The sequence below is a fragment of the Triticum aestivum genome, chromosome 3B, assembly GCF_018294505.1.
Source record: "Triticum aestivum cultivar Chinese Spring chromosome 3B, IWGSC CS RefSeq v2.1, whole genome shotgun sequence".
In the NCBI taxonomy this organism is placed as follows: Eukaryota; Viridiplantae; Streptophyta; class Magnoliopsida; order Poales; family Poaceae; genus Triticum; species Triticum aestivum.
In genome coordinates, this window is record NC_057801.1 from 720,480,487 (window position 1) to 720,552,575 (window position 72,089).

Below are 72,089 nucleotides of genomic sequence, written 5' to 3' on the forward strand. Positions count from 1 at the left end.
AAACACATATTTTTGAAGTCAACATTTTTATACACATTCTACATTTTTTGCATATATCAGGAATGCATTTTATACACAGATTTTTACATTTTTCAAATACATGATTACATTTCTTAATACATATTTTTATGTCAACTTTTTTGGTATACACGTTCTACATTTTTTGTATATATCAGGAACATTATTTGTATACACATTTAACATTTTTTAAATAAGTGATTAATATTTTTATGCCTACTATTTTGCATAAACAATTGTAATTTTTCAATTCTGTATGCAAAGTGATTTTTATAGTAGATATATTTGAGAATATTTCGAAATATATGAATAATTAGTAAAAGAAAAATGTAAAAACATTAAAAAAACGGCCAGTGTCTGTGGTCCCTGCTGGGCTGGACCATTCTGGGAGCTGCACTACATCTCGTAATAAGCGAGACATCGGCGCGCCCCGCTCACCGTCTTGGCTAACATGATTTTTTGTTCTCTTTTAGCTAGCGTGCGTCTGGGTGCCTGCGTAAGCAAGCCGGAAAATGTCTTGGTCATGCTGGTACGTGGGGGTGCTTGTCGACGAGTTGCCATCCGTTTGGCCTAAAGCAAGGGGCGCTGCCGCACCACGGGCACGCGGATCCAGCCGTTGACGCCGACGGGGATAAGAGGCGGTGGACGGAGGGACGTTGACGCCAGCGCACCCAGCGTATCCTCCTCCACTCGGTCACGTATGATGCGGGTTGCACTAGCCAATGTAACGCCTCCCTCGTATGGCTAAAGATGAAGCTTGGAGAATATGGACTGGAATCTTGAGTTGACTAGCCCGCTTTGCCCCTGCCCTGCTCGTTAATCGGTCCATCCATCTAGTAGGAGATACTAGTAGGGTGGGGCGACCGGTCCGGTTGTAGATGTTAGAATTAATGGGCTAGGCCCATAGTAATTTCTGAAATCTCAAAGCCCATGTGTAAAATGGCAAGTGGTGGTGCTAAGTTTAGTCTCACCTTGAAAGTTGAAGAAGAGTTGGACCTCTTTATATAGTGGGTTCTCTCCACCACTCTAAGTGGTGTGTGAGAAGAGAAAGGGAAAACCACACGCGCGCGCTCGCTTGCCTCGCCTCGCCTGGGCGGGGCGTACATGCGACATGCGCGTGAATGGTCCGCCGAAATCCGGTCTGTCTCCTTGCAGGAGCGCAGCTTCCTTTTGCCGTTTTATTTTTTATGTCTTGGCAGACAAGTTTTGATTTCTTGTCCGGTAAGTATGTGAATGACGAAGGGCTACACTCAGAAAGAAGGCGAAGATTACTTTGACACCTATTCACCCGTTGCTAGAATAACCACCATTCGAGTGTTACTTTCCTTGGCTGCCTCTTATGGTCTTATCATTCATCAAATGGATGTAAAGACAGCTTTTCTCAATGGAGAGTTGGAAGAGGAGATCTATATGGATCAGCCTGACGGGTTTGTGGTAAAGGGTGAAGAGAGAAAGGTGTGCAAGTTGTTAAAATCTTTGTATGGTCTGAAACAGGCACCTAAGCAATGGCATGAGAAGTTTGAAAGAACTTTGACTTCTACAGGATTTGTCATTAATGAGGCTGATAGGTGTGTTTACTATCGCCATGGTGGGGGCAATAGTGTCATATTATGTTTGTATGTGGACGACATACTGATCTTTGGTACAAACATTAATGCAATTAATGAGGTCAAGTCTTTTCTATCAAAAGTTTTGACATGAAAGATCTGGGAGAAGCCGATGTAATTCTAAACATCAAACTTATTAAGGATGAGAGTGGGATTACATTAACGCAATCTCACTATGTTGAGAAGGTCTTGAACCGATTCGGTTTTATGGATAGCAAGCCTTCTTCAACACCTTATGATCCCAGCGTGACACTCAGAAAGAACAAGAAAGAAACGAGAGATCAATTAAGATACTCTCAAATTGTCGGTTCACTCATGTACTTAGCTAGCGCTACAAGACCAGATATCTCTTTTGCTGTGAGCAAACTGAGTAGGTTCATGTCCAACCCGGGTGATGATCATTGGCATGCACTAGAAAGGGTCTTGCGCTATCTGAGAGGTACTATGAGTTACGGAATTACTTATTCAGGGCATCCTGCTGTGCTAGAAGGATATAGTGATTTAAATTGAATCTCCGATGTTGATGTACTTTACGCAACAAGTGGGTATGTATTTACTCATGGTGGTGGCGCAGTGTCATGGAGGTCTTGCAAGCAAACCATATTGACGAGGTCAACTATGGAAGCAGAATTAACTGCTTTGGACACAGCTACTGTTGAGGCAGAATGGCTGCGTGAGCTCTTGATGGACTTGACGGTTGTTGAAAAACCTGTACCGGCTATTCTTATGAATTGTGATAACCAAACGGTTATCGCTAAAGTGAACAATTCTAAAGATAATGCAAAGTCATCAAGACACGTGAAAAGACGTTTGAAGTCTGTCAGGAAGTTGAGAAACTCCGGAGTAATAACTGTTACGTATATACAAACAGACAAAAACCTGGCAGATCCCTTTACAAAGGGACTATCACGAAATGTGATAGATATTGCATCGAGGGAGATGGGTATGAGACCCATAGATGTTACACCATAGTAGTAACCCAACCTTTGTGATCGGAGATCCCGTGAATTAGGATCTGGGAAGAACAAGCTATTGGTTAACTGAGGAGAGTAAGAACTTATGATCGTCTCCAAGTGAAGATGCAAAACTCTCAGAGCTGTAAGGCTCAGATCTGTAAGGCAGGTCGGCAACATGCCTTAATGTGGTTCTATTGGCTAAAATTAGCAAAGATGTTGTCCTACAGAGCAGTCTTGAAAGAACACACCTATATGAGTTCTGACTGTAAACGTCGCAGTCTATGAGATTTGGGTGATCTCTAGTAAACTCACGAAGAGACCATGGAGTATGACGTATAAGCTCCAAACCGCGGGGTAGCCTACTGGCGGTCAGGTACTGGTTAAGACTTTGAGTGAAACCTGTTCACACAAAACTAGCAATTCAAGGCATAGTCCATTGTCAAGTTGTGAATGGATGTAGCTTAAAGTTCTAGGCAGAAGTTCAACTTAACAGTCTCTGCTAAAACACTGGTATATTAAACAAGTGGTGAGAGAAGGCAAATCTCTAAATGGGTATTTGAGATCTGGTGGGGGATTGTTAGAATTAATGGGCTAGGCCCATAGCAATTTCTGAAATCTCAAAGCCCATGTGTAAAAGGGCAAGTGGTGGTGCTAAGTTTAGTCTCACCTTGGAAGTTGAAGAAGAGTTGGACCTTTTTATATAGTGGGTTCTCTCCACCACTCTAAATGGTGTGTGAGAAGAGAAAGGGAAAACCACACGCGCGCGCTCGCTCGCCTCGCCTCGCCTGGCCTGGGCGGGGCGGGCGGGGCGGGGCGGGGCGTACATGCGACATGCGCGTGAATGGTCCGCCGAAATCCGGTCCGTCTCCTTGCAGGAGCGCAGCTTCCTTTTGCCGTTTTATTTTTTATGTCTTGGCAGACAAGTTTTGATTTCTTGTCCGGTAAGTATACGAATTAGAAACCAAGTCGGTTTGGGATTGTGGTCGCGACACAATACCGCCTCTGGTCCTAATATATATACAGCTACCGGCTGCGGCCAGAGACACACCGAAAAACACCTAGGGTTTTGCCTCATCTCACAACTTGCGCCGCCATCGTAGTCTACTCCATCCCAAACGCCGGCGTGCATCGGCGCGTAGGAGAGCAGGTCTCCGGAACCGTTCGTCTTTGCGATCCTACACCGGGAGAGGACGAATTAGGTTTTTGGGAAGCGCTGTGCGCGACTGCTCAAATTCGTCATCACGGGTCGTCTTCCGTCCAAGTCGGGCGGTGCTACTCATCGTCGTATTCATCGCCGTCAGCAGCAGATCGTCGCCAACATCGTCATCAACACTGTCGCACCCATAATAGCTAACGATCAGTACGTCCAACATCCTTTGTTCATGTCTGTTTCTACAGCTATTGTTACGTGCTTGCTGATGTTATGCATGTCTTGCTGTTCTTCTAGTTTGCTAGATTATTGCATGCTAGTATCTCTTCTAGTCATAAATTATTTACTGAAATTAATCATGAACTTGCCTAATATTCCAACAGTAGACCCAGGAATTCTCTAACACCGGCGAGCCACGAACCAAAGTGGTTCTCCTGTAGTAGTATAGAAGAGAACATTGCATGCAAGCTTGCAGACTGTGCGGGACGTGGCGTCTCCTGGCCGGTTGAAGCCAGCCAGGCGCGGCGTTCGCGTCCCGGCGCCCGGACGTGCAACGCAGGCACAAGGGAAAATGGAATGCGGGCGCAAGTAACCCAGCGGCGTGGCGTGACGGCACGACGCGCGCGCGCGAGCTCGTCAACGGCCGCACTGTGGCAGGTCCTGTTCGGCTAGCTGCGTGTCGTATCACTCGTCGGTAGCGGGTCATGTTCGGCGACTTCCATGGGCTGGGTCTCACGGGTCCGTTGGACTGATGGACATATTCACAAGGTTCTTTTTATTTTCGGTGATACATCGAGGCATTCTTACACGTAGGGCGTCCACAATCGCACGCGGAAACAAAAAAGTTGTTGGGCCACAACAGCCAGAGCTTCTCCTTTCTCCATGGAAATTCCAAAACTCGGTCCGTCATGGGGCCAGTTGCCACCGGTTTTGTCGATGGAGACCATGGCTCAAACTTCTCCAGAAGCGACCAAGCCATTCTGGTGTTGTGAAGACTAATCACAAAGAAAAACGATCAAAATAATAATCAAATAAGAGACCATGGACGATTCCTGTTTTCTCGTTGCTCGAATATGACGTGAGTACGGCGGTTGGCGTGCAGCGGCACGTTCCTTCGACATGTTTTTCTCCACACACACACACAATTTCCTTTGGCTCTCGTACACTTATCTAGTGGTGGTGGCCTCGTCCCAGTGGTGGAGGTAGCTATCTGGTCCAAAATATTTTATGCATATCTTTTCGCTCGCTCTATAGCTTCCATCTTGAAAAGGAGAGCACAGCTTTGTGGTTGACGGATAGCCAATAGATACCACCTTCCGAACAGAAAATATATGTAGCCTGCTACTAATTGCAGTGGGCGTGGTTGGAGTGGCAGCAGGCCTTGGGCATGATCTCAACGTCTTGGCACCATCTTGTTGTGTGTCTCCGTGCCTTGGACTTCACTTTCATGCGGTGTGCTTTCACCTTGTTTTGTTCAGGTAAAAGCTTGGCCGCAGAGAAGAGTGAGATGTTTTTCACTTAGGAGTCCGTAGGAGTGAGTAAGGACCACTACTTGGTTGCTTACCAAGTTGTCTTGCCTATCTCACACAAAGTTGTCAATACTAACATTTGGCAATACCAACATTTGGCTAGCCAAATATTGAAAGCAAACCAATCATGCTCATATTTCTTACGGTGGTAAACTTTAATGGGCAAGTTTTATTTTAAAATTGTGTTAATATTTTTTTGCAGCAATTGTGTCAATGCTTAAAATTTCACTTTTGTAAAGATGGAAAGTAGTGTTTTGTATATAGCACAAAATTCTAAAACAAATTAGCCGCAAAGTCTCCTTTTGCAACCTTTGTTTGTTGAACTGTCACTCTGTCACCAACTCGGCATGCATATATCCTGATCTCGCTGACCCAGTGAACGATGGCATTGAAGGGAGTTCAAGGTACGAGGGACAACATGGCAGGATGACCTAGCTTTGGTTGAACAAATTTCCAAGAATCCAGTGTGTACTTCCGTTTAACGACTTCTTAACCAACTTTGTCATGCATAACAGGATCCACCAGCTTGTTTCTGTCGGTGCAGCGTGACTTGAGGGTGACAGATTTCAGAAAGAAAGATACCGTTTTTTTCTGAATAGCAACTGTAGGGTTCTTTATTGATTTTTCTTGATAAAGTCGGTGACTTAATTTATGCAGAAGCGACCGGCCAAATTAAACATACCACTGTTAACCAAGTTATATGAGAAGACAAAAATTAAATAAAGATGAGAATGGGATGGTACGTAGATGAAAGCTGACGGATTAGGACTATGCGGCTGTTCTCTGGTGTTTGACGAGGAAGTGAATACGGCTTGGTTGGCGGATGCAGTGGCACATTTCTTTTGTGTTTGACAAGCATGCACCTATCTTTAGTGACTACTTCATCTTAGTGGTGGAGGTAGCTTTCTGGTCCAGTATGATAGATGCATTTCTTTTCTTTCTTTTTGCTCTTTCTAGCTTCAACTTTTATGACTGAGCATTCCTATTATATATCCACTGCAGTGATTAGGCAGTACTATCAACTGGATGTGTGGAATTCGTATGTAATGGATTTGTCTGAAAAAATGCTTTCATAGTGCACTAAAGTTAGGTTCTACAAATTAGGCTGCAGTGTAAGCACAAATATCAGTGCTAAAACATACTCCCCTCCATCCCATAATATATCTTGAAAAACGTCTTATGAACAGAGGGAGTAAAGATAGGAGCATAACACAAATTCTAAAACCGATTTGCAGAGTTTCCTTCTGTACCCTTCGTAGGTTGGACTGTCACTCTGTCACCATGCATGCACGCTTACTGCTCCGAGAAGGCGAGATGATCAGGCACGAGGGTGTAACATGACACGCTTTGTTTGTAGCTTTGGTAGACCAAAGTTTCAGCGTGTACTTTCGCCTAACGACCTCCTAACAAACTTCGCCATGCATCACGAGAATATTTTGTCAGAAGGAAAGAGACTATTTGCAACAGCATTTTTGTTTTTTTGGTACAAATATTTGTTGGTGATATAGCATTTTTAGGGACTGTTGCCAAGGGGCATATTTTGTTGCAACAGCTTCCCACCATCCATCCATTATTTTCAAACGAAAATGTTTGGTTGTAGGGACACATCAGCAAAACTAAGGCGTCTTTTTCTCAAAATATAGATTCCCAATGTTATCACACCTCGGCTCTTATTATGGTTCTTTATTCATTTTTGGGGGTATTTATCGATTTTTCTTGATAGATAGAGACATTGTCTTCATCCTCTAGAAGGGACTGGGCCAAAGTGTACTAGTATAAAGAAACAAGAAAATAAACATAAAAATAAAAATAGGGTGGTAGTTGATAGCTGACGGATGAGGAGCTATGTGTCTGTTCATTGTGTTTGATGACGAAGGATGTAGTGGAGATAGTGTTTTCTGTGGCGGTATTTTCTACTTCCTCCATTCACTATTATGAGATGTTTTGAATATTTTAATATGAACTATGTAGGGACGGAATTGAGTGAATAAACACACTAAAACTATGTATATACATATGATTTAAAAAATGTATAAACATCTTTATAAAATCCTAAATTTTCAATTCGGCATGTTATATAATAGATCATTATTGCATATCATATTTTATTGCATTTTGGCTTGATCCTAGAAATTCTACGCAACTCAACGACCCACGGAGAGAGTTGGGGATTTCGCTATTTTCATATTTGAGTTTTTCTCAAATTTTGAAAAGAGGATCGTTTGATTTTAATTATTTTCTCCTTGAATATTTCTTTTATAAAAATAAAATAGAGGGGATAAAATGACTTTCCCAAAATAAAAAAATATTGGAGATTTAATATTAAAATCAAATAAGATTTTTATTCGGAGTTTTATCGCTATTTTATTTGAATTAAAAAATTGCACGTTTTCAAAATTGTATTTTTAGACCAAGAAAATGTTCATCTTATTCTAAATATTTTATTTAGACGGTGAAAAATTGTTTTGCCATTTTTAGATTTTTATTTTTTTCTAGGATTTGTTTTCGGCGGAAACGTATTTTAAAAACAAAAAATTGTGCGCGCCCGACTGGGCCAGCGGCCCAGCCGAGCCGGGTCGGCCTCCCAGCACCACCGCCCCGCCCGACCGACTCCGACCGGAGCACGCCGCCACCGCCGAGTCCGGGGAGGACTCCTTCTCCTTGCCCCCTTCCCCAAGCCGCCGGACCCCCCTCCTTAAATACCCCGCCCCGCCGCCTCTCACCACCACCCCGCCACCGACGCCGCCGCCGCCGCCTCGGATCCGCGCCGCCGCCCGCAAGCCGCCGCCGCCAGGAGCCCCGACGTCGTCGCCTCACCGCCGCCGACGCCGCGGCCCTCGCCGCCCCGTCGCCCGTCGCCGACCCCGCCACTATCCGCCGTCGTCGAAGCCGCCCCGCCTCGCCGGAGGTAGCAACCCCGCCGCCGCCAATTTGTTTTTTTTTTCGAAAAACCGCTCGGTTTTTTTAGAAACCTAGGTTTATTTTTTATTTTTATTTTTAGATTAGATCGGTTCGGTTTTCTCGGTTTACCTAATTAGCGGACGTTCGTCCGTACGTTTGTTTTAACGAACGGTGTTCACTCGTTAGCCACAGACAGCGAACGTTCGTCCGTACGTTTGTTTTAACGAACGGTGTTCACTCGTTAGCCACAGACAGCGAACGTTCGTTCGTTAGCCTGTTCATCAGTTTTTCTTTTTTCAGGGATTTTCCGCGATTATTTTCGATCGCGATTTCTGCCCTGATTTTCGTTTTAATTTATCTCTTCACTCGTTTATCGGAATCAGGCGATTCAAGCGTCTAGAGTTTCGTCTCGAAACCCTCTTTATGTTTAACCAACTTAAACAAGATTTTGCTACTGTAAAATTTGACTTAAGTCCAGATTAATAAACGAAGCTTGTTTCTTTCGCAGTTTGAGTTTCGTTGCTTCATTAGAATTGATTCTTTTTGCAAATCAGAGTTCTTAAGTTAAACTTTCTGGTTAGATCTCTTATTTGAGTTTTACCCATGCTTCTAGTTGAGTGCTTATTGTATGCTTATTTGTTTGCGATAGAGTACCCGGAGGCGAAGCGTGCTACTACGAGTCTCTAGGTTTCACGGATCATTAGCAAGGCAAGTAACACTTTGATCATACCTCTTCACTACCCAATTTTATTGCATTAGATCAATCCTCAAACAATTGCATGGTTAGGATCTGATTAATATGTGGGTTTTGGGAAGTAGATGAGGTAGTACCTATTGTCCTGTTTATTATCAAACCTTTGGGAGTTACTTTACGTTGCTTATATTGCTATGCTATGATTGTAGACGTGGATTGGGTGAGTGTATCCATGACAAATGTGAGTATTGTTATTTAATGGTTAACTTAAGGTGGCTACTTTAATACACATCTGGGTGGATTGAGGCACCTGGGAAACCCAGTATTGCCTGTATTTTTGGAAATCTCGGGGTACCGTGTGATTCTCCTATGGACCGCCACCCAGGCTCAAAGGGATCATAAGATTATTCATGCTAGAAACTTCCGTGTGCAGCCACAAGCTATTATGGGCTCTAGCATAGTTGAGTAAGTTGCAAGACCTCTTTTAGTGGTGGGCTAGCAGATGTAGGGGAAAGTAGGTGTAACTGTCCACCCAGAGTAAAGAGTTATTGTTTCAGAAAGAATGTGTCTCGATTCTCCGACCATGGATGTATTCGAGTCTTGTGGGGAAAAGTGCGCAAACCTCTGTAGAGTGTACAAACTAATCATGGTTAGCCGTGTCCCCGGTTATGGACGTTTTGAGTATCTAGTTGTTGGATTATCATGTGGATCCCATCACTCTTAATATAATTTGATTGGGATTAATGTTGATGCTTAATTGGGATTGAGTTGCGTGAACCTTCTCAATGTTTAACAACCACCATGATAGTTAAATAAAAATTTATTCCTTTATTGTAGGAAAAAATTGGCTTTATGCAAAACTGTAACCATAGAGCTTTCCACCAGCCATATATGCATGTAGTGATAGCATTATTCTGTTCATTACTCTATGTGTTATATTGCCAGCATATTCCATGTGCTGACCCATTTCGGGCTGCAACGTTCATGTTGCAGACTTTTCAGACGACGAGTAAGGTGCCTTAGGTCGTGATCTTTCACTCAGTGATGCCGTTGGAGTTGATGGACTCACTTTATCTTCCAAGTATTCCGTTGTTATTATTTTAGATGGCCTTAAACCATATTTATTGTAATAAGTTCTCTTTTGAGACATTCGATGTAATAAGTGAGTGATTGCTACTCTGTTATAAATCATTCAAGTATTGTGCATGTCAGCATTACCGATCCAGGGATGACACTGAAGCATATAGATCAGTCTGTCTGAGGTCTGGTCGCTACAATCTTATAATAGTGAACTAAGAGCATCTCTAGCAGACCCCGCATCCCGCCAACCAACATTTCACGTTTGTAGTTCGCGGAAAAATTGTTTTTGTAGTCCTCAGCGAAAAGCCGTAGAGGCAGACCCTGCAAAGCCGACCTGCATCCTGTTTTACGGGTCGACTTTGTAGGGTCTGCCTCTGCGGCCGTCCTCCCCCCGGCCCACAAAAAATAAATTTGCACCTCGATTTGCATTTCTTTGCATTTTTAACCACATTGGATACATAGGACATCACCAAATCTTTGCTAGAAAAGCAAGACCAAAGAAAACAAGAACGACAAGTATGCATTTTAGAAGATTTTCAACTTCCATAACTGCTCCCACTAGTTGAAGCAATATCTTCTCCATGCATTCATTGTTGATCTGCGGATTCTTGATCTTACATTCTTCATTCTCCATCTTTGGTTCTAAGAAAGAAGTAGATGTTGCTTCCCCTCTAGTTGCACATCCATGCGTTTCATTGCCTTCGATTGCACTAAGGAGTGCACGAACGTCTATCAGTTTTCTTTCTATCAATAAATCAATGTATTCGCCTTCTCAAAACCAAAATGAGCATCCATCTTCCTACATGCATGATGAATGTTCGAAATGAGCAAACATAATGAGCTATCGAAATGAGCCGAATGCAAAACAACACGTATCCCGTCGTTTTCGCATTTGAAGAACACCCATCCGGGGTGCTTCGGCGTGCCCGAAGTCAGCCGTAGCACTGTCTGCGAGCAGTCGTCGCACTGTATGAGCGGCATCGGCGAGCCATAGAGTCTCTGCGAGGGCCGAGCCCGGCAGACGGACGGCCAAATCCATGCCGGCAAATCATCAGCGGCGGCGAGCGGACGAACCCGCACCTGCATGCGGCGATGTGCCTTTGACGGGGCTACGCGAGGTGCTCCCGACCATTCCATAGCTTGGCGCAGCCGTCGGCGGCCGGGAAAGCCAAATCCGGCCGCCCGCGATGAAGCGCCGCAGATCCGCAAGGTCCCGGCCCGCCGACGCAGGAGGAGGGGGAAGGGGGGCGGAGGGCAACCTCGTGCGTGTGGAAGCTTTTTGGCGTGCTCCCGCCGGCCACTTTCACTGAAATCTTGGGCGGCGGCGGGACAGCGGGACGAGGGGGAGAAGGGAGGTGGTTGATGGGGAAAAATGCGGGCTGAAATGTCCCCCCCCACCAACCGCTCCCGCTATACGCAGGGCACCGACGGGCCGGGGGGAGGGGGACCCGCGAATACGCGGGTTGGGGACGAGTTTTTGCCGCGCCCCTCAAAATTTTTTGCGGGCCGGTCGCGTTTGCGGGGTTTGTTCGGGCGGGATTTTCACCGCCGGCCCGCATTTTGACGGTTATTTTGCGAGTCGGGGCCTTTTGCGGAGTCTGCTAGAGTTGCTCTAAGGGAGTATCATTTTTCTATTGACAAGCATGCGCGCCTTGCGCGCCTTATGGTTTAGTGACTACTTCGTCGATCTCAGTGGTGGACATAGCTTTCTGGTCTGGGTCCAATATAATGTATATGCATTTCTTCCCTTTATGCTCTTCTAGCTTCAACTTGAAAGGATCACAACTTTGTGGATGGTGGATGGATACCTTTCTAATCGAGCATTTTACTATCCATTGTGGTCATTAGGCACTATCATTGCAACAAGAAATTCACCCCGAACATAATTATAATGGTGTCATTTATCTTCTTCTTTTTTATACGTACATATCTCAAGACTTGTTACTGTTCTTAATACTTCTTTCTGGAAGTGTGTCACAGTCAAACTTCTCTATAACCATTTCATCATGGTGGTGGTTATAGACTCGACCTATCAGCGATGAAATCTCCGATTTAAGGTCCCGCATGTCTCCACGGTGAGACATCATATCTGTCGAGCAAGAAGACGTCTTACGGTGTCTTCATCTTCAGTAACGTTCAAACTCCACGACTTCAGAAACGCTGGATTAATTTTACCTTGATTTGCTCCTTTTTTTTTGCGAAATTGTTTTGCTCATTTCATGCAATCTCGATGCATGCATACCAAAGCCCATATATCCCTCAGAAAACAGGAGGTGCAAAAGCTCAGGCCACAGAAGATCTCGAGCACGCCATGATGATACATACAGTGAAGATTTTCCTGCGCAGCGTGCGAAATGGAGAATGGCCCCCACGTCTTGAAAGCCGCTCGTGGGGTTCACGCGAACCGGCGCAAACAAACTTCATCTGGCCCCACCTGTCAGACACGGCAGCTCCTGTTCATTCATTCCCTCCGTCGCAGGCCGTCTCGTAGCGGGTGAATTTTACCAGCCCCGCCGAATACTACCATTCAGCCACCGTATCCCTCGCTCTATCAGTAGAAATTAATAACAAAATCTTTTTTTCCCAAGAATATGACAGATCGTGATTATTTTCTGCTTGTACTCATTGAAGCAGTAGAATATTTTTTTCTCTCGAAGAAAAGTAGTGGTAGGGGAAATCGACAAAAAATAAATGAGCACATTTTTTTAGCTTAGCTGGTGGGTGGAAACCGAAAAGGCAAGTCCCCCCCTCTTGTGACGTATAGTCATCTATCTTGACTTCCACAAGCATTATTCCAGCATCTTTCGGCACAAACCCTTAGATTTCACCGTTTTTAGCAGACACCATTCCACATTTTTATGTATGTTTTTTAGGAAAGTGTCCATATATATCTATATATATCTAAATGTACATTTCTATATATCATTTTTAGGGAAAGCATTTATACATATCTATTTTACATGGTATTAAGTTGGAGCAAGTCCACTTTGTTAACTATTTTCATGTTTTTAGAACGCCCATATAACCTTTAACATTCAGGGGGGAAATTCGGCCGCAGATGTATTATACCTTGAATACATAACCGTGAAGAAGAGGTGTATTGCAGTTGTAGGTTTACAATATATTACATGTTCGAGGAGACGCTAAACCAGCCACCTCAACAATGATTGATGAGTTGACTGATGTTTTGGGTAATAGATTACATTATATTCAAGTCGATGTCTTTTAATAATCTAGAGAAATATATACACAACGGTGTACACATCGTGATGCCACGCCTAATGATGAGGTGTTTTATACTCCAATACTAAAATAACTTGACACCTCATTGCATCTCTTCTTATAATAACCAAAAAAAAAAGAATAAGAACCAATAAACCGCGATCGTGAATCCTTAAACCCTTTTCAGGGATGTATCTCCAAATAATTAAAATATCAGGGGCATATCCGTAAGGACGCAATACCGCCCAGAAACGGAACCGAAAGCTAATGATTCATGAGGGGCTAAAGCATTAAAAATATCCCTCCATTACCATTACTCCCTTCCATCTCCCTCCCAACTTCTCCTCCCCCCTTCGTCTCCAGTTCCGACTTCTTCACTTCTTCTTCCTCGCGCCGCCGCTCCCCGCTCGCCTCCGATCACGAACTCGGCCCCGTCAATGGTCGCCGGCGGCTGGCGTAAACCCCCGACGGACTCGTGAGAGGATCTCCTCTTCGGCCTGGCCATGGTACATCCGTTCTTGATCTCCCCTGTTTTTCTCCGGTCATAATTCCCCGCCGGAGTTGGAGCTTTATCCATTCCAGTTCCAGGCGACGTGGATGGAGTTCCGTTACGTTTCGGTGCTTTTTTTTTCCTGGGAGGAGATGCGTAACGCCTCCTCCCTGAATTCGCGCTGCTCTCCGCCGCCTTTTTGCCGAGTCGTTGGGTTCATTCATAGCACGGACGGCGGTTCAGAAAATCGAATCCCTCCGAGCTCGTGGGTTCCGGCCGCTGAATTCTCTATCAGAATCCGCGCGCAGAGCTTTCCGTGATGAGACGATGATGATGATTCGCGGAGAATTGTTTCGTGTAGTCTTCTTGTATGGGATTCACTGAATTGCGTTCAAGATTGGATTTTTGGAATTCTCGGAATCAAACTGTTTTGGGGGGTTTTATCACCTTTCTCGCGAGGAGTCAGCAGCCTGGCCGGCGCTCCGGCAATTCTCGTCGACGCACTTTCCGTTTTAGAAAATTCTGTAGCTATGGCAGGTGCTCTGCTTGCGAATAAGAAGTCAGGCAGAGGTTAAATGAGTATCCATAATTTGAAATCTCTTTCCGTTTCGTAGACCGAGGTCGTGCCAATTCGGTTGGAACAGCGAAATTCTCTGTGAAAATTGTATCTCTTCACGCACGTTTTCTGTTTTTTTAGTTGTTTTTTCTTTTGAGTGCGACAGAGGTTGTTTGCTGCTGTTGCAGAGTTCTTAACCCCGGTGAAGGTTTCTTTGCTTCGGGGCCACCCTTACAGTAGATTTCAGAGCGCGCCTTGGCATAGCTTCACCGTCCTCCCTTGGTTCATCCGATCGAGTTTCACATTGCTTTACCTCGTTCCTGCCTCTGCCCTCTCTGAAACCTCTGCACATGTATGTACGATGATGCGCTCGCTCTCTGTTGGTTCTGACGGCTCGTCCACGCAGGGTCCGGCGCCCGGCGACTCGAAGCGGTTCTCCGGCGTGGTGCCGCCGGCGGCGCTCGTCTTCCTCGCGCTGGTGTTCGTCGCCGGCGCCATCGTCACGCTCCATCACAAGGAGGTGCGTGCTGTTTGCTGTGCTGTGGATAACTGAACATGATATGTTGATGGTGATCACATTTCGCGTCACACGAATGAGGCGCCGTGATGCTGCAGAAGTGTCACGCCTGACCTGCCCGGTTGTTTCCCTGCAGAACCTGTCCATACTGCAGGTGCAGCCACGAGAGCTGGCCGCTAACGAGGACTCGTTCAGGTCCGTGCCCCCGGCCAGCGATCTGCGCGTCGCCGGGGACGACGTGACCGAGACGCCGTCGGCGGAACAGGCGACGCCACCGGTGGAACAAACGACGACGCTGGTGGAGCAAACGACACCGCCGGTGGAACAGGCGACGACGCAGGTGGAGCAAACAAGGCCGTCGGTGGAACAGGCGACGACGCCGGTGGAGCAAACGACGCCGCCGGTGGAAGAAGCCCCTGACATCTGCGAGGTCAGTAAGTCAGAGACTCATTGATTTCAGTTTCGGAACACTTGCTGAACAACTGTTGCTTGCAGAGCCAGTGCAGGCCTCCGGGCAGCGAGGCGCTGCCGAGGGGCATCGTGCAGGACAAGTCCAACTTCGAGTTCGAGTCGCTGGGCGGCAACCCCGGGCGGAAGGGGGTCGCCGCCGGCCGGCCGGCGAAGAGCCTCCTGGCGATCCCCGTCGGCATCAAGCAGAAGGCCGTCGTCGACAAGCTCGTCTCCAAGGTGCGCGCCGTACATGCATGATCATTCAGTTTTTGCTGATCAGCTTAATTCTCGATGCTTAACTGTTCGCCGTGATCATGGCCGTGCAGTTCCCGGCGGCGAACTTCGCGGTGATGCTGTTCCACTACGACGGCGCGGTGGACGGGTGGAGCGACCTGCCGTGGTCGCGCCGCGCGGTGCACGTGGCGGCGGTGGACCAGACCAAGTGGTGGTTCGGCAAGCGGTTCCTGCACCCGGACCTCGTCGCCGACTACGACTACATCTTCCTCTGGGACGAGGACATCGAGGTGGACGGCTTCGACCCCATGAGGTACCTCAGGATCGTCAGGAAGGAGGGGCTCGAGATCTCGCAGCCGGCGCTGGACCACCGGTCGCAGATCCACCACCGGCTCACGGCCCGCGCGCGCCACGGCGGGACGGTGCACCGGCGGTTCTACAAGACGGCCGGAGGCGGGAGGTGCTACGGCAACAGCACGGGGCCGCCGTGCACGGGGTGGGTGGAGATGATGGTGCCGGTGTTCTCGCGGGCGGCGTGGCGGTGCGCGTGGCGGATGATCCAGAACGACCTCGTCTTCGCCTGGGGGCTCGACTTCAAGCTCGGGTACTGCGCGCAGGGCGACCGGAGCACGAACGTCGGCATCGTCGACAGCGAGTACGTGCTCCACCGCGGCATCCCCACGCTGGGTGACGGCGGCGGCAAGGGGCCCGCGCCGAAGGCGAAGGCGTCGTCGGCAACGTCGGCGGACAGGTATGCAGTGCGGCTGCGATCGTATAAGGAGCTGCAGATATTCAACAAGAGGTGGAAGGAGGCGGTGGCGGAGGACATGTGCTGGACGGACCCCTACCCGCAGCCGCCGACGCCGACGCCCAAGGGATGACCCACGGTGCCCGCCGCCGGCGATGTCCTTTGCGGTTGAGTAGATGACATAGAAGATACATCAAAATTTACAGGTCTAGAGAGCTTCAGATAACATGTCATGTACAGATCTCTTTCTCCCCGGTCAATAAGATAGGTTCAAAGACGATGTAATTATCATAATTTTCGGTAAAAAGATGGATTAAAAAAAGGGAGTACCTAGAGCTCATCTAGATGAGAAATAATTTGATCTCATTCACTTTGAAAACAAGAACAGATATAACCCATGTCAGCACACACGCATCTTATAGCATCACATCCAATGACTATAAAAGATGAATGAGACCAAATTATATCTCATCTAGATGAGTTCTAGCAAAACTGTTAAAAAAAATGAAGTTTTAAGTTTTTGACATGTCAGGTTTACCATAGCTTTCAGAATACTGAATTGGTGATTTTCTAAAACTCACGGACTCAACTTTTTTTTTTGTTTTAAAAAAACTTATCAGGCTTTCCGAAATTGTCCGGCTCAACTTCCACACAATTGAATCAAGCTTTCAGGATTTGATGGTCTCGGCAGTTAGCAACTTGTTGCATTGACATTAGAGCATCTCCAACAGCCGCCCAATGCATGGCGCCGAAAAAATGAGTTTACAGCGCGTAAGTAGTTTTTTTAGGGCGCTAGAAGACGTTTGCTCTAATTGTGCAGCGCGCGCGAATCCAGCGGTCCCAATCAAGCGGTCCCATCTGCAGCAGCACAAAGTTTGCAGCGCGTGCGACCGGGCACACTAAATATGCTGCGCGCGATGCCGTTTTGATGCGCGCGCTGCATTAGTTATAGCGCGCGCGCTTTTTGCGCAGCTGCTGGAGACTTCAAATAGGGTCCGCGCGCGCTAAAAGCAGTTTTTATACCGCGCGCCGCTTATATAGCGCCTCTGTTGGAGATGCTCTTATGTTAGACGATATAAAAACATCAAAATTGCAGGTCTAGTGAGAGAGCTTGGAATAAACAAAACTAGAATCTAAGAAGACATGCATTTAGAAGCCAATCACAAAGGGATTCATGGTGTTCCAACAATCCCAAGCCTGCTTGGCCAAAAGAGCATGTAAAATAAATGGAGACCCCAAAAGCACATGCCTCCATGCCCCGGTGTAATAGTTTTTTTCCTGTGTCAACCAATGCATTTTCCTTTGTTCCTTTTCCTCACTCCACTAGAAGTCCGGAACAATATGAGTTAAATCATCACACAAACCAGCATGGAAATTAGGTACTTTTACATATGGACCGTATATTGGAGATGCTCTAAGTAAGATAGGTCCAAAGACGATGTGATTATCATATTTTTCGGTAAAAAGGTGGATTGATGAAGTTTTCAGTTTTTGACATGTCAGGTTTATCATAATTTTTAGAATACTGAATTAGTGCTTTTCTAAAACTGATGGACTCAACTTTTATTGTTTTAAAAAAACTTATCAGGCTTTCCAAAATTGTCCGGCTCAACTTCCAGAAAATTGAATCAAACTTTCAGAATTTGATGGTCCGAGAAAATCAGATCCGACCATGGTGATGATGCATTGGAAGAACAAATGGCGGTTAGCAACTTGTTGTTGCATTGACATTCTCTTAGACGATATGGAAACATCAAAATTGCAGGTCTAGTTAGAGAGCTTAGAGTTTCAGATGCAATGTGACAATACATATCTGTGATTCTCTTCGAGAATAAACAAAACTAAAATCAAAGAAGATGTGCATTTAGAAGGCGGTCACAAAGGGATTCGCGGTTTTCCAACAATCCCAAGCCTACTTGGACAAAAGAGCATGTAAAATAAATGGAGACTGCAAAAGCACATGCCTCCATGCCCCCGGTGTAATAGTTTTTTTCCAGCGTCAACCAATGCATTTTCCTCCGTTCCTTTTTCTCACTCCACTAGAAGTACGGAACAATGTGAGTTAAATCATCACACAAACCAGCATGGAAATTGAAACACCCATGGCATACATATACAATGCTTGGATAAGATGTTTAATCAAATTTGTATCATCAAAACTTTATGTGGCCACCTCCAGAATTACCATAGCAGAAGCTTGGTTCTCAATACTACACTTCTTACCAAACATAAGGGAACACTTAGACGTGTTCAGCTACTAACATGTTCCCTCTCACACTTAGACAAAATATTATTAATACTCAAAGACTGGTCAAATTCAATTGAAATAACATCACACAACCATCTGCAAAAAGCAAATGCGACCTCCCCAGTGCTTGCCTACCCATGCTAAATTCTTGGAACACTCTCCTATAAATGGCATCGATCAAAAGAATAGAGAGCATCTGAACCAGCAAAAGAAATGAATAAGACAATAGGGGATCGCCTTGTCGGAGGCTTTGGGTTGGGGAATAGGACGCCATCCTTGTCCATGGAAGCATATAGAATATGCAAGAATAGGCGCATAAGTCATAATCCAACTAGTCAAATATTATTTTCGGCACGATGACCAAGGCGCATAACTATAGAGGTGATAGGGCAAATTTACCCTTGGCAAATTTGTTAGTTAGTGGCAAGTAAATCAATGAGTCCAGGAAAGTAAGAGATACATGCAATCGAGATAGAGATAGTTTCCTTCTTTTGATACAAGAAGAGATACAGGAAATCAGGAGAGGGATACTTTCCACTTTCTGGAGGGATAAAAAGGGAATTATGAGGATTTAGAAGAAATGCACTTTACATTGTGGAATTTTATCAAAAAACAAATGCACCTTATATAAAGGAACAGAGGGAAGGTCTAGTCCACTCATTCACAGTCTTTCATCAAATCCATCTTATAAGCACAAAATTTAGACCCTCAACTATATACCTTGTAGAAAATTGCCCTACCAAACATCGAAGTATCTTGTATAGTGTCACCGTCCTTCCTTTCCTTTAATTGAGGGATTGAAATGCTTCACAACACGCATAATATCCTCAGCAAAGCAAAATATTTGAAGAAATTTTCAGAATATTTCTAGATCCAAATGGTCATCAACTTCCTATTGGATAGTTGACTCAATTCACAAATCTTCAAGTGTGAAATTGGAGTTAAAAACTCACCATGTTTTTTAAACAAAGGATGAGTCCAAATGGATCCTATATTGCATTTTCATCAAAGCATGGAGTAGTAACTTACACAGAAGGCCCTAATAACAAACTAAAAGTTAAAGAGAAGTCCATGAAACATGCAAAGAATACCCTCAACAAAGATGCAAAAATGCACTCGGGTAGAACCTATTTCGCCCGTATTAGGAACGAGATCTCAAACACTACACATCTAGGACTCCACCTAGAAGCAACACTACCTGTGTTTTAGCATCGAGGACATGAGGAATAAACTTTGTCCTCATTCGACTCTAGATACGACAACTTGTTGGAGAAGACAAATAGTCGACAGGCAACGCAACTCCATCAAAAGCACCATCATTGATGCTCACGGTCCCAGTGTGCAACATATCCATGTTTCAATCACAACTAATCCAGCAGGTAACAATGAGCAGCTCCTTTTTTGGAGTACGGGACAACTCCACCCTCGTCGGAAGCTTAGATCTGAAGGCATCAGTGGAGCCAGCCAAGGTGGGATCCCCCACCGATGTCCCTTCTACCATCGCAACAATAAGGAGGGAATTGAAGGAAGCCCACACCAGCTCGTCCTAGTGCCCAGTTGAACATATTTGGGTGTGTGTGTGTGTGCGTGGGCGTGTGTGAAAGGATCGAGATGGACCTAGAGGGGGGGGGGGGTGAATAGGTACAATTACAAATTTTAATTGTTACTTAGCAATTTTGGGCAATAATGCGAAATATGAAGTTTAGCCTAACAATTGCAAGTATGATGCTATGAGCTAAGCAAGGTAACCAAGTAACACAAGTAGGAGAGTAAGCAAGTACAATATGATATAAGTAAGACTAAGAGACAGGTAACCACAAGTAGGGAGTTAGGGTTAGGGATAACCACAACTCTGAGAGATGAGGATGTATGCCGATGTTCACTTCCTTGGAGGGAAGCTACGTCACCGTTTAGAGAGGTGGATGTTACCACGAAGGCACACCAACGCCACGAAGGCTCACCCTATTCTCTCTTTGAGACAACACCATGAAGGCGTTTCTCAACCACTAGCGGTAGACCTTGGGGTGGTCTCCGAACCCTCACAAACTTTCCAGGGGTAATCACAAAGTTCGATTCCTCTCCGAATGACTCCTACTGCCTAGGAGTCTCCAACCTCCAAGAGTAACAAGAGCGTTGGGAAATGCTCAAGAACTTGCTCAAATCACGAATTCCTTTGGTGAAAAGAAGGGGAAGGAGTGGATCTATCACTTGATTGGAGAACTTCTCTCAAATGCTCCTAAATCCCTTGGGGATCTAGGACTTGCTGTTGGGGATCAAGAGAGGCAGTGAGATGTGTTCTTAGAAAGCTCAAAGTGAATGGTCAGTCTTATCCCGTGACAGGGAGAAGGCTATATATAGTGATAATGTAAAACAGACCATTGAGCCACACAGTGTGTTGGAGCTGTCGGACGTCCGGTAAGTACCGGACGACTGGTGACTCAGATTGGACCGGACGTCCGGCCGGGCCGTCGGTCGTCCGGTCGTTGGAAAGCCTACCAGGCCACAGAAGTCGCATGGGCCACACAGCCAGCGGACGTCCGGAAGACGCCGATCGTCCGGTGGCCGGACATCCGATGGGGTCGAAAATCCATTAATAACCGTTCTGTTGGGTCAGTACCGGACATCCGGAGAGGAATGGCCGTCCGGTGACCGGTCATCCGTTGAGACCGGACTTCCGCTAATATTCATTCTGTGAAGATGCACCGGATACCCGGGGAGAGCCGGATGCCCGATCGGCTGTGAGAGGTCGGACATAATCTTGAGACATAATCCGCTAATATATATCCACACACGGTCCTTGAGACATAATCCTGAGATGTACTTGAGACATAATCCTTGAGACATAATCCTGAGATGTACTTGATAAACATGATTAGTCCCAATATGCATGTTGTCATCAACATCAAAATACGATTAAGGGCATGATTGCACTTTCAATCTCCCCCTTTTGGTAGTTGATGACAACGTGCATGCACTTCACAATATGTAAAAAAAACTTTGAATATCAAATGGATTTGTTGTGCAGCTCCCCCTAAACATGTGCATAAACAAAATAATCGTGAAGAGAGCCCCCCCTCAATACGATACCAACACAACCAAATCTCATCAACAAGATAACAAGATAACATAAAACAGAATGGGCTCCATAAATGGTTCATCACTCATAGCATAGTACATAATAAGATAGTACATAATATCATAACATTACATAGATAAGTGCCTACTCCCCCTTGGCATCAAATACCCAAAAGGGTCATAAAATCATCACATAGCATCATCATCATCAAGAGCACCACTGCCACTAGCCTTGTCAAAGAAATCAGCCCACTCAGGACCCGAGGGAAAACCAAAGTGAGAAGGTGGTTCATCAGGAAGACGTTCATCGTCACTAACATCGTAAACTCTGGAGTCTCTCAGACGAGCCTTTAGAGCATTCTTGGAGGTGACCATGCGAGTGACAACATCGTGATTTTGGGAGCAATGAAAGGTGAACACCTTCATCATGGCAAAGTGAGCCTTCCCAAGAAAGTGAGCTATGCGCCCAAAGGATGTAGATCCAGAAGAAGTAGAACGAGCAGGAGGAGGAACACTAGCAGCAGTCTGACGAGCAAGAGCAGGGTCCTTAGGGACCCAATCATCTGCCATGTGAGGTGGAATAACCCACCGCTCATGTAAGTGAGTGTGGGTAATGGGAAATGGAGCTACACTCTCAATGAAAGCCTGAAGAAAGGGAGCATGAGAAAAAGCCCGCTTGTGCTGAAAACAAGCGAGACGGATCTCATGCCACAAAAAATGAGGGACATTGATCTTACCCTCTGGAGATGTATAGAGGCGATGCATGAGATCAATGCAGTAGCTATTGCAAGAGCCCTTGTCACCCATCTTGGGATAAATGGTGCGAATGACACACTGATAGATGATGTAGAAAGGTGAGCGCCAGATGGAGACTTGTTTCAAGCCCTTTTGTTTCTCATCCTTAGTCATTTCACCCAAAGGCTTGAGAAGATCCGCACAGACATCAATGCCCTTGGGCCTATGGTTTGGGTCATCCGTATGGATTTTGGAACCGGTGTCAGGGAAACCAAGGGCAACAACAAATTGAGAATAAGATGCCGTGAGTACGTTGCCGGAAGTCATCCAAGTGACAGTGTTATTTGGACCAAAGTAACAGGTGGCATAGAATTGATGAATGACAGCTTGGTTAAAATCATGCTGAAATGAAAATGGAGTAGCAATATTTGATGACTCGATGAGCTCAATAGCCCCCGGATATTTCACCAGATGTGCGCGAATATGCTCTAAGTCAATGCAGAAATTGTTGGGGAATGTAGTAATTTCAAAAAAAATCCTACGCACACGCAAGATCATGGTGATGCATAGCAACGAGAGGGAAGAGTATCGTCCACGTACCCTCGTAGACCGAAAGCGGAAGCGTTAGCACAATGCGGTTGATGTAGTCGTACATCTTCATGATTCGACCGATCCAAGTACCGAACGTACAACACCTCCGAGTTCAGCACACGTTCAGCTCGATGACGTCCCGCGAACTCCGATCCAGTAGAGCTTCACGGGAGAGTTTCGTCAGCACGACGGCATGGTGACGGTGATGATGTTGCTACCGACGCAGGGCTTCGCGTAAGCACCGCTACGATATGATCGAGGTGGAATATGGTGGAGGGGGGCACCGCACACGGTTAGAATAGATCAATATCAATTTGTGTGTCTAGAGGTGCCCCTTGCCTCAGTATATAAAGGAGGAGAGGAGGGGAGGGGCCGACCCTCTCTATGGCGCGCCCCGGGGAGTCCTACTCCCACCGGGAGTAGGATTCCCCCCTTCCATGTAGTAGGAGTAGGAGTCAAGGAAAGGGAAAAGAGAAGAGAAGGAAGGAGGGGGCGCAGCCCCTCCCCCTAGTCCAATTCGGACTAGGCCTTGGGTGGGGGGGGGGGCGCAGCCTCCCCTCTCTCCTTCTCCTAAAGCCCAATAAGGCCCATATACTCCCGGCGAATTCCCGTAACTCTCCGGTACTCCGATAAATACCCGAATCACTCAGAATCTTTCCGATGTCCGAATATAGTCGTCCAATATATCGATATTAACATCTCGACCATTTTGAAACTCCTCGTCATGTCCCCGATCTCATACAGAACTCTGAACTACCTTTGTTACATGAAAACACATAACTCATAATATAAACCGTCAGCGAACGTTAAGCGTGCGGACCCTACGGGTTCGAGAACTATGTAGACATGACCGAGACTCATTTCCGATCAATAACCAATAGCGGAACCTGGATGCTCATATTGGCTCCCACATATTCTATGAAGATCTTTATCGGTCAAACCACATAACAACATACGTTGTACCCTTTGTCATCTGTATGTTACTTTCCCGAGATTCGATCGTCGGTATCTCAATACCTAGTTCAATCTCATTACCAGCAAGTCTCTTTACTCGTTCTGTAATGCATCATCCTGCAACTAACTCATTACTCACATTGCTTGCAAGGCTTATGGTGATGTGCATTATCGAGAGGGCCCAGAGATACCTCTCCGATAATCGGAGTGACAAATCCTAATCTTGAAATACGCCAACCCAACAAGTATATTTGGAGACACATGTAGAGCACCTTTATAATCACCTAGTCACATTGTGACTTTTGGTAGCACACAAAGTGTTCCTCCGGTAAACGGGACTTGCATAATCTCATAGTCATAGGAACATGTATAAGTCATGAAGAAAGCAATAGCAACATACTAAACGATCAAGTGCTAAGCTAACGGAATGGGTCAAGTCAATCACATCATTCCCTAATGATGTGATCCCGTTAATCAAATGACAACTCATGTCTATGGCTAGGAAACTTAACCATCTTTGATTCAACGAGCTAGTCAAGTAGAGGCATACTAGTGACATTATGTTTGTCTATGTATTCACACATGTACTAAGTTTCCGGTTAATACAATTCTAGCATGAATAATAAACATTTATCATGATATAAGGAAATATAAATAACAACTTTATTATTGCCTCTAGGGCATATTTCCTTTAGTCTCCCACTTGCACTAGAGTCAATAATCTAGATTACATCACCATGTGATTTAACACCAATATCCACATATGTATGTGGTTAACACCCATAGTTCACATCGTTATGTGACCAACACCCGAAGGGTTTACTAGAGTCAATAATCTAGTTCACATCGCTATGTGATTAACACCCAAAGAGTACTAAGGTATGATCATGTTTTGCTCGTGAGAGAAGTTTAGTCAACGTGTCTGTCACATACAGAGCCGTATGTATTTTGCAAATATTCTATGTCTACAATTCTTTGCACGGAGCTACTCTAGCTAATTGCTCCCACTTTCAATATGTATCCAGATTGAGACTTAGAGTCATCTGGATCGGTGTAAAAGTTTGCACCGATGTAACTCTTCACGACGAATTCTTTTATCACCTCCATAATCGAGAAACATTTCCTTAGTCCTTACTAAGGATATTCTTGACCGTTGTCCAGTGATCTATTCCTAGATCAAAATTGTACTCCCTTGCCAAACTTAGAGCAAGGTATACAATAGGTCTGGTACACAGCATAGCATACTTTATAGAACCTATGACTGAGGCATAGGGAATGACTTTTCATTCTCTTCCTAATTTCTGGCATGGTCGGTGTCGGTGTCAAAACCGACGGATCTCGGGTAGGGGGTTCCGAACTGTGCGTCTAGGCGGATGGTAACAGGAGACAAGGGACACGATGTTTTTACCCAGGTTCGGGCCCTCTCGATGGAGGTAAAACCCTACTCCTGCTTGATTAATATTGATGATATGGGTAGTACAAGAGTTGATCTACCACGAGATAAGAGAGGCTAAACCCTAGAAGCTAGCCTATGGTATGATTGTTGTTCGTCCTACGGACTAAAACTCTCCGGTTTATATAGACACCGGAGAGGGCTAGGGTTACACAGAGTCGGTTACAATGGGAGGAGATCTTCATATCGAATCGCCAAGCTTGCCTTCCACGCCAAGGAAAGTCCTATCCGGACACGGGACGAAGTCTTCAATCTTGTATCTTCATAGTCCGGGAGTCCGGCCATCCGGACACCCCCTAATCGAAGACTCCCTCAGTAGCCCCCGAACCAGGCTTCAATGATGATGAGTCCGGCGCGCAAGTTTGTCTTCGGCATTGCAAGGCGGGTTCTTCTCCAAATTCCATGTACCTATCGAATAGTGTCCGGCTTCTAGTGCATGCTGCACTCCTTAGCTTCTGTGCCCAATAACGACCATCTTCCACGTGTCAGACGAATGCGAAAAGCCAGGGAGTTTTTTCACTTACCCCCCTAGCTGCGTAAATGAGCCGCCCATAAAAGAGACGAGGATTTAGATCCAATTCACACCATCTTCCCTCCGCGAGCATTCATCAGAGCGCCTTCGACAGAGATCCATTCTACCATGGCCGGTCGATGCAGCCCCTCCTCTCGCCTCTCCGGCCCTCGACCCGGAGATTGGGAGCGGTGTTCCGTCCCGCATAGCGAGCTAGTAGTGCTCCAATCCAAGGGGCTCCTCCCCCAGCATATATGGTCCCAGTTCGAGCCGGGATTGCCACCTATAGCGGCGGAGAGCAGGCGGAGAGCGTCCCCAATCCCTCCCAAGGAGAGCGGGTATACCTAGTTCCTTATTTAATAAGAGGACTTGGATTTCCAATTCATCCGTTTCTTCGAGGGCTACTGGAGTTCTACGGCCTCCAGCTACACCATCTAACGCATGCCTCCATACTGCATGCTGCGGGCTTTGTGGCTCTCTGTGAGCTGTTTTTGGGCATCGAGGCCCATTTCGCGCTGTGCAAGAAGTTGTTCTGCCTTGTACCCCGTTATCAGGAGGGTTCAATTTATCAAGTGGGCGGAGCCGAACTATGGCGCATCGCCGGGACCGGATATCTATCCAGAACCCCAAAGAAGGCGTCCGAGGACTGGCCTTCAGAATGGTTTTATATAGACGACGTCCCCCTGCCGGACCCTGTATGGATCGGCCTCCCCGAGTTCAATAACACTCCGTTGAAGAAACGCCTGAGCTGGCGCCCACGGAACCCTTAGAGGGAAACTGATAGGGACGTCCTTTACCTGATGAGCCGGATAAGGTTGTTGGCTCATTCCGTACTGACCATGATCGAGGTCATGGCCACATGCATCATGTGGGGGGTGCAGCCGCTTCAGTACAGAGGCCACCCCATGTGGGATTTCAATGGGGAGGACGACGCCACCCGGTGCGGTCGCAAGGGGCCGGATTCGGCTGCCACTCTAACGAAGATCTTATCCGCTTTGTACAAGGGAGAAGAAGAGGAATTCCTCCGTGTCAACCCACGGGGCGGATTCTCCATGTACAGTCCTCCAAGCTAGGTGAGCGAACACTTTCACTTGCCTACCCGCTTTAAAATTCCCATAATTGAGTACTTAGTCTAGCAATTTTAACGCAGGAGCTGCGCCAGACTGTGAAGGAGATAAACAGCCCTCCTCCACAACCCGAGGACCCGGAACGGTCCCTCGACCCAGACTCCCAAGAGGACCCGGACTTATGTGTGGAGCTAATTGATGGGGTGTTTCATCAATTGAGTAAGGACAACACCTTAGTGGCCATTACAGCCGATTATCCCGGACTACTTCCAGCCTCAAAGGTAACCGAGACCGAAGTCCTAGTACTTTCAAGAGGATCCATCCATGCTTATTTTGATTGCCGTAAACCAATAATGTTTCATTTTGCAGGGGAAGTCCTTGAGGCGGAGGGTCGAGCCCGCTGTGGGTAGCCAACAAGGGCCATTGAAGCCAGGCAGGCTAAAGAGAAGTGCGGACCGGATCGAGACACCGGCGCAACGGTACGGCGTGCAACTTTAACGCCTAGGATTTATGCCCTCAAGGCATACTAACGCTCATGCTCCCCTCAGGAAGAAGAGCGCCCGCCGGACTATATCCACCGGCCAGGCTTCAAGGCCGGGTCCGGAAGCGGAGGCGAACACGGGGCGTGCACCGGACGTTCCTCCGACAGAGGATGTAGACGGGCTATCTGCCACCCATTCAGAGGTAGAGAGTGCCATGAACCATTGGCGTCGCCGGACTGTTCTTCGTGACGCATGTTTTTCCCAAGAGGCGTTGGACGCCTTTAATACAGGAGATGCGTACCTCCGTGCCGCTCAAAATGGTCTAGCCAGAGCCACAGAGCAGTATGTGAAAGACATACGGGTGAGTAAATCTGATGGTTATATATGTCAGTAGCCCCCGAGACTTGAAACAGTTAAGATAACTGATTTAAGGATCATATGTTATGCAGGATCTTACAAAAAAGAATGCGCAACTGTCCCAGGAGCTGGAAGAGTGCAAGGCCCGACTTGAGGCCGCACTGGCCGCTTCAGAGAATGCCAAGGGGACCCCCTCAGGTAATATATACTTCGAAAGATAATTCTGTTGTGAAGTGCGGCATGTGTGCAATTCTGACAATAACAGTGCAGATGGGGCCAGAGTGAATCCGGACAAGCAACAACTCTTGCGCCAGTTAAAGGCCGGCGAGAGTGTGCCGACGAGGGTGAGGCAAGAGAAGAACAAGCTTCAAGACGCCAATACCCAGCTGGGCGAGGAACTAAAGGATGTTCGTGCTCAACTGTCTGATTTCGTAAAGGAGAATTGGAGACTTCGACGCGACATTTTTAGTAAGTGCTTAAACGAATCTTCGAAAAAGAGTTCGGCGAGGAAGTCGATTGACAGAGCTATGTCTGCAGATATGCTGACAGGTCGGCCTGCGGAGGAAATGCCCGGTTCTGGGGGGGGACCTTCTCCCCGAGCTATTGCAACTGCACGAACGAGTTCGGCAGGCGATGCAAGGCGTCGTCCAGGCTTTGTGGCCATCCCTCTCCCTGCCCGAAGGCCTTGGAGAGCTTGCAGAGAAGCTGAAGGGAGTGCAGCAGCGCTTCCGATTATGGAAGATATCGGCCTACTGTCAAGGCGCCAGGGAGGCCTGGGCCATGGTGAATACGCGGTATACGAAGGTGGACCCAAACCACATGGCCGAGGTCGGCCCTGTGGGGCCCGACGGGAAGGAGATCCCTGTCAGTTTGGTGTATGGCCAGGTAGAGCTGGCCGCCAAGTATTCCCAACAGGACTGTAAATTAGACAGCCTGTTAGATGGTATTGAAGAAGAATATACCCAGTCAAATTGTCTATGTAATTTAAAATGACATGTAAAATGCCTTCTAGCCGGATTGTAGATCGTTTGTCATTGCGGACCTTTTCGCTTCAACCTCTGGACCCGATAGTCCGGAGTGTGTCCGAATACCCTCTCGGTTATGTAAGAACCGGGGCATGCATGGAGACCAGGCGTAGGGGTCATAAGTGCTTTAGCAGACAAGTGCCCAACTAGTTATGTTATATTACATGGTTAGTAAGAAACATCTTCCAGGGAGAATAGTTTCGTTAGGGGTTCCTTTCCCTGGGAGGCATGCCCTAAAGTGCATGTCCGGACTGCATAAAAAAGTAGAAAAGCATCTGGGGCCAGATAAATAAACAAGTGAAAAATCATCTTTTAGTTCACCGACCAAATATTCCCTTAAGAACACTAGCTTTCGGCTTCACCCAATCTGAGGTACACATCCGGCTGACCCGGCAGTAACAATCACAGAGGTGCTCCCTTTACCACCTAGCCGAACAAAAGGGAACGTAGGGGTAAGCACAGGAGCCAGGCAACCCACCTTGGCCAAAAATTAAGTCATATCGATGCATATAATGGTGCATAAAAGGTTCATGCAGAAGTGTCACACATGTTTTGGGCATGAGGCCCGTGTATATAAGCTTCTGATAAAGAAGCCCCCAGGGATAATGAGCGCGGGTGGCGCGTCAATTATGTGCGAACAACGTGCAAGCAAACCCCTAAAGGCTTGGGAGAAAAAAGGGGGGGGGAGAGAGAAATACTAGGCAGCTATTTTGTAATAATAAAAAAAGGTGACAGAGGAAGGAGACGAACACAGAGTCCGGCGCTAGGCGTAGAATCTTCGTAGGTGTGCTGTGTTCCATGGGTTCGGCTCGAGTCGGTTGTCCGATGCGTTTCGCAGACGGTACGCTCCACCAGTCAGGACTTGGTAGATTATGAAGGGACCCTCCCATTTGGACTTGAGTTTGTCATTTTTCTTGTCCGGCAGGCGTAGAACTAGTTCGCCAACATTGTAAGTTTTGGCCCGTACTTCTCTGCTTTGATATCTTCGAGCCTGCTATTGATAGAATGCGGAACGGGCTTTTGCCACGTCGTGCTCCTCCTCCAATGCGTCCAAGCTGTCCTGCCGATCGAGCTCGGCTTCTCTTCCTTCGTACATGCGCACGCGAGGTGAGTCAGGAATTATGTCGCAGGGCAGGACCGCCTCTGCGCCGTATACCATAAAAAATGGTGTGAATCCGATAGTGCGATTTGGCATGGTCCGCAGCCCCGAGAGTACGGAGTCGAGCTCCTCTACCCAGTGCGTGTTAGATTCCTTGAGGGATCGCACTAATCTGGGTTTGATGCCGCTCATGATTAGACCGTTGGCTCGCTCGACTTGACCGTTAGTTTGTGGGTGATAGACTGAAGCGTAATCGAGCTTAATGCCCATGTTTTTGCACCAGAGTTTAACTTCATCGGCCATAAATTTTGTGTCGTTGTCAGTAATGATGTTGTGGGGGACGCCGTAACGGTGTACAACCCTGGATATGAAGTCTATCACCGGTCCATATTCGGCCGTCTTAACAGGCTTGGCCTCTATCCATTTGGTGAATTTGTCCAGCATGACCAGTAGATATTTTTGCTTGTGGGTTACTCCTTTAAGGGGTCCAACCATGTCAAGCCCCTAGACCGTAAAAGGCCAGGTAATGGGTATGGTTTGGAGGGTGGTAGGCGGCATGTGGCTTTGATTAGCGAATAATTGGCAACCGACGCATCGCTGGACTAAGTCCTGAGCGTCTGCCCGGGCCGTCGGCTAGTAGAATCCGGTACGGAAGGCCTTGCTCACAAGGGCCCGGGCTGCGGCGTGGTGCCCGCCGAGTCCGGCGTGAATCAGCCAGTAGGTTCCGCCCTTCCTCTTTGGAGATACACCTTTGAAGGACTCTGGTGGTGCTTTTCTTATAAAGCTCTCCTTCGTGGACTTTATAGGCTTTAGATCGCCGCACTATGCAGCGTGTCTCATTTTGGTCCTCGGGAAGTTCCTGCCTAGTTAAGTAGGCTAAGAATGGTTCTGTCCACGGGGCAATTACTGCCATTATTACGTGGGCTGAGGGTGTGACTTCATTGACGGAGTCGGCCATTGTGTCAGGGTGTTCGGGGTCAGGGGATGCTTCTATTGTTATTTCCGGATTCCCCTTCCCACTGTACGGATGGCTTGAATAGCCTTTCCAGGAAAATGTTGGGGGGGACTGCATCGCGCTTTGCGCCGATGCGTGCCAGGACGTCTGCTGCCTGATTATTTTCCCGGGCTACATGGTGGAATTCCAGCCCTTCGAACCGAGCTGACATATTTAGGACGGCGTTGCGATAAGCTGCCATTTTCGGATCTTTGGCATCAAAGTCTCCATTTATTTGGGATATAGCAAGGTTCGAATCCCCACGCACCTCTAGGCGTTGAATGCCCATGGAGACTGCCATCCGGAGGCCATGTAGAAGGGCCTCGTATTTGGCTGCATTATTGGAGTCCGTATACATTATTTGGAGTACATATTGGACTGTATCTCCTGTTGGGGACGTCAGGACGACGCCAGCCCCCAGAGTCGCCAGCATTTTGGAGCCGTCGAAGTGCATGGTCCAGTTGGAATATGTGCCGTACTCTTTAGGGAGTTCGGCTTCAGTCCATTCAGCGACAAAGTCGGCCAAAGCTTGCGGCTTGATGGCTCGCCGTGGCTTATATGTTATGTCGAACGGGAGGAGCTCAATGGCCCATTTGGCAATCCGGCCCGTGGCGTCGCGGTTTTTTATGATATTGTTAAGGGGTACTTCTGAGGCTACTGTTATCGAACACTCTTGAAAGTAGTGTCATAGCTTCCAGGATGCCATGAACACTGCGTATGCTATCTTTTGGTAATGCAGGCACCAGGAGGAATCTGGCCCAGTAATGGTGTACTGTTTCCCTGGGCTCTTGCCGAATTTGGGATAGATCCCTTATATTCGGGTGGGCAGGTGGTTTTAAATTCGGAACCTCGCCCGATCTAAGACTCAGGGGCCAAGAAATTTCCGAACTCGGAAGCTTGTTTTCTTGGACGTTATCCAATGAATCAGGCACGCTGCCTGGCTTTAGGTTTAGGGCTTGGGTGACGTCCTCCCCTCCGCGGATGTCCGGCTTGGGGGGATCAGGAAGCCGGACACATCTGGTCCTTAGGATGGGTGAAGATTCGCCGCATTGTTCCTCCACCACTCCAACATGGTGGGTGACCTGGGGAGAGTCAATCTCTCTCAGATCGGGTTTAAGCCCAATCTGGCCGTAATCTGTAGCGACTCCCAGGGCGGTGATGCGATCCAAGAGCTCGTTTAAGGAAGAGAGCTCCATCGGATCTAACTGCTTGGCAAGTTCCGAGCTGATGTGGAGATTGCTTTCGATGACCCAAGAGGTCATCGTCGGCGCGGCGGCTGAACAGGCGGTCATTAAAAAACTGCCTAGCCGGAGAGTTTGGCCGAAAGCCAAAGCTCCTTTAGCAACAACGTCGTCTTTAAAGATGGGGTGCGACATCCTTCCTGACGGTGATGACACAGATGAACTCTCAATGAAAGCACCAATGTCAGTGTCAAAACCGGCGGATCTCGGGTAGGGGGTCCCGAACTATGCGTCTAGGCGGATGGTAACAGGAGACAAGGGACACGATGTTTTTACCCAGGTTCAGGCCCTCTCGGTGGAGGTAAAACCCTACTCCTGCTTGATTAATATTGATGATATGGGTAGTACAAGAGTTGATCTACCACGAGATCAGAGAGGCTAAACCCTAGAAGCTAGCATATGGTATGATTGTTGTTCGTCCTACGGACTAAAACTCTCCGGTTTATATAGACACCGGAGAGGGCTAGGGTTACACAGAGTCAGTTACAATGGGAGGAGATCTTCATATCGAATCGCCAAGCTTGCCTTCCACGCCAAGGAAAGTCCTATTCGGACACGGGACGAAGTCTTCAATCTTGTATCTTCATAGTCCAGGAGTCCGACCAAAGGTCATAGTCCGGCCATCCAGACACCCCCTAATCCAGGACTCCCTCAGTCGGGTTTTGAGTCTTACTCAACTTCAGACCTTTGTAACACAGGCAAGAATTCCTTCTTTGACTGTTCCATTTTGAACTACTTCAAAATCTTATCAAGGTATGTACCATTGAAAAATCTTATCAAGCGTCTTGATCTATCTCTATAGATCTTGATGCTCAATGTGTAAGTAGCTTCACCGAGGTCTTTCTTAAAAAAAAAACTCCTTTCAAACACTCCTTTATGCTTTCCAGAGAATTCTACATTATTTCTGATCAACAATATGTCATTCACATATACTTATCAGAAAGGTTGTAGTGCTCCCACTCACCTTCTTGTAAATACAGGACTTTCCAAAAGTCTGTATAAACCATATGCTTTGATCAAATCATCAAAGCATATATTCCAACTCCGAGATGCTTGCACTAGTCCATTGATGGATTGCTGGAGCTTGCACATTTTGTTAGTACCTTTGGGATTGACAAAACCTTCTGGTTGTATCATATACAACACTTCTTTAAGAAATATCCATTTAAGGAATGCAATTTTGACATCCATTTGCCAGATTTCATAAAATGTGGCAATTACTAACATGATTCAGACAGACTTAAGCATCATTACGAGTGAGGAAATCTCATCGTATTCAACACCTTGAACTTTTCGAAAACCTTTCGCAACAAGTCGAGCTTTATAGATAGTAATACTACTATCAGTGTCTGTCTTCCTCTTGAAGATCCATTTATTTAACTTGGCTTGCTGATCATCGAGCAAGTCAACCAAAGTCCACACTTTGTTCTCATACATGGATCCTATCTCAAATTTTTTATGGCCTCAAGCCATTTTGCAGAATCTGGGCTCATCATCGCTTCCTCATAGTTCGTAGGTTCATCATGGTCTAGTAACATGACTTCCAGAATAGGATTACCGTACCACTCTGGTGCGGATCTTACTCTGGAAGACCTACGAGGTTCGGTAGCAACTTGATCTGAAATTTCATGATCATCATCATTAACTTCCTCACGAATTGGTGTAGGAATCACTGGAACTGATTTGTGTGATGAACTACTTTACAATAAGGGAGAAGGTACAATTACCTCATCAAGTTCTACTTTCCTCCCACTCACTTCTTTCAAGAGAAACTCCTTCTCTAGAAAGGATCCATCTTGGCAACGAATATCTTGCCTTCGGATCTATGATAGAAGGTGTACCCAACAGTTTCTTTTGGGTATCCTATGAAGACGCACTTCTCCGATTTGGGTTCAAGCTTATCAGGTTGAAACTTTTTCACATAAGCATCGCAACCCCAAACTTTAAGAAACGACAACTTTGGTTTCTTGCCAAACCATGGTTCATAAGGCGTCGTCTCAATGGATTTTGATGGTGCCCTATATAAAGTGAATGCAGTTGTCTCTAATGCATAACCCCAAAAAGATAGTGGTAAATCGGTAAGATACATCATAGATCACACCATATCTAATAAAGTGCGGTTACGACGTTCGGACACACCATTACGCTGTGGTGTTCCATGTGGCGTGAGCTGTGAAACTATTCCACATTGTTTTTACATGAAGGCCAAACTCGTAACTCAAATATTCTCCTCTACAAACATATTGTAGAAACTTTATTTTCTTGTTACGATGATTCTCCACTTCACTCTGAAATTCTTTGAACTTTTCAAATGTTTTAGACTTGTGCTTCATTAAGTAGATATACTCATATCTACTCAAATCATCTGTGAAGGTCAGAAAATAACGACACCCGCCACGAGCATCAACACTCATTGGACCGCATACATTGGTATGTATTATTTCCGACAAGTCAGTAGCTCGTTCCATTATTCCGGAGAACGGAGTTTCTAGTCATCTTGCCTAAAAGGCACGGTTTGCAAGCATCAAATGATTCATAACCAAGTGATTCCAAAAATCCATCTTTATGGAGTTTCTTCATGCACTTTACACTTATATGACCCAAACGGCAGTGCCACAAATATGTTGCACTATCATTATCAATTTTGCATCTTTTGGCATCAATATTATGAATATGTGTATTACCATGATCAAGATCCAACAAACTATTTTCATTGGGTGTATTACCATCGAAGGTTTTATTCATATAAACAGAACAATAATTATTATCTGCCTTTAATGAATAATCGCATTGCAATAAACATGATCAAATCATATTCATGCTTAACGCAAATGCCAAATAACATTTATTTAGGTTCAACACTAATCCTGAAAGTATAGGGAGTGTATGATGATGATCATATCAATCTTGGAACCACTTCCAACACACATCGTCACTACACCCTCAACTAGTCTCTGTTTATTATGTAACTCCTATTTCAAGTTACTAATATTAGCAACCGAACAAGTACCAAATACGCAGGGGCTACTATAAACACTAGTAAGGTGCACATCAATAACCTGTATATCAAATATACCCTTGTTCACTTTGCCATCCTTCTTATCCACCAAATATTTAGGGCATTTTTCTGCTTCCAGTGACCATTTCCTTTGAAGTAGAAGCACTTAGTTTCAGGTTTTGGTCCAGCTTTGGGCTTCTTCACGGGAGTAACAACTTGCTTTCCATTCTACATGAAGTTCCCCTTCTTTCCCTTTGCCCTTTTCTTGAGACTAGTGGTCTTGTTAATCATCAACACTTGATTCTCTTACTTGATTTCTACCTTCATTGATTTCATCATCATGAAAAGTTCGGGAATCGTTTTTGTCATCCCTTGCATACTATGGTTCATCACGAAGTTCTACTAACTTGGTGATGGTGACTAGAGAACTCTGTCAATCACTATCTTATCTAGAAGATTAACTCCCACTTGATTCAAGCGATTGTAGTACCCAGACAATCTGAGCACATGCTCACTGCTTGAGCTATTCTCCTCCATCTTTTAGCTATAGAACTTGTTGGAGACTTCATATCTCTCAACTCGGGTATTTGCTTAAAATATTAACTTCAACTCCTGGAACATCTCATATGGTCCATGACGTTCAAAATGTCTCCGAAGTCCCGATTCTAAGTCGTTAAGCATGGTGCACTAAACTATGAAGTAGTCATCATATTGAGCTTAGCCAAATGTTCATAATGTCTGCATCTGCTCCTGCAATAGATCTGTCACCTAGCGGTGCATCAAGGACATAATTCTTATGTGCAGCAATGAGGATAAACCTCAGATCACGGACCCAGTCTGCATCATTGCTACTATCATCTTTCAACTTAGTTTTCTCTAGGAACACATATAAAACATAGGGAAGCAATAATGCGAGCTATTGATCTACAACATTATTTGCAAAATACTATCAGGACTAAGTTCATGATAAATTAAAGTTCAATTAATCATATTACTTAAGAACTCTCACTTATATAGGCATCCCTCTAATCATCTAAGTGATCACGTGATCCAAATCAACTAAACCATGTCCGATCATCACGTGAGATGGAGTAGTTTTCAATGGTGAACATCACTATGTTGATCATATCTACTATATGATTCACGCTCGACCTTTCGTTCTCAGTGTTTCGAGGCCATATCTGCATATGCTAGGCTCGTCAAGTTTAACCTGAGTATTTTGCGTGTGCAAAACTGTCTTACACCCGTTGTATTTGAACATAGAGCTTATCACACCCGATCATCAGGTGGTGTCTCGGCACAAAGAACTTTCGCAACGCTGCATACTCAGGGAGAACACTTATACCTTGAAATTTAGTGAGAGATCATCTTATAATGCTACCGTCAATCAAAGCAAAATAAGATGCATGAAGGATAAACATCACATGCAATCAATATAAGTGATATAATATGGCCATCATCATCTTGTGCTTGTGATCTCCATCTCCGAAGCACCATCATGATCACCATCGCCACCGACGCGACACCTTGATCTTCATCGTAGCATCGTTGTCGTCTCGCCAACTATTGCTTCTACGACTATCGCTACCTCTTAGTGATAAAGTAAAGCAATTACAGGGCGATTGCATTGCATACAATAAAGCGACAACCATATGGCTCCTACCAGTTGCCGATAACTCTGTTACAAAACATGATCATCTCATACAATAAAATTTAGCATCCTATCTTGACCATATCATATCACAACACGCCCTGCGAAAACAAGTTAGATGTCCTCTACTTTGTTGTTGCAAGTTTTACGTGGCTGCTATGGGCTAAGCAAGAACCGTTCTTACCTACGCATCAAAACCACAACGATATTTCGTCAAGTTAGTGATGTTTTAACCTTCTCAAGGACCGGGCATAGCCACACTCGGTTCAACTAAAGTTGGAGAAACTGACACTCGCTAGCCACCTATCTGCAAAGCACGTCGGTAGAACCAGTCTCTCGTAAGCGTACGCGTAATGTCGGTCCGGGCCGCTTCATCCAACAATACTGCCGAACCAAAGTATGACATGCTGGTAAGCAGTAAGACTTGTATCGCCCACAACTCACTTGTGTTCTACTCGTGCATATAACATCTACGCATAAACCTGGCTCGGATGCCACTGTTGGGGAACATAGTAATTTCAAATAAATTCCTACGCACACGCAAGATCATGGTGATGCATAGCAACGAGAGGGGGAGAGTATCGTCCACGTACCCTCGTAGACCGAAAGCGAAAGCGTTAGCACAACACGGTTGATGTAGTCGTACGTCTCCATGATCCGACCGATCCAAGTACCGAACGTACGGCACCTCGGAGTTCAGCACACGTTCAACTCGATGACTGATACGTCTCCAACGTATCTATAATTTTTGATTGTTCCATGCTATTATATTACCTGTTTCGGATGTTTATGTGCTTTATTTTACACATTATTATCATTTTTGGGACTAACCTACTAACCGGAGGCCCAGTCCGTATTGCTGTTTTTTTGCCTATTTCAGTATTTCGAAGAAAAGGAATATCAAACGGAGTCCAAACGGAATGAAACCTTCGGAAGCGTGATTTTTGGAACGAACATGATCCAGAGGATTTGGAGTGCAAGTCAAGAAGCAGCCGAGGCGGCCATGAGAGGGTAGGGCGCCCCCCCTATAGGGCGTGCCCCCTGTCTTGTGGGCCCCTCAGGTGGCCACCGACGTACTTCTACCTCCTATATAAGCCTACATACCCCGAAAACATCCAGGGAGCCACCAAAGAAATATTTTTGCCACCGTAACCTTCTGTATCTGCGAGATCCCATCTTGGAGCCGTCGCCAGTGTTCTGCCAGAGGGGGATTCCACCACGGAGGGCTTCTACATCAACACCATAGCCCTTCCGATGAGTTGTGAGTAGTTTACCACAGACCTTCGGGTCCATAGTTATTAGCTAGATGGCTTCTTCTCTCTTTTTGGATCTCAATACAATGTTCTCCCCCTCTCTTGTGGAGATCTATTAGATGTAATCTCTTTTTGCAGTGTGTTTGTCGAGATCCAATGAATTGTGGGTTTATGATCAAGTTTATCTATGAATAATATTTGAATCTCCTCTGAATTCTTTTATGTATGATTGAGTTATCTTTGCATGTCTCTTCGAATTATCGGTTTGGTTTGTCCTACTAGATTGATCTTTCTTGCCATGGGAGAAGTGCTTAGCTTTGGGTTCAACCTTGCGGTGTTCTTACCCAGTGACAGAAAGGGTTGCAAGACACGTATTGTATTGTTGCCATCGAGGATAAAAATATGGGGTTTATATCATATTGCTTGAGTTTATCCCTCTACATCATGTCATCTTGCTTAATGCGTTACTCTGTTCTTATGAACTTAATACTCTAGATGCATGCTGGATAGCAGTCGATGTGTGGAGTAATAGTAGTAGATGCAGGCAGGAGTCGGTCTACTTGTTGCGGGCGTGATGCCTATATACATGATCATGCCTAGATAATCTCATAATTATTCGCTTTTCTATCAATTGCTCGACAGTAATTTGTTCACCCACTGTAGTACTTATGCTATCTTGATAGAAGCCACTAGTGAAACCTATGGCCCCCGGGTCTATCTCTTATCATATTTTCTTTAAATCTACTTTTATTTGCATCTTTATTTTCTGCATCTATATTATAAAATACCAAAAATATATTTATCTTATCTTATTATCTCTATTCGATCTCACTTTCGCAAGTGGCCGTGAAGGGATTGATAACCCCTTTATTGCGTTGGTTGTGAGTTCTTTGTTTGTTTGTGTAGGTGCGTGGGACTTGTGAGGAGCCTCCTACTAGATTGATAGTCAAGACATACCAAGTACCCATCACAAACTCATCTCCCTCGCATTTACATTATTTTCCATTTGCCTCTCGTTTTCCTCTCCCACACTTCACCCTTTCCGTTTTATTCGCCCTCTCTTTCCCAATCTCCTCCTCTCTTTCGTTTGCCTCTTTCTGTTCGCTTGTGTGCCTATTTGTCCTTATGGCTTTGCCCAAGAGTACCGACCTCCTTCTTAGAAGGATGGATGAGATTGAATCGAATATTAGAAGCTTTATGAATTTGCAATTTGAGCATAATAATTTCTTCAGAAAAGAGCTTAAAGAACAAAAAGGGTTTTTGAGTTTTATGAATAAGGAGCTTGATGATATGGACAAAGAATTTTATGGTGTGAATGCTCAAATTACCCGGCTTGAAAATTCTATAGCCAAAATTTCTGATAAGCAAGCCACCTTACTTAATAAGATGGCTACCAAACCAGAAAAGTTGTTTTGCAATATGAATCTTGAAAATTATGGGACTGAAGATGAGTCAACTTTACCAAAAAGGCGTCCCAAAAATTCGGAGTTTTTAGATCTTGATGCTAAATTTGGTAAAAGTAGGATTGGAGAGGTCATGAATTTAAATAGCATTGCACCCACTATCTCGGATTTCAGGGAATTTGATTATGATAATTGTTCTTTAGAAAGTTGTATTTCCTTGTTGCAATCCATTGTTAATTCTCCACATGCTTATAGTCAAAATAAAGCTTTTACCAAACATATCGTTGATGCCTTGATGCAATATTTTGATGAAAAACTTAATTTGGAAGTTTCTATACCTAGAAAACTTAATGATGAGTGGGAACCTACTATAAAGATTAGAATTAAAGATCATGAGTGTTTTGCTTTGTGTGATTTGGGTGCTAGTGTTTCCACGATTCCGAAAACTTTATGTGATATTCTAGGTTTCCATGATCTTGATGATTGCTCTTTAAATTTGCACCTTGCGGATTCCACCATTAAAAAGCCAATAGGAACGATCAATGATGTCCTTATTTTTGCAAATAGAAATTTTGTGCCCGTTGATTTTATTGTTCTCGATATAGATTGCAATCTTTCTTGCCCTATTATTCTTGGTAGACCATTCCTTAGAACGATTGGTGCAATTATTGATAAGAAGGAAGGGAATATTAGATTCCAATTTCCATTAAAGAAAGGCATGGAGCACTTTCCAAGAAAGAAAGTCAAATTACCTTATGAATCTATTATGTGAGCTACCTATGAACCAAGTGTCAAAGATGGCACTACTTAGATCTATCTTCGCTTTTATGCCTAGCTAGGGGCGTTAAACGATAGCGCTAGTTGGGGGGCAACCCAATTTTCTTTATGTTATTTGTTTTTGTTCCTGTTTAGTGATAAATTTTGCTTCTACTTTCTGTTTATATGTGTTTTTATCTTTTAATTAGTGTTTGTGCCAAGTAGAACCTATAGGATAACCTATGATGATAGTTGATTTGATTCTTCTGGAAAACAGAAACTTTGCGCTCACGAGAAAAAATTCAATAAATCATAGAAACGAGATTTTGCATTGATTCTTTTTGCTGCTGATCAATAAATAAATGTTTTAGAACGTCAAATTTTGTAGTATTTTTAAGGTTCCAGAAGTTTGCGTTAGTTACAGATTTCTACAGACTGTTCTGTTTTTAACAGATTCTGTCTTTCGTGTGTTGTTTGCTTATTTTGACGCATCTATGGCTAGTATGTAAGGGTATGAACCATAGGGAACTTGGAATACAGTAGGTTTAACACCAAAATAAATAAAGAATGAGTTCATTACAGTACCTTATGTGGTGGTTTTGTTTTCTTTCACTAACGGAGCTTATAAGATTTCCTGTTGAGTTTTGTGTTGTGAAGTTTTCAAGTTTTGGGTTAAGCTTTTATGGACTATGGAATAAAGGGTGGCAAAGAGCCTAAGCTTGGGGATGCCCATGGCACCCCAAGATATTTAAGGATAGCCAAAAGCCTAAGATTGGGGATGCCCCGGGAAGGCATCCCCTCTTTCGTCTTCGTTCATTGGTAACTTTACTTGGAGCTATATTTTTATTCGCCACATGATATGTGTTTTGCTTGGAGCGTCGTGTGTTATATTAGTATTTGCTTTTTAGTTTACCACAATCATCCTTGCTGTACACACCTTTTGGGAGAAGCCTATTTGATTATAATTTATTAGAATATGCTATGTGCTACGCTTATATCTTTTGAGCTTGATAGTTTTTGCTCTAGTACTTCACTTATATCTTTTAGAGCATGGCGGTGGATTAATTTTGAAGAAATTGCTAGTATCTCATGCTTCACTTATATTATTTTGAGAGTATCTTAGAACAGCATGGTATTTGCTTTGGTTATGAATTTGGTCCTAGAATGATGAGCATCCAAGTTGGGTATTATTAAAAGTTATCATAGAAAGTAAATTGGATGCTAGGATCAATTTGATGCTTGATAATTGTTTTGAGATATAAAGGTAGTAATGTTAGGGTCATGCTAGTGGATAATTATGAAATTGAGAAATACTTTTGTTGAAGTTGGCAAGTCCCGTAGCATGCACGTATGGTAAAAGTTGTATGACAAATTTGTTGCATGGGTGCTCTTTTGAGTGTCTTCCTTATGAGTAGCAGTCGGGGACGAGCGATGGACTTTGTCCTACCAATCTATCCCTCTTGGGGCATGCGTAGTAGTACTTTGCTTCGAGGGCTAAGTAGACTTTTGCAATAAGTATATGAGTTCTTTATGACTAATGTGAGTCCATGGATATACGCACACTCATCCTTCCACTTTGCTAGTTTCTATTTTACCGCGCAACTTTCGCTGGTAGCATAAACCCATTATTTACCCTCCTCAAAACAGCCACCATACCTACCTATATGACATTTCCATAGCCATTCCGAGATATATTGCCATGCAACTGTCCACCGTTTCGTTTATTATGACACGTTTCAGCATTGTCATATTGCTCTTTGCATGATCATGTAGTGGACATCGTATTTGTGGCAAGGCCACCTTCATAATTTTCATACATGTCACTCTTGATTCATTGCATATCCCGGTACACCGCTGGAGGCATTCATATAGAGTCATATTTTGTTCTAGCTTTGAGTTGTAATTCTTGAGTTGTAAATCCATAAAAGTGTGATGATCTTCATTATTAGAGCATTGTCCCAGTGAGGAAAGGATGATGAAGACTATCCCCCACAAGTCGGGATGGGACTTCAGACTTTATAAAAATAAAAGAGGCCAAAGAATCCCACAAAAAAGATAAAGAGAAAAAAAAGAGAAAGAAAAAAAAGGGGAAAGAAAAAAAAAGAAAAAATGAGAGAAAAAGAGAGAAGGGACAATTTCTACTATCTCTTTTTCCACACTTGTGCTTCAAAAATAGCACCATGATCTTCATGATAGAGAGTCTCATATGTTGTCACTTTCATATACTAGCGGGAATTTTTCATTATAGAACTTGGCTTGTATATTCCAATGATGGGCTTCCTCAAAATGCCCAAGGTCTTCGTGAGCAAGCAAGTTGGATGCACACCCACTTAGTTTCTTTTGTTGAGCTTTCATATATTTATAGCTCTAGTGCATCTGTTGCTTGGCAATCCCTACTCACTCACATTGATATCTATTGATGGGAATCTCCATAGCCCGTTGATACGCCTAGTTGATGTGAGACTATATTCTCCCACTTTTTGTCCTCACAACCACCACAGTAGACCACCATAGTGCTATGTCCATGGCTTGCGCTCATGCATTGCGTAAGAGTTGAAAAAGCTGAAGAGTGTTAAAAAGTATGAACCAATTGCTCGGCTCGTCATCGGGGTTGTGCACGATGGGAGTATTTTGTGTAATGAAAATGAAGCATAGCCTAACTATATGATTTTGTACGGATAAGCTTTTTTGGCTATGTTATTTTGATAGGACATGATTATTTGTTAGTATGCTTTGAAGCATTATTTTTTTTATGTTTTATAAGCTTTTATCTTGAGTCATTTGGATCTGAACATTCATGCCACAATAAAGAAAATTATATTGAGAATTATGCTAGGTAGCATTCCACATCAAAAATTCTGTTTTTATCATTTACCTACTCGAGGACAAGCAGGAATTAAGCTTGGGGATGCTTGATACGTCTCCAACGTATCTATAATTTTTGATTGTTCCATGCTATTATATTACCTGTTTTGTATGTTTATGGGCTTTATTTTACACATTATTATCATTTTTGGGACTAACCTACTAACCGGAGGCCCAGCCTGTATTGCTGTTTTTTTGCCTATTTCAGTATTTCGAAGAAAAGGAATATCAAACGAAGTCCAAACGGAATGAAACCTTTGGAAGCGTGATTTTTGGAATGAACGTGATCCAGAGGATTTGGAGTGCAAGTCAAGAAGCAGCCGAGGCGGCCACGAGAGGGTAGCCCCCCCCTATAGGGTGCGCCCCCTGTTTTGTGGGCCCCTCAGGCGGCCACTGACGTACTTCTTCCTCCTATATAAGCCTACATACCCCGAAAACATCCAGGGAGCCACCAAAGAAATATTTCCGCCACCGTAACCTTCTATATCCGCGAGATCCCATCTTGGAGCCATCGCCGGCGTTCTGCCGGAGGGGGATTCCACCACGGAGGGCTTCTACATCAACACCATAGCCCTTCCGATGAGTTGTGAGTAGTTTACCACAGACCTTCGGGTCCATAGTTATTAGCTAGATGGCTTCTTCTCTCCTTTTGGATCTCAATACAATGTTCTCCCCCTCTCTTGTGGAGATCTATTCAATGTAATCTCTTTTTGCGGTGTGTTTGTCGAGATCCGATGAATTGTGGGTTTATGATCAAGTTTATATATGAATAATATTTGAATCTTCTCTGAATTCTTTTATGTATGATTGAGTTATCTTTGCAAGTCTCTTCGAATTATCGGTTTGGTCTGGCCTACTAGATTGATCTTTCTTGCCATGGGAGAAGTGCTTAGCTTTGGGTTCAATCTTGTGGTGTTCTTAACCAGTGACAGAAAGGGTTGCAAGACACGTATTGTATTGTTGCCATCGAGGATAAAAAGATGGGGTTTATACAATATTGCTTGAGTTTATCCCTCTACATCATGTCATCTTGCTTAATGCGTTACTCTGTTCTTATGAACTTAATACTCTAGATGCATGCTGGATAGCAGTCGATGTGTGGAGTAATAGTTGTAGATGCAGGCAGGAGTCGGTCTACTTGTTGCGGACATGATGCCTATATACATGATCATGCCTAGATAATCTCATAATTATTCGCTTTTCTATCAATTGCTCGACAGTAATTTGTTCACCCACCGTAGTACTTATGCTATCTTGAGAGAAGCCACTAGTGAAACCTATGGCCCCCGAGTTTATCTCTTATCATATTTGCTTTCAATCTACTTTTATTTGCATCTTTATGTTCTACATCTATATTATAAAATACCAAAAATATATTTATCTTATCTTATTATCTCTATTAGATCTCACTTTCGCAAGTGGTCGTGAAGGGATTAACAACCCCTTTATTGCGTTGGTTGCGAGTTCTTTGTTTGTTTGTGTAGGTGCGTGGGACTTGTGAGGAACCTCCTACTGGATTGATACCTTGGTTCTCAAAAACTGAGGGAAATACTTACGCTACTGTGCTGCATCACCCTTTCCTCTTTAAGGAAAACCAATGCAAGCTCAAGACATAGCAATGACATCCCGCGAATTTCGATCCAGCAGAGCTTCACGAGAGAGTTTCTTCAGCACGACGGCGTGGTGATGGTGATGATGTTGCTACCGATGCAGGGCTTCGCCTAAGCACCGCTACGATATGATCGTGGTGGAATATGGTGGAGGGGGCACTGCACACGGCTGGAATAGACCAATAGATCAATTTGTGTGTCTAGAGGTGCCCCTTGCGTCACTATATAAAGGAGGAGAGGAGGGGAGGGACTGGCCCTCTCTATGGCGCGCCCTGGGTGTCCTACTCCCACGGGGAATAGGATCCCCCCCTTCCATGTAGTAGGAGTAGGAGTCAAGGAATGGGAAAAGAGAAGAGAAGGAAGGAGGGGGCGCAACCCCTCCCCCTAGTCCAATTCGCACTAGGCCTTGGGGGGGCGCGCAGCCTCCCCTCTCTCTTTCCCCTAAAGCCCAATAAGGCTCATATACTCCCCGGTGAATTCCCATAACTCTCCGGTACTCCGATAAATACCCGAATCACTCGGAACCTTTCCGATGTCCGAATATAGTCGTCCAATATATCGATATTTACGTCTCGACCATTTCGAGACTCCTCGTCATGTCCATGATCTCATCCAGAACTCCGAACTACCTTCGTTACATGAAAACATATAACTCATAATATAAACCGTCACCGAACGTTAAGCGTGCGGACCCTACGGGTTCGAGAACTATGTAGACATGACTGAGACTCATTTCCGGTCAATAACCAATAGCGGAACCTGGATGCTCATATTGGCTCCCACATATTCTACGAAGATCTTTATCGGTCAAACCGCATAACAACATACGTTGTTCCCTTTGTCATCGGTATGTTACTTGCCCGAGATTCGATCGTCGGTATCTCAATACCTAGTTCAATCTCATTACCGGCAAGTCTCTTTACTCGTTCCGTAATGCATCATCCCGCAACTAACTCATTAGTAACATTGCTTGCAAGGCTTATGGTGATTTGCATTAGTGAGAGAGCCCAGAGATACCTCTCCAACAATCGGAGTGACAAATCCTAATCTCGAAATACGCCAACCCAACAAGTACCTTCGGAGACACCTGTAGAGCACCTTTATAATTACCGAGTTACGTTGTGACGTTTGGTAGCACACAAAGTGTTCCTCCGGTAAACGGGACTTGCATAATCTAATAGTCATAGGAACATGTATAAGTCATGAAGAAAGCAATACCAACATACTAAACGATCAAGTGCTAAGCTAACGGAATGGGTCAAGTCAATCACATCATTCTCTAATGATGTGATCCCGTTAATCAAATGACAACTCATGTCTATGGCTAGGAAACTTAACCATCTTTGATTCAACGAGCTAGTCAAGTAGAGGCATACTAGTGACATTATGTTTGTCTATGTATTCACACATGTACTAAGTTTCCGGTTAATACAATTCTAGCATGAATAATAAACATTTATCATGATATAAGGAAATATAAATAACAACTTTATTATTGCCTCTAGGGCATATTTCCTTCAGAAATGCAGGGATAGACCCTTAGGAATGATGATAGTGGTAAAAATGTCTGCCTGGACATTAGTGTGAAAACGAGTGTCTTGGGAGTCGCTAACAACAGAGAATTGGTCAATATCATGACGAAGCTTAAGATAAGAAGCTATGGGAACCTCATTGAACCTTTCAATGTTGCGGCCGAGAGGAAGTGGAGGTTCAAGAAAGATGCGGCGGGCATCACCTTGAGGTTGCACCGGAGGAGGAGGAGGCATGAAGGTGGGCCGTCGAGTTCCCGGCTTGGGGGCAGTAGTGCGAACAACAACAAACTCGGCCCGCTCCGTAGACTCCAGGTCATCTTCATAGTTGGATTCCTCCGTTGAGGAGTCGCTAGCAGGGCTGTGAGGGTGGGCGGGACGCTTCCAAGGATGACCCTTCTCTTGCGAATCATCGGAGCCACCGGGACAAGATGGACATGATGGCCCACCAGTGACCTGCTTGCGTGCGGAGTGCTTGGTTCTTGGCATCTCGGCCTAGGGGAGGAAGAAAAAACAAATCACCTATCCACCTTCACAGATCGAAGAGAGGTTCGATTGATGAGGGGAGAAATAAGAGGATGTGCTACCTTGGAAGGATGAACGAGAAGGGGAGGGGATCCACGGGGCGGTGCAGGAGCCATGACGGCGACCGGGATGACCCAGCCTATGGAGAGATGGCGAGAAGCACGACCGGCGCGCGACCACATCAAGGAGAGTGAGCAGCGGCGGTGGAGAGGAGATGGGGAACGAGCAAGGTTAGGTTTAGGAACTACTCAACAAACACCCTCCGCTTATATAGGCGGGCCAAGATTTGACCGGACGACCGGTGCGGGGCGGACATCCGGGGCCTGCCAGGTAGCGGACAACCAGTAAAAACGGACGTCTGACGCTATAGGACAGGGGCGAAATTAACGGAAGTCCGGACTCACCGGACATCCGGTATGAGTGAGGGAGTCCTGGATTAAGGGGTCCTCGGACAGCCGGACTATTGATGTGGGCCGGACTGTTGGGCTATGAAGATACAAGACTGAAGATTCTCTCCCGTGTCCGAATGGGACTCTCCTTGGCGTGGAAGGCAAGCTTGGCGACCGGATATGTAGATTCCTTTCTCTGTAACCGACCTTGTACAACCCTAGTCCCCTCCGGTGCCTATATAAACCAGAGGGTTTAGTCCGTAGAGGCATAGACATACACAATCATAATCCTCATAGGCTAGACTTCTAGGATTTAGCCATTATGATCTCGAGGTAGATCAACTCTTGTAATACTCATATCATCAAGATCAATATAGCAGGAAGTAGGGCATTACCTCGATAGAGAGGGCCCGAACCTGGGTAAACATCATGTCCCCCGCCTCCTGTTACCATCGTCCTTAGACACACAACTCGGGACCCCCTACCCGAGATCCGCCGGTTTTGACACTGACACATCATCGGGGGCTCTGCCACCGAAATAACACCATCGGCCCATCTTATTATGGCAGTAATTGCCCCATGGACTGAACCCTTCTTGGCCTACCTTAATAGGCGAGAACTCCCAGAGGATCAAAATGAAGCGCATTGCATTGTCCGGCGCTCGAAAGCCTACAAGGTCCACGAAGGAGAACTCTGCAAGAAAAGCGCTACCGGAGTACTTCAAAGATGTATCTCCGAGGAAGAGGGGAGGCAGCTCTTGGCTGAAATTCATGCCGGTCTCAGTGGTCACCATGCCACAGCTCGGGCCCTTGTAAGCAAGGCCTTCCGTACAGGATTTCATTGGCCGACCACCCGAGCAGACGCACAGGACCTTGTCCAACATTGCGTCGGATCCAACTTTTCGCCAACCAAAGCCATATGCCACCCACTGCTCTTCAAACAATCCCCATAACTTGGCCTTTTGCTGTCTGGGGGCTTGATATGGTCGGACCCCTTAAGGGAGGAAGCAATAAGAAAAAAACACTTGTTGGTCGTGATGGATAAATTCACTAAGTGGATAGAGGGCATACCAGTTAAAACAGCCGAATCCGGACCAGTGATAGACTTCATATCCGGTGTTGTACACTGTTACGGTGTTTCTCACAGCATCATCACTGATAACGGCTCCAATTTCATAGCTGATGAGGTGAAAACCTGGTGCAGTAATCTGGGCATCAAGCTCGATTACACCTCCATCTATCACCCTCAAACAAACAGTCAAGTCGAGCGAGCCAATGGTCTTATTAGAGCGACATTAAGCCCAGATTTGTGTGGTCTTTGAAAGAGTCAGACACGCACTGGGTTGAGGAGCTCGATGATACGTCTTCATCGTATCTACTTTTCCAAACACTTCTACCCTTGTTTTGGACTCTAACTTGCATGATTTGAATGGAACTAACCCAGACTGACACTGTTTTTAGCAGAACTGCCATGGTGTTATTTTTGTGCAGAAATAAAAGTTCTCGGAATGATCTGGAAATCCACGGACCTACTTTTCAGAATTCATAAAAAATACTGGCAAAAGAATCAGCATCAGGGGGCCCACACCCTGTCCACGAGGGTGGGGGGCGCGCCCCTCCCCTAGGGCGTGCCCCCTGCCTCGTGGGCCCCCTGGACGTCCACTGACCTCAACTCCAACTCCATATATTTGCTTTCGCGGATAAAAAATCAGAGAGAAAGAATTATCGCGTTTTATGATACGGAGCCGCCGCCAAGCCCTAAACTCTCTTGGGAGGGCTGATCTGGAGTCCGTTCGGGGCTCCGGAGAGGGGAATCCATCGCCGTCGTCATCATTAACCATCAATATCATTAACCATCCTCCAATTTCATGATACTCACCGCCGTGCGTGAGTAATTCCACTGTAAGCTTGTTAGACGGTGATGGGTTGGATGAGATTTACCATGTAATCTAGTTAGTTTTGTTAGGGTTTGATCCCTAGTATCCACTATGTTTTGATATTGATGTTGCTATGACTTTGCTATGCTTAATGCTTGTCACTAGGGCCCGAGTGCCATGATTTCACATCTGAACCTATTATGTTTTCATGAATATATGTGAGTTCTTGGTCCTATCTTACAAGTCTATAGTCACCTATTATGTGTTATGATACATTAACCCCGAAGTGACAATAATCGGGATACTTACCGGTGATGACCGTAGTTTGAGGAGTTCATGTATTCACTAAGTGTTAATGCTTTGGTCCGATACTCTATTAAAAGGAGGCCTTAATATCCCTTAGTTTCCATTAGGACCCCACAGCCACGGGAGGGTAGGACAAAAGATGTCATGCAAGTTCTTTTCCATAAGCATGTATGACTATATTCGGAATACATGCCTACATTACATTGATGATTTGGAGCTAGTTCTGTGTCACCCTATGTTATAACTATTACATGAGGAATCACATCCAACATAATTATCCATCACCGATCCAATGCCTACGAGCTTTTCACATATTGTCCTTTGCTTAGTTACTTTGTCGTTGCCACTATTACAATTATTACAAAACTGCTATTGTTACTTTTGCTACTATTACCGTTACTTCCATACTACTTTGCTACTAAATACTTTGCTACAGATACTAAGTTATCTAGGTGTGGTTGAATTGACAACTAACTGCTAATACTTGAGAATATTCTTTGGCTCCCCTTATGTCGAATCAATAAATTTGGGTTGAATACTCTACCCTCGAAAACAGTTGCGATCCCCTATACTTGTGGGTTATCAAGACTATTTTCTGGCGTTGTTGCCGGGGAGCATAGCTTTATTCTTTGAGTCACATTGGATTTATATCTTCTGATCACTATGAAGAACTTGAAAGATGAATGAACTAAGATTTATCCCTCAACTACGAGGGGAGGTAAGGAACTGCCATCTAGCTCTGCACTTGATTCTCCTTCTATTATGAGTAAACTTGCGACACCTAAACCTACTTTTGCTATTAATTTTGATATGTCGCATGTTATTGATGATGCCACTTCTGCTATGCATGATACTTATGATGAAACTACTTCTATGCTTGATACTACTGTGCCATTAGGTGAATTTCTTGATGAACAACTTGCTAGAGCTAGGGAGAATGAAATTATTGAAACTGATAATATTGATGATAGTGATGATGAAGGTTCTCCCCCTAAATATGAATTGCCCGTTGTTCCTGAGGGTTATGTTATGGATGAAGAAACTGCTAGAGATTTTCTTGCTTGCAATGATAGATCAGATCTTAAGAAATTATTAGCTAAGCTGAAACAAAAGTCTCTGAATGCTAGAATGAAACATGACCCTGCTTTTGCTACTTCACCTATCTTTGTTACTGATAAGGATTATGATTTCTCTGTTGATCCTGAGATAATTACTTTGGTTGAATCTGATCCTTTTTATGGCAATGAATTTAAAACCGTAGTGGCACATCTTACTAAGTTAAATGATAGAGCCACCCTGTTTATTAATGATGAGAAATCTCGCTATTATTATATCCTTAAAATATTTCCTTTCTCATTAAAGGGTGATGCTAAGAAATGGTTTAATTCTCTTGATCCTGGTTGTGTGCGTAGTCCCCAGGATATGATTTATTACTTCTCCACTAAATATTTCCTAGCTAATGAGAAACAAGCTGCCTTAAGGGAGATATATAATTTTGTGCAAATCGAAGAAGAGAGTCTCCCACAAGCTTGGGGGAGGCTTCTCCGATTACTTAATGCTTTGCCTGATCATCCTCTTAAGAAAAATGTAATACTTGATATCTTTTATAATGGACTAACCGATGCTTCCAAGGACCACCTGGATAGTTGTGCTGGTTGTGTTTTCAGAGAAAGGACAACTGACCAAGCGGAATTGCTATTGAATAATATGTTGGCAAATGAAAATAATTGGACACTTCCTGAACCAACTCCTAAGCCAACTCCAAAGAAAAGAGGTGTTCTATTTCTCAGTCCTGAAGATATGCAAGAGGCAAAGAAATCTATGAAAGAGAAAGGTATTAAAGCTGAAGATGTTAAAAATTTACCTCCTGTCAAAGAAGTACATGGCCTTAATATACCACCTAAAGAAATACAAGGTCTTGATAACCCGACACGGGTAGTGAAGGTAAACTCTCTTTATGGATATGATAAAGTTGAAATCCCGTCTACTAAGTTTGCTAGCCGATGCTTTGATGAATTTGATGATTTTATGGATAAACAAGGAAATTTCAATGATTATGTTAGTAGACAATTGAAAATTAATTTTTACATGATTGGACGCTTGAGTGATTATACGTCTAGAGTTAAGGGTGAACTTAAACTCACTAGTAAACATGCTTCTATGGTTACCACTCAAGTAGAACAAGTACTTAAGGCTCAGAGTGATTTGCTTGATGAATTAAATAATAAACATGATTTTGTTGTTAGAGTGGCTACTAGAACTGGTAAAATGAATCAGGAACCTTTATATCCTAAAGTCCACCCTAAGAGAATTGAGAAAGATTCTCAGAAAAATAATTTAGATGCTCCTAGTCCTTCTAAAAAGAAGAAAAAGAAAAATGATAGGACTTTGCATGCTTCTAATAAACCTGTTGTAGACACACCTGAGAATCCTAATGATATTTCTATCTCTGATGCTGAAACACAATCTGGTGATGAACATGAACCTAGTGATAATACTAATAATGATGTTCATGTAGATGCTCAACCTAGCAATAACAACGATATAGAAATTGAACCTGCTGTTGATCTTGATAACCCACAATCAAAGAATCAACGGTATGATAAGAAAGACTTCGTTGCTAGGAAGCATGGTAGAGAAAGAGAACCATGGGTTCAGAAGCCCATGTCGTTCCCTCCTAAACCATCCAAGAAAAAGGATGATGAGGACTTTGAGCGCTTTGCTGAAATGATTAGACCTATCTTTTTGCGTATGCGCTTGACCGACATGCTTAAGACGAACCCTTATGCTAAGTACATGAAAGATATCATTACAAATAAAAGAAAGATACCTGAAGCCGAAATATCCACCATGCTTGCTAACTATACCTTTAAGGGTGGAATACCTAAGAAACTTGGTGATCCAGGAGTACCCACTATACCATGCTCCATTAAGAGAAATTATGTTAAAACTACTTTATGTGATTTAGGAGTCGGTGTTAGTGTTATGCCTCTTTTCTTATATCGTAGACTTGAATTAAATAAGTTGACTCCTACTGAGATATCTTTGCAAATGGCCGATAAATCAACTACTATACCTGTCGGTATTTGTGAGGACGTGCCTGATGTTGTTGCAAATGTTACTACCTTAACAGACTTTGTCATTCTTGATATTCCTGAGGACGACAGTATGTCGATTATCCTTGGTATACCCTTTTTAAATACTGAAGGTGCTGTTATTGATTGCAACAAAGGCAATGTCACTTTTCATGTTAATGGTAATGAGCATACGGTACACTTTTCGAGGAAACAACCTCAAGTTCACAGCATAAATTCTATTGGTAAAATTCCATCAATTATATTTGGAGGTTTTGAATTTCCTCTTCCTACTGCAAAGAAGAAGTATGATATTCTTATTATTGGGGATGTTCATATCCCCGTTGAGGTAACCTAGTGTCATTTCGAAATTTCTCCGGTTTCATGCGATTCAGAATGAGTTTGTTAACAAGACTTGATCAACCTTGTTAGTGGATTCCTTTTGACGAGCATGAGATGGATGAAGTTAGAAGGCACAACCTTCTGTACCCTCTCTTTACTTCCTGTTACTTAGAATAAATAAAGTAGAAATAGTATATTTTGTCTGTTTTCGGAATTATCCATTCAATAAAAAAATATCCCGAAAATAAAAGTTCTCCAAATGCCCTGCCAATTTAATATGATTTTTTCTGGAATATTTAAGAATATCTGGTACCGAGAACACATCAGGGGGAGCAAGCACCTGGCCACAAGGGTCCAGGGCGTGCCCACCCCTACAGGGCGCGCCTCAGGGTGTGCATCGGTTTTTTCGGTTTGATTCGGTTCGGTTTATATGGTTTTTGGTTTATACGGTTTTTATACTTCGGTTTATACAGTTTTATACATAGATACGGTTTGGTTTCGGCAATTAACCATTTAAGTTCGGTTTGGTTTCGGTAATAACCAAAATAACCAAAGTTGACGCGAATTTTTGAATGACATGTAATTGTTTTATCACATTATTCAATCTATGTATGTAGATTAGTTTTTTTTCTTCTGAGAACTGTGATGGCAGACATGATTTGGCTGCATATGTGCGTACTCCGTGCGCCAGATCGAGGCATCTATGACCGATGAGGCGTTGACAGAGATGTATGTACATGTACTAGGTAAATTTGAGAACAAAACAGAGGAAGAGCACAACGTGTGCTAGCCTCCAGGTTTTTTACGTGAAACAAATATGCCACGAAACACCACATCGCTAGCCTCTAGCCTCCATGCTCCTTTTTTTTGAGAAAAAGCCTCCACGCTCCTGGTCCAAGGCTCCAAGCACAGTGCCAGCCTCCATCTAATGCACTAGGCAGCCCAAGGCCTAGTTCCAAGCACCAGCCTCCAGCAGTCCAGCTCGTGCGCTAGCCGCGCTGCACAATTTAGTCCCACCTCACGGAGCGAGCAACAATGAGACGGGTGGATGTCTATAAAAGGAGGGATGACGGGAAGGATCAACGCAACACTGCGGTTGTTCAACACACAGTGGAGCTATTTTCGGTTTTTTGGTTTAACTGAAAACCATCGGTTTCTAACCGAAAAAACAGTATGTTAAACGGTTTCCATATTTGGGAACTGAAACTGAACCTGAAACCTGAAAAAACTGAAATTTCAGTTCGGTTTGGTTTTTTTGGTTTGGTTTTTGGTTTTCGGTTCGGTTTTGCACAGGCTGAGGCGCGCCCCCTACCTCGTGGGCCCATGGTGGCCCCCCTCCACTTATTCCTGCACCCACACTCTTCCTCTTCGTTCCAAAAAATCACTATCCAGCTCAAGCACGAGTTCTAGCTCATTTTGCTGCCATTTTCGATCTCCTTTCTCAAAGCTCCATTCACAAAACTGCTTTGGAGGATTGTTCTTTGGTATGTGACTCCTCCAATGATCTAATTAGTTTTTGTTCTAGTGCTTTATTCATTGCAAATTCTTCCTGCTAAGGTGACCCTGTTCTTGAGCTTTCATGTTAAATTTATGAAGTCCCAAGTAATTCTAATGCATGATAGAGGCTCTAGGCACTTGTGGGAGTAGTTGCTATCAATCTTATTGAGTTTGATTCACTTTTATTTTGAGTTACTAAAAATTTCATAAATTTTGCAGAGGAAAAAATATGTCCAGGAAAATGTATCAAGGTGGGTTCTTCAAGGAAGAAAGGACCCAGGCTTGCAATACGTGAGCAGGATGATGAACGACCAAGGGTAGCTGATGTGCGGCCTTGTGAATGGCCGTCATAGGAATTTATGGTCAAAGTGGGCATCAAGGATGAATTTGATGCATATGTGCGTAATGCTGACCTTGAGGACTTCATGCAAGACAAGTGTCCTCAATACCACTATTTGACTGATTCTTTTGTGAGAAGGTTTAAATTTACATCTTCGCGCAATTCTTAGAATGTCCTGTTTGATTTTTATGATAAATCTTATACCATGGACTTAGAAGACTTTACTAACGCTTGTAAACTCCCGCAGTGGGGCAGTGTTAATGAACCTCATAAATCTGAATATAAAGACTTTCTTGCTAGTATCACTGTGGGAGAATCCAGAGAAATAGCACAAGCTACCATAGGGAGCATTCATTTTCCTGCTATACATTATTTTGCTCTCTTCATTGGTAGATGCATTAACGGTAAAGATGAAGCATGCCACATGTGTGTCCCTGATCTTTGTGTTCTCAAGAGTGCTGTATTAGGTGATAAACAATACAACTTGGGGGCAATTGTTGCACGTAGGTTGCATCATAATGGTTTAGCTGGATACTTGTTTGGAGGAATTTATGCGACCCGTATGGCTAATTATCTCGGTATACCTGTGCATGAAAATGATACGGGGTTGCTTCCCGCTTATTTAGATTATATTGCCATGGTTAGTCATCATTTTCTTGAGAGGAATGAACAATCCCTCCAGTATCGAATAATCTTTGACAAACGTCGTGATGTCCATATTACTCTCCCTGCTCCTGCCCTCTTTGACTATCAGGCAAAAGGAAGATATGTTATAACCAGGGAGGAGGCGAATGAGTACGAGAGGAGGACAGAAGCGGCTCGCCGCCATGCTGCAGCCCAGGAGGCAATGGCTGCTGCATCTCGGTACGACCCCAGTTACAACTATGATATCAACCAGGCAATCCATGGCCATAGACCAACTTAGGCCAAAAGCCTAAGCTTGGGGGAGTACGTATTCCTCACCGACTTTACATTCATGTTCACACATTCATTCTAGTGTCGGTGCTCATACTCTTTCATTGTACTATCCATGCTAGTTTATTTTATTTTATTTCTTTCTTCTTGTGTGTTTGAATAATCTTGAGAAAAACAAAAAAAATTAGTAATAGCTTTTAGCTAGTGTATTTTCCATGCATGTAGTAGTACTAATTAAAAGAAAAACTCAAAAAGATTCCTCATTATTCTTTTTCCTTGTTGGGAGCTTTCCCGTGTAAATAGTTTTATTTCTTTTCTTTTCCTTTGGGGGTCAAGAGGAGAAGACCATAATGAAAATGTCTAAGTGGCTCTCATATGCATGATTTTTTATTTAACCAAGAGCCCATATTACTTTGTCTTCTCTCTTCAAATGAATGCTTGCAGATTCCAGCTTAGTCCAATGCACGTGCACTATTGTTATTATTCACACCGTTCGGTCATGCAAGTGAAAGGCGATAATGATGATATATGATGAAATGATTGAGATAAGAGGAGCTTGTATGAACTCGACCTCTCTTGTTTTTGTAAATAAACATGTTTGCAATGACAATAAGGGACTATAGTTGCTTATGCCATTCTTAATCAGCTAGGGGCTTATAATGGTTTACCTTGCATGCCAACATGCTATTAAAATGGTTGTGATGTGGTATGATAGGGTGGTATCCTCCTTTGAATGACTTGAGTGACTTGACTTGGCACATGTTCACGCATGTAGTTGAAACAAAATCAACATAGCCTTCACGATATTTATGTTCATGGTGGATTATATCCTACTCGTGCTTGCACTCAGTATCTATTAATTTTAATGCATGTTCATGACTGTTGTCGCTCTCTCAGTTGATCGCTTCCCAGTCTTCTTCTAGCCTTCACTTGAACTAAGCGGGAATACTACTTGTGCATTCACTTACATAAATCCCAAAGTTATTCCATGTGAGTCCACCATACCTTCATATATGCGGTATCTACCTGCCGTTCCAAGTAAATTTGTATGTGCCAAACTCTAAACCTTCAAATGAAATTCTGTTTTGTATGCTCGAACAGCTCATGTATCAACTAGGGGCTGTCTGTATCTTCCATGTTAGGCGGGTTATTCTCAAGAGGAGTGGACTCCGCTCCTCAATCATGAGAAAATGGCTGGTCACCGGGATGCCCAGTCCCATGCTCAAATCAAATCAAAATAATTAAACAAAACTCCCCCAGGATTGTTGTTAGTTGGAGGCACCCGTTGTTTCGGGCAAGCCATAGATTGATGCTTGTTGCTGGAGGGGGAGTATAAACTTTACCATTCTGTTTGGGAACCACCTATAATGTGTGTAGCATGGAAGATATCGAGATCTCTCAGTTGTTATGTTGATAATGAAAGTATACCACCCAAAATATTATTATCTTTGTTTAAAAAATCGAGCTCTAGCACCTCTATAAATCCCTGCTTCCCTATGCGAAGGGCCTATCTATTTACTTTCATGTTGATTCATCACCCTCTTATTTAAAATCACCCGCTGGAGAGCACCACTGTCATTTGCATGCATTACTATTAGTTTATATTGGGTATGACTATGACTGGATCTCTTTTACCATGAATTACAATGTTTAGTCAGTCCTTGTTCTTTAAAGGTGCTCTGCATTTATGTTTTGCGGTCTCAGAAAGGGCTAGCGAGATACCATCTTGTTATATCATATTATGATTGTTTTGAGAAAGTGTTGTCATCCGAGTTTTATTATTATTGCTCGCTAGTTGATTATGCCATTGATATGAGTAAACATGAGACCTAAGCATTATTGTGAATATGGTTAGTTCATAATCTTTGCTGAAAACTTGAATGCTGGCTTTACATATTTACAACAACAAGAGCAAACAAAGTTTGTAAAAGTTTTTCTTTACCACTTTTAGTTTATCAACTGAATTGATTGAGGACAAGCAAAGGTTTAAGCTTGGGGAAGTTGATATGTCTCCGTCGTATCTACTTTTCCAAACACTTTTGCCCTTGTTTTGGACTCTAACTTGCATGATTTGAATGGAACTAACACGGACTGACGCTGTTTTCAGCAGAACTGCCATGGTGTTATTTTTGTGCAAAAGTAAAAGTTCTCGGAATGACATGGAAATCCACAGAGCAACTTTTCAGAATTAATAAAAAATACTGGCGAAAGAATCAGCATCAGGGGGCCCACACCCTGTCCACGAGGGTGGGGGCACGTCCCCTCCCCTAGGGCGCGCCCCTTGCCTCGTGGGCCCCCTGGACGTCCACCGACCTCAACTACAACTCCATATATTTGCTTTCGCAGAGAAAAAATCAGAGAGAAAGAATTATCGCATTTTACAATACGGAGCCACCGCCAAGCCCTAAACTCTCTCCGAAGGGCTGATCTGGAGTCCGTTCGGGGCTCAGGAGAGGGGAATCCGTCGCTGTCGTCATCATCAACCATCCTCCATCACCAATTTCATGATGATCACCGCCGTGCGTGAGTAATTCCATCGTAGGCTTGCAGGACGGTGATGGGTTGGATGAGATTTACCATGTAATCAAGTTAGTTTTGTTAGGGTTTGATCCCTAGTATCCACTATGTTCCGAGATTCATGTTGCTATGACTTTGCTATGCTTAATGCTTGTCACTAGGGCCCGAGTGCCATGATTTCATATCTAAACCTATTATGTTTTCATGAATATATGTGAGTTCTTGATCCTATCTTGCAAGTCTATAGTCACCTATTATGTGTTCTGATCCATTAACCCCGAAGTGACAATAATCGGGACACTTACCGGTGATGACCATAGTTTGAGGAGTTCATGTACTCACTAAGTGTTAATGCTTTGGTCTGGTACTCTATTAAAAGGAGGCCTTAATATCCCTTAATTTCCATTAGGACCCCGCTGCCACGGGAGGGTAGGACAAAAGATGTCATGCAAGTTCTTTTCCATAAGCACGTATGACTATATTCGGAATACATGCCTACATTACATTGATGAACTAGAGCTAGTTCTGTGTCACCCTATGTTATAACTATTACATGAGGAATCGCATCCGACATAATTATCCATCACCGATCCAGTGCCTACGAGCTTTTCACATATTGTCCTTTGCTTAGTTATTTTATCGTTGCCACTGTTACAATTACTACAAAACTGCTACTGTTACTTTTGCTACTATTACTGTTACTTCCATACTACTTTGCTAATAAATACTTTGCTACAGATACTAAGTTATCCAGGTGTGGTTGAATTGACAGCTCAACTGCTAATACTTAAGAATATTCTTTGGCTCCCCTTGTGTCGAATCAATAAATTTGGGTTGAATACTCTACCCTCGAAAACTGTTGCGATCCCCTATACGTGTGGGTTATCACTCGACTCTATACTCTGGGGGCTGCGGACCATGCCGAATCGCACTACCGGATACACACCCTTCTTCATGGTGTACGACATAGAGGCTGTGTTTCCCTGCGATATTATTCGTGACTCACGTCGAGTGCACATGTACGAAGAGAGAGAGGCCAAGCTTAATCGGCAGGACAGTTTAGATGCCCTGGAAGAGGAGCGCGACGTTGCAAAAGCCCGTTCCACATTTTATCAACAACATGCTCGCAGATATCAAAGCAGAGAAGTACGGGCCAAGACTTATAATATTGGCGAACTCGTTCTACGTCTATCGGAGAAGAAAAAGGACAAACACAAGCTCAAGTGGGAGGGTCCCTTCATCATTGATAAAGTTCTCACCGGAGGAGTGTACCGCCTGCGTGATGCATCACATAATCGCCTCGAGCCGAACCCATGGAACGCAACCAGACTCCGAAGATTCTACGCCTAGCACCGAACTCTTTTTTCGTCTTCCTTTCTTTTATTTATTTCTTAGCTCTCTTTTCGCTTATTCTTTTATAGCTTTAAAGCTTTCGTGTGGCTAGACCACACACTTACGAGGCACTCATTTTCAAGTATGTATGTCCATTATACCTGGGGGCTTCTTGTACAGAAGCTTATTATAATTAGTTTCTGAGCATCAAGCTCACTACATATGTGTCTTTTCTCTGTATGTACCTTTTCTCCGCCATTATATGCATCGATATGACTTAAGTTTTGCCCAAGCTGGGTTCCCTACGTTCCCATTAGTTCGGCTAGGGCATAAAGGGAGCACCTCTTGATTGTTACTGCCGGGTCATCCGGATGTGTACCTCAGACTGGGTGAAGCCGAAAGCTAGCATTCTTAAGGGAATATTCGGTCGATGGAGTAAAGATGTTTTTTACTCATTACACTATGAACCCCCACATGTTACATATACTACGACTTTTCAATCACAGTTCGGACATGCACATTAATGCATGCGTACCCAGGGAAAGGAACCCTTAACGGAACTATTCTCTCTGGAAGATGTTTCTTACTATCACAATGTAATATAACATAGCTAGTTGGGTACTTGTCTGTTCAAGCAACTATGACCCCTATGCCTGGTTTCCACGCATACCCCGGTATATATTACCGAGCGGGTATTCGGAAACACTCCGGACTGTTGGGTCCGGAGGCCGAAGCGAAAAGGTTTGCCATGAAAAATGTTTTACAATACGGCTAGGGACAAACTTGTCCATTGAAGTACATAGTCACTTGGACTTAAAAGCTTCTTCTTCTATGCCATCCAATAGGTTGTCTAGCTTACAATCCTGCTGGGAATATTCTGCGGCTAATTTTACCTGGTCATACACCAGACTAGCTGGAATTTCTTTCCCATATGACCCTAAAGGTCCGACTCGGGCCATATGATTCGGATCGAGCTTGGTATATCGTGTTTTCACCATGGCCCAGGCTTCTCGTGCACCTTCTCGACAGGTCGATATCTTCCATAACCGGAAACGCCGACGCGCTCCCTTGAATAGCTGTACAAGCTCCTCCATACTTCCTGGTAGGGAGGCGGACGACCATAAGGCGTTGGCGATGCTCCGCATTGCCTGTCGAGCTTGCTCATGTAGTTGCGAGAGCTCTTGTAGCAGATCGCCTGAGGATCCGGACATCTCCTCTTCGGGACGGCCAGTTAGCATACCTATAGACATAACGCTGTTAGTTCCTTCCCTCGCTGAATTGTGCAGAGGTAAGTTTGAACACATACTAAATATGCCGCCTCGCAGCCATTTATTTTCTTTCATGGAGTAAGCCAGTTGGGCCCGAACATCTTTCAACTCTTCGCCCAGCTGAGTATTGGAATCTTGGAGTTTGTTTTTCTCCTCCCTGACCCGTGTAAGTACACGCTCACCAGCAGCGAGCTGCCTTTCGGTCTTTTATGCGCCCCCTTGCGCGGCTTTCGGTACCCCTTCCGGATTATCTGGCGATACTATCATCAGATATGCAACCGTGTTAAGCATTACTGGTGTATATATAATTTTATTTTTCTTGATAGAGGGACACATTACCAGTTGGGGCCTTCTTGGATTCCTCCTGTTCGACAGTCGCGGCAGCAAGCTGGGTCCGACATTGTTCTAGCTCTTGAGATAACAAATTGTTCTTCTCGGTGAGCACCTGGTTACACAATGATCCTTAAATTAGTTGTACCAACTTCTTCAAGTCTCGGGGGCTACTGGTATATATATAATTACTAGATTTGAACAGGTGTGTACTTACCCGCACATCTTTCAAATATTGTTCAGTGGCTCTTGTAAGCCCATCTCGAGCAGCTCGGATGTATGCATCACCAGAGCTGAAGGCATTGAACGCCTCGTTTGAAAAGTCGTGGTCTCAAAGAGTTGCCTGCCGGCATTGATGATTCAGGGCACTTTCCACTTCAGAGTTTGTAACGGATAAGTCATGTGAATTCTCTACTGAAGGACAACCCGGCATCACCCCTGTGTCATCCTCTGTCCTAAAGACGGGATTTGGAATCCGGCTGGTGGAGGCATGACTTGCAGGATCCCCGGACTTAGTTCGGTGGATGTTTTTCCTGATGAGACACCATGAACAGTGTCACACTTCAATATGACAGCCAAGGAGCAGGTTTTACAAACCGTACCTCGTTGAAAGAGGCTCAGTCGTATTCGCCTTCCTGTTCGGAAGGCTGTCCGGCGTGGGCGCCGCTCTCTTGTGAGTCGCCTCAGGTGCAACATGGCGCGCCGAGCGCCTCCCCTTCAGATCACGAGAAGTGCGGGGTGGGGGGGGGTGAGGCATAACGTAAGAGTTATCTTGAAGAAATAACTCCTGGTTACTTACGTGTGAGGCAGGAAGAAGACCGGGATAGTCGGCGATAATAGCCACTTCCGTGCCGTCATGGCTCGCCTGGTAAAACACCCCGTCCTCGAGCTCCACAAATATGTTCGGATCCTCTTCGAATCCAGGGTCGAGGTCCCGATTATGGTCCTTTGACTGTGGAGCAGGGCTCTTGAGCTCCTGATAACCCACAAGTATAGGGGATTGAAAATCGCAGCAAAACGAGCTAGAACTCGTGCTTGAGCTGGATGGGGATTTTTTTGGGAGGAAGAAGAAGTGTGTGGGTGCAGGAATAAGTGGAGGGGAGCCACCATGGGCCCACGAGGCAGGGGGCGCGCCCTGTAAGGGTGGGCGCGCCCTGGACCCTCGTGGTCAGGTGCTTGCTCCCCTGCTATGTTCTCAGTGCCAAATATTCTCAAATATTCCAGAAAAAATCATATTAAATTGGCATGGCATTTGGAGAACTTTTATTTCCGTGATATTTTTTATTGCATGGATAATTCAGAAAATAGACAAAGTATACTATTTCTACTTTATTTATTCTAAGTAACAGAAAGTAAAGAGAGGGTACAGAAGGTTGTGCCTTCTAGTTTCATCCATTTCATGATCATCAAAAGGAATCCACTAACAAGGTTGATCAAGTCTTGTTAACAAACTCATTCCGAATAACATGGAACCGAAGAAATTTCGAGGTGGCACTAGGTTACCTCAACGGGGATATGAACATCCCCAATAATAAGAATATCATACTTTTTCTTTGCAGTAGGAAGAGGAAATTCAAAACCTCCAAATATAATTGATGGAATTTTACCAATAGAATTTATGCTGTGAACTTGAGGTTGTTTCCTCGGAAAGTGTACCGTATGCTCATTACCATTAATATGAAAGGTGACATTGCCTTTGTTGCAATCAATAACAACACCTGCAGTATTTAAAAAGGGTCTACCAAGGATAATCGACATACTGTCGTCCTCAGGAATATCAAGAATGATGAAGTCTGTTAAGATAGTAACATTCGCAACAACAACAGGCACGTCCTCACAAATGCCGATAGGTATAGCAGTTGATTTATTAGCCATTTGCAAGGATATATCAGTAGGTGTCAACTTACTTAATTCAAGTCTACGATACAAGGAAAGAGGCATAACACTAACACCGGCTCCTAAATCACATATGGCAGTTTTAACATAATTTCTTTTGATGGAGCATGGTATAGTGGGTACTCCGGGATCACCAAGTTTCTTAGGTATTCCACCTTTAAAGGTATAGTTGGCAAGCATGGTGGAGATTTCAGCTTCAGGTATTTTTTCTTTTATTTGTAATGATATCTTTCATGTATTTAGCATAAGGGTTTGTTTTAAGCATATCAGGTAAGCGCATACGTAAGAAAATAGGTCTAATCATTTCAGCAAAGCGCTCAAAGTCCTAATCATCCTTTTTCTTGGATGGTTTAGGAGGAAAAGGCATGGGTTTCTGAACCCATGGTTCTCTTTCCCTACCATGTTTCCTAGCAACAAAATCTCTCTTATCATAACGTTGATTTCTTGATTGTGGGTTATCAAGATCAACAACAGGTTCAATTTCTATATCATTGTTATTACTAGGTTGAGCATCTACATGAACATCATTATTAGCATTATCATTAGGTTCATGTTCGTTTCCAGATTGTCTTTCAGCATCAGATATAGAAGTATCATTAGGATTCTCATGTGTTTCTACAATAGGTTCACTAGAAGCATGCATAGTCCTATCATCTTTCTTTTTCTTCTTTTTAGAAGAACTAGGAGCATCTAAATTATTTCTCTGAGAATCCTGTTCAATTCTCTTAGGGTGGCCTTCGGGATACGAAGGTTCCTGAGTCATTTTACCAGTTCTAGTAGCCACTCTAATAGCAAAGTCAGGTTTATTATTTAATTCATCAAGCAATTCATTCTGAGCCTTAAGTACTTGTTCAGCTTGAGTGGTGACCATAGAGAGATGTTTACTAGTGAGTTTAAGTTCACCCTTAACTCTGGACATATAATCACTCAAGCGTCCAATCATATAAGCATTATTTTTCAATTGTCCACTAACATAGTCATTGAAATTTGTTTGTTTATCCATGAAATCATCAAATTCATCTAAGCACTGGCTAGGAAATTTAGTAGACGGGATTTCAACTTTATCATACCTATAGAGAGAATTTACCTTCACTACCTGTGTCGGGTTATCAAGACAATGTGTTTCTTCAACAGGCGGTATATTAAGACCATGTATTTCTTCAATAGAAGGTAGATTCTTAACATCTTCAGCTTTAATACCTTTTTCTTTCATAGATTTCTTGGCCTCTTGCATATCTTCAGGACTGAGAAATAGAACACCCCTCTTCTTCGGAGTTGGTTTAGGAATAAGCTCAGGAGTTGGCTCAGTTGGCTCAGGAGTTGGCTCAGGAAGAGTCCAATTATTTTCATTAGTCAACATATTATTTAATAGTAATTCAGCTTGGTCGACTGTCCTTTCCCTAAAAACACAACCAACACAACTATCCAAGTGGTCCTTGGAAGCATCGGTTAGTCCGTTATAGAAGATATCAAGTATTTCGTTTTTCTTAAGAGGATGATCAGGCAAAGCATTAAGTAATCGGAGAAGCCTCCCCCAAGCTTGTGGGAGACTCTCTTCTTTAATTTGCACAAAATTATATATTTCCCGCAAGGCAGCTTGTTTCTTATGAGCAGGGAAATATTTAGCGGAGAAGTAGTAAATCATATCCTGGGGACTATGCACACAACCAGGATCAAGAGAATTAAACCATGTCTTAGCATCACCCTTTAAAGACACGCAGGTCATACAAAAAATAAAGACAACTCCTATGGCTCCTGCCGGTTGTCATACTCATCGACATGCAAGTCGTGATTCCTATTACAAGAACATGATCTCATACATCACAATATATCATTCATCATTCATCACAACTTCTGGCCATATCACATCACATGACAATTGCTGCAAAACCAAGTTAGACGTCCTCTAATTGTTGTTGCATCTTTTACGTGGCTGCAATTGGGTTCTAGCAAGAACGTTTTCTTACCTACGAATAACCACAATGTGATCTTGTCAACTTCTATTTACCCTTCATAAGGACCCTTTTCATCGAATCCGCTTCAACTAAAGTGGGAGGGACAGACACCCGCCAGCCACCTTATGCAACTAGTGCATGTTAGTCGGTGGAACCGGTCTCACGTAAGCGTACGTGTAAGGTTGGTCCGGGCCGCTTCATCCCACAATACCGCTGAAGCAAGATAAGACTAGTAGCGGCAAGCAAGTTGACAAAATCTATGCCCACAACAAAATTGTGTTCTACTCGTGCAATAGAGAACTACGCATAAACCTGGCTCATGATGCCACTGTTGGGGAACGTTGCAGAAAATTAAAAAAAATTCTACGGTTTCACCAAGATCCATCTATGAGTTCATCTAAGCAACGAGTCAAGGGAGTGAGTTTGCATCTACATACCACTTGTAGATCGCGTACGGAAGCGTTAGATGGAGCGGTGATGATGGAGTCGTACTCGCCGTGATTCAGATCACCGGAGATCCTAGCGCCGAACGGACGGCACCTCCGCGTTCAACACACGTACGGTGCGTGTGACATCTCCTCCTTCTTGATCCAGCAAGGGGGAAGGAGAGGTTGATGATGATGGCTCCAGCAGCAGCACAACGGCGTGGTGGTGGTGGAACAGCAGCACTCCGGCAGGGCTTCGCCAAGCACGTGACGGAGGAGGAAGAGGTGTAGCAGGGGGAGGGGGCGCCAGGACTTCAGGGTGCGGCTGCCCCTCTCCCCCCTCCCTTTATATAGGCCCCCAGGGGGGGCGCCGGCCCTGGGAGATTCAATCTCCCAAGGGGGCGGCGGCCAAGGGGGGAGGAGTGCCCCCCAAGGCATGTGGTGCGCCCCCCCCCCACCCTAGGGTTTCAACCCTAGGCGCAGGGGGTGGGCCTAGGGGGTGCACCAGCCCACTATGGGCTGGCTCCCCTCCCACTTCAGCCCATGGGGCCCTCCGGGATGGGTGGCCCCACCCGGTGGACCCCCGGGACCCTTCCGGTGGTCCCGGTACAATACCGGGTGACCCCGAAACTTTCCCGATGGCCGAAATACCACTTCCTATATATAATTCTTTACCTCCGGACCATTCCGAAACTCCTCGTGACGTCCGGGATCTCATCCGGGACTCCGAACAACATTCGGTATACTGCATACTCATATTCATACAACCCTAACATCACCGAACCTTAAGTGTGTAGACCCTACGGGTTCGGGAGACACGTAGACATGACCGAGACGGCTCTCGGGCAATAACCAACAGCGGGATCTGGATACCCATGTTGGCTCCCACATGCTCCTCGATGATCTCATCGGATGAACCACGATGTCGAGGATTCGAACAACCCCGTATACAATTCCCTTTGTCATTCGGTACGTTACATGCCCGAGACTCGATCGTCGGTATCCCAATACCTCGTTCAGTCTCGTTACCGGCAAGTCACTTTACTCGTACCGTAATGCATGATCCCGTGACCAAACACTTGGTCACTTTGAGCTCATTATGATGATGCATTACCGAGTGGGCCCAGAGATACCTCTCCGTCATACGGAGTGACAAATCCCAGTCTCGATCCGTGTCAACCCAACAGACACTTTCGGAGATACCTGTAGTGCACCTTTATAGTCACCCAGTTACGTTGTGACGTTTGGTACACCCAAAGCACTCCTACGGTATCCGGGAGTTACACGATCTCATGGTCTAAGGAAGAGATACTTGACATTGAAAAAGCTCTAGCAAAACGAACTACACGATCTTGTGCTATGCTTAGGATTGGGTCTTGTCCATCACATCATTCTCCTAATGATGTGATCCCGTTGTCAATGACATCTAATGTCCATAGTCAGGAAACCATGACTATCTGTTGACCAACGAGCTAGTCAACTAGAGGCTCACTAGGGACATGTTATGGTCTATGTATTCACACGTGTATTACGATTTCCGGATAATACAATTATAGCATGAATAAAAGACAATTATCATGAACAAGGAAATATAATAATAATGCTTTTATTATTGCCTCTAGGGCATATTTCCAACAGTCTCCCACTTGCACTAGAGTCAATAATCTAGTTACATTGTGATGAATCGAACACCCATAGAGTTCTGGTGTTGATCATGTTTTGCTCGCGAGAGAGGTTTAGTCAACGGATCTGCGACATTCAGATCCGTATGTACTTTGCAAATATCTATGTCTCCATCTTGAACATTTTCACGGATGGAGTTGAAACGACGCTTGATGTGCCTGGTCTTCTTGTGAAACCTGGGCTCCTTGGCAAGGGCAATAGCTCCAGTGTTGTCACAGAAGAGTTTGATCGGCCCCGACGCATTGGGTATGACTCCTAGGTCGGTGATGAACTCCTTCACCCAAATTGCTTCATGCGCTGCCTCCGAGGCTGCCATGTACTCCGCTTCACATGTAGATCCCGCCACGACGCTCTGCTTGCAGCTGCACCAGCTTACTGCTCCACCATTCAACATATACACGTATCCGGTTTGTGACTTAGAGTCATCCAGATCTGTGTCGAAGCTAGCGTCGACGTAACCCTTTACGACGAGCTCTTCGTCACCTCCATAAACGAGAAACATGTCCTTCGTCCTTTTCAGGTACTTTAGGATATTCTTGACCGCTGTCCAGTGTTCCTTGCCGGGATTACTTTGGTACCTTCCTACCAAACTTACGGCAAGGTTTACATCAGGTCTGGTACACAGCATGGCATACATAATAGATCCTATGGCTGAGGCATAGGGGATGACGCTCATCTCTTCTTTATCTTTTGCCGTGGTCGGGCATTGAGCCGAGCTCAATCTCACACCTTGCAATACAGGCAAGAACCCCTTCTTGGACTGATCCATTTTGAACTTCTTCAAAATCTTATCAAGGTATGTGCTTTGTGAAAGACCTATGAGGCGTCTCGATCTATCTCTATAGATCTTGATGCCTAATATATAAGCAGCTTCTCCAAGGTCCTTCATTGAAAAACACTTATTCAAGTAGGCCTTAATGCTGTCCAAGAATTCTATATCATTTCCCATCAAAAGTATGTCATCTACATATAATATGAGAAATGCTACAGAGCTCCCACTCACTTTCTTGTAAACGCAGGCTTCTCCATAAGTCTGCATAAACCCAAACGCTTTGATCATTTCATCAAAGCGAATGTTCCAACTCCGAGATGCTTGCACCAGCCCATAAATGGATCGCTGGAGCTTGCATACTTTGTTAGCATTCTTAGGATCGACAAAACCCTCCGGCTGCATCATATACAGTTCTTCCTTAAGATGCCCGTTAAGGAATGCCGTTTTGACGTCCATCTGCCATATCTCATAATCATAGTATGCGGCAATTGCTAACATGATTCGGACGGACTTAAGCTTCGCTACGGGAGAGAAAGTCTCATCGTAGTCAATCCCTTGAACTTGCCGATAACCCTTAGCGACAAGTCGAGCTTTATAGATGGTGACATTACCATCCGCGTCCGTCTTCTTCTTAAAGATCCATTTGTTTTCTATCGCTCGCCGATCATCGGGCAAGTCAGTCAAAGTCCATACTTTGTTTTCATACATGGATTCTATCTCGGATTTCATGGCTTCTAGCCATTTGTTGGAATCTGGGCCCGCCATCGCTTCTTCATAGTTCGAAGGTTCACCGTTGTCTAACAACATGATTTCCAGGACAGGGTTGCCGTACCACTCTGGTGCGGAACGTGTCCTTGTGGACCTACGAAGTTCAGTAGCAACTTGATCCGAAGTACCTTGATCATCATCATTATTTTCCTCTTCAGTTGGTGTAGGCATCACAGGAACATTTTCCTGAGCTGCACTACTTTCCCGTTCAAGAGGTAGTACTTCATCGAGTTCTACTTTCCTCCCACTTACTTCTTTCGAGAGAAACTCTTTTCCAGAAAGGATCCGTTCTTGGCAACAAAGATCTTGCCCTCGGATCTTAAGTAGAAGGTATACCCAATGGTTTCTTTAGGGTATCCTATGAAGACGCATTTTTCCGACTTGGGTTCGAGCTTTTCAGGTTGAAGTTTCTTGACATAAGCATCGCATCCCCAAACTTTTAGAAACGACAGCTTAGGTTTCTTCCCAAACCATAATTCATACGGTGTCGTCTCAACGGATTTAGACGGTGCCCTATTTAAAGTGAATGTAGCTGTCTCTAGAGCGTATCCCCAAAATGATAGCGGTAAATCGGTAAGAGACATCATAGATCGCACCATATCCAATAGAGTGCGATTACGACGTTCGGACACACCGTTTCGCTGAGGTGTTCCAGGCGGCGTGAGTTGTGAAACGATTCCACATTTTCTTAAGTGTGTACCAAATTCGTGACTTAAATATTCTCCTCCACGATCCGATCGTAAGAATTTTATCTTTCGGTCACGTTGATTCTCTACTTCATTCTGAAATTCCTTGAACTTTTCAAAGGTCTCAGACTTGTGTTTCATCAAGTAGACATACCCATATCTACTCAAGTCATCTGTGAGAGTGAGAACATAACGATATCCTCCGCGAGCCTCAACACTCATTGGACCGCACACATCGGTATGTATGATTTCCAACAAGTTGGTTGCTCGCTCCATTGTTCCGGAGAACGGAGTCTTGGTCATTTTGCCCATGAGGCATGGTTCGCATGTGTCAAATGATTCATAATCGAGAGACTCTAAAAGTCCATCAGCATGGAGCTTCTTCATGCGCTTGACACCAATGTGACCAAGGCGGCAGTGCCACAAGTATGTGGGACTATCGTTATCAACTTTACATCTTTTGGTATTCACGCTATGAATATGTGTAACACTACGTTCGAGATTCATTAAGAATAAACCATTGACCATCGGGGCATGACCATAAAACATATCTCTCATATAAATAGAACAACCATTATTCTCGGATTTAAATGAGTAGCCATCTCGTATCAAACGAGATCCAGATACAATGTTCATGCTCAAACTTGGCACCAAATAACAATTATTAAGGTTCAAAACTAATCCCGTAGGTAAATGTAGAGGTAGCGTGCCGACGGCGATCACATCGACTCTGGAACCATTCCCGACGCGCATCGTCACCTCGTCCTTCGCCAGTCTCCGCTTATTCCGCAGCTCCTGCTGTGAGTTACAAATATGAGCAACGGCACCGGTATCAAATACCCAGGAGTTACTACGAGTACTGGTAAGGTACACATCAATTACATGTATATCAAATATACCTTTGGTGTTGCCGGCCTTCTTATCCGCTAAGTATTTGGGGCAGTTCCGCTTCCAGTGACCCTTCCCCTTGCAATAAAAGCACTCAGTCTCAGGCTTGGGTCCATTCTTTGACTTCTTCCCGGCAACTGGCTTACCGGGCGCGGCAACATCTTTGCCGTCCTTCTTGAAGTTCTTCTTACCCTTGCCCTTCTTGAACTTAGTGGTCTTATTGACCATCAACACTTGATGTTCTTTCTTGATTTCAACCTCTGCTGATTTCAGCATCGAAATACTTCAGGAATGGTCTTCACCATCCCCTGCATATTGTAGTTCATCACAAAGCTCTTGTAGCTTGGTGGGAGCGACTGAAGGATTCTGTCAATGACCGCCTCATCCGGGAGGTTAATGTCCAGCTGGGACAGGCGGTTGTGCAACCCAGACATTTTGAGTATGTGCTCACTGACAGAACTATTTTCCTCCATCTTACAACTATAGAACTTGTCGGAGACTTCATATCTCTCGACCCGGGCATGAGCTTGGAAAACTAGTTTCAGCTCCTCGAACATCTCATATGCTCCGTGTTGCTCAAAACGCTTTTGGAGCCCCGGTTCTAAGCTGTAAAGCATGCCGCACTGAACGAGGGAGTAATCATCAGCACGAGACTGCCAAGCATTCATAATGTCTTGGTTCTCTGGGACGGGAGCGTCACCTAGCGGTCCTTCTAGGACATATTGTTTCCTGGCAGCTATGAGGATGATCCTCAGGTTCCGGACCCAGTCCGTATAGTTGCTGCCATCATCTTTCAGCTTGGTTTTCTCTAGGAACGCGTTGAAGTTCATGTTGACATGAGCGTTGGCCATTTGATCTACAAGACATATTATGCAAAAAGTTTTAGACTAAGTTCATGATAATTAAGTTCATCTAATCAAATTATTTTAATGAACTCCCACTCAGATTAGACATCCCTCTAGTCATCTAAGTGTTACACGATCCGAGTCGACTAGGCCGTGTCCGATCATCACGTGAGACGGACTAGTCATCGTCGGTGAACATTCTCATGTTGATCGTATCTTCCATACGACTCGTGTTCGACCTTTCGGTCTCCGTGTTCCGAGGCCATGTCTGTACATGCTAGGCTCGTCAAGTTAACCCTAAGTGTTTTGCATGTGTAAAACTGTCTTACACCCGTTGTATGTGAACGTAAGGATCTATCACACCCGATCATCACGTGGTGCTTCGAAACGACGAACTTTAGCAACGGTGCACAGTTAGGGGAGAACACTTCTTGAAATTTTTGTAAGGGATCATCTTATTTACTACCGTCGTTCTAAGTAAACAAGATGCATAAACATAATAAACATCACATGCAATTATATAATAGTGACATGATATGGCCAATATCATATAGCTCCTTCGATCTCCATCTTCGGGGCTCCATGATCATCTTCGTCACCGGCATGACACCATGATCTCCATCATCATGATCTCCATCATCGTGTCTTCATGAAGTTGTCACGCCAACGACTACTTCTACTTCTATGGCTAACGCGTTTAGCAATAAAGTAAAGTAATTTACATGGCGTTCTTCAATGACACGCAGGTCATACAAAAAATAAAGACAACTCCTATGGCTCCTGCCGGTTGTCATACTCATCGACATGCAAGTCGTGATTCCTATTACAAGAACATGATCTCATACATCACAATATATCATTCATCATTCATCACAACTTCTGGCCATATCACATCACATGACAATTGCTGCAAAAACAAGTTAGACGTCCTCTAATTGTTGTTGCATCTTTTACGTGGCTGCAATTGGGTTCTAGCAAGAACGTTTTCTTACCTACGAATAACCACAACGTGATCTTGTCAACTTCTATTTACCCTTCATAAGGACCCTTTTCATCGAATCCGCTTCAACTAAAGTGGGAGAGACAGACACCCGCCAGCCACCTTATGCAACTAGTGCATGTTAGTCGGTGGAACCGGTCTCACGTAAGCGTACGTGTAAGGTTGGTCCGGGCCGCTTCATCCCACAATACCGCTGAAGCAAGATAAGACTAGTAGCGGCAAGCAAGTTGACAAGATCTACGCCGACAACTAAATTGTGTTCTACTCGTGCAATAGAGAACTACGCATAGACCTAGCTCATGATGCCACTGTTGGGGAACGTTGCAGAAAATTAAAAATTTTCCTACGGTTTCACCAAGATCCATCTATGAGTTCATCTAAGCAACGAGTCAAGGGAGTGAGTTTGCATCT

The 72,089-nt window shown here is 44.4% G+C and overlaps 1 protein-coding gene across 1 annotated transcript; it reads left to right on the forward strand.

Annotated features, from left to right (window-relative positions):
• The first annotated feature begins 13,442 nt into the window (after positions 1–13,442).
• On the forward strand, positions 13,443–16,487 carry LOC123071993 (uncharacterized). The gene is made up of 5 exons (XM_044495570.1): positions 13,443–13,663; positions 14,610–14,723; positions 14,857–15,150; positions 15,216–15,407; positions 15,497–16,487. The coding sequence occupies exons 1-5, from the start codon at positions 13,661–13,663 to the stop codon at positions 16,283–16,285; spliced, it is 1,392 nt and encodes a 463-aa protein (XP_044351505.1). The 5' UTR covers positions 13,443–13,660; the 3' UTR covers positions 16,286–16,487.
• Positions 16,488–72,089: the final 55,602 nt, after the last annotated feature.

What these genes read in the sequence shown, in the direction of transcription:
- LOC123071993 (XM_044495570.1), top strand. An exon ending in AAGCCCCTGACATCTGCGAG is followed by an intron (nt 15,151 to 15,215) that starts GTCAGTAAGTCA and finishes TGTTGCTTGCAG; the next exon opens with AGCCAGTGCAGGCCTCCGGG. An exon ending in TCGACAAGCTCGTCTCCAAG is followed by an intron (nt 15,408 to 15,496) that starts GTGCGCGCCGTA and finishes ATGGCCGTGCAG; the next exon opens with TTCCCGGCGGCGAACTTCGC.